Below are 70070 nucleotides of genomic sequence, written 5' to 3' on the forward strand. Positions count from 1 at the left end.
TATCCATTGTACCACCTAGCTGCCCCCTGGTCTAGATTCTCTCAGGTTTCTAGTGCTGGCCTCAGCAAGCTCTAGAGATATTTGGGTAGGAAATAAGGCCTGAGAGCAAAGGTTTATTTACACTGGAAGAGTAACTCTGGGAGGGCTAGTCAAGTGGAAAGAGTACTCCCTCTCAGCTTCCATTATTCTTTCCAGCGGGCTTTAGCCCAGGGATGGGCAGGGGGTCGCAAATTTCCCAGGCCCCAAGGGATAGTATTTCCAGGAGCAGAACTGTGCTCTGCATCACTAGCTAAGACTGTCGGACTGGTTGCTAAATAAAGCTGCAGGCAAGCTGGGAGCTAACTTAGTGGTCGGGGATTCGCCTGCAATAACACCAGTTGGGATACTGCAAGACCTCAACTTCACAGCTGGCATTTAAGACATTCTTATTGATTAAGGTGGTAGAGTTCCAAGATCAGACTCTCGAGGTGCTTTGGTGACCACACTTTCCATCCAAGAAAAGGGCTCTAGGGTTGAGGCAACAGCAGGTCAGAGCTTCCTCCCGTCTCACCCTAGATCCAGAGGACTTAGACTCAAGGATATGAGATTGCGCAATGGAAGGGTCGCTGGACTGAGCCAGATGGCTCACTGTGTGATCTTTAGCAAGTCGCTGAGCCCAGGTCTGTCCATTTCCCCATCCATAAAATGAGGAGCTCTAAGTTTCCTTTCAAATCTAACATTCTATAGATTTCTAATGCCCCAGGCTTTCTTTAGTGGGCCAAGCCCAGGTCCTAGGGGATAAAGCCCTGCATTTGGAATCAAGAATCCTTCCTCAGACACTTACTGGCTGTGCGACCCTGGGTAATCACTTTGCCTCTGTCTGCTTCAGTTTCCTCATCTGTAAAATGGGATCATAATAGCACCTCACTCCCAGGGTTGTTGTGAGACTCAAATGAGCTAATATTTGTAAAGCATTTTGCAAAACTGAGAGTGCTATGTAAATGTTAGCTATTATTATGTTAGGGAGAACCATCTTGTTGGGAACTGTCTCCAACCCATAAAACCACAACCCTATGGAAATAAACATCAATTGCTATCAACGCTAAAACCTAATCACAAAAGGGTCTATTGCTTAGAATAACCAACTACCACCTCATCTCTCACATATTCAATTTAAACCACTTCCTGACAAAACTGTCATTTTATGAATATGGCGACCCTCAATTTTATCACCATGAGTTTTATTCTTTTTTATAATTAATTTATTTATTTTTAGTTTTCAACATTCACTTCCATAAGATTTTGAGTTTTATATTTCCTCCCTCCCCCCCAAGACAGCATGCAATTTGATATAGGCTCTACTTATACATTCATATTAAGCATACTTTCCCATTAGTCATGATGTAAAGAACAATTAGAACTAATGGGAGGAACCACGAGAAGGAAGCAATAAAACAAAACAAGAAAGGAAAAGGAGAGCAAATAGCATGCTCCCATCTGCATTCATGTCCCATAGTTCTTTCTCTGGATGTGGACAGCAATTTCCATTGTGGGTCTTTTGGAGATGTCTTAGATTCTCGAATTGCTGAGAAGAGCTAAGTCTATCAAAGTCAGTCATCACACAACGTGGCTGTTACTGTGTACAACGTTCTCCTGGTTCTGCTCACTTCACTCAGCATCAGTCCATACAAGTCTTTCCAGGTGTTTCTGAAGTCAGCCTGCTCATAATTTCTTATAGCACAATAGTATTCCATCACATTCATATACCACAACTTGCTCAGCCATTCCCCAATGGATGGGCATCCCCTCAATTTCCAATTCTTGGCCACCACAGAAAGAGCTGCTATAAATATTTTTGTACACGTGGGTCCTTTTCCCATTTCTATGATCTCTTTGGGATACAGACCTACAAGTGGTATTGCTGGGTCAAAGGGTATGAACATTTTTATAGCCCTTTGGGCATAGTTCCAAATTGCTCTCCAAAATGGTTGCGTCATTTCACGACTCCACCAACAAAGCATTAGTGTTCCAATTTTCCCACATCTTCTCGAACGTTTATCATTGTCCTGTTTTGTTGTGTTGGCCAATCTGATAGGTGTGATGTGGTACCTCAGAGTTGTTTTGATTTGCATTTCTCTAATCAATAGTGATGTAGAACATTTTTTCATATGATTATAGATAGCTCTAGTTTCTTCCTCTGAAAGCTACCTGTTCATATTCTTTGACCATTTATCAATTGGGGAATGACTTGTATTCTTATAAATTTGACTCAGTTCTCTATATACTTTTGAAATGAGGCCTTTACCAGAGACACTGGTTGTAAAAATTCTTTCCTATTTTTCTGCTTCCCCCTAATCTTGGGTGCATTGGCTTTGTTTGTGCAAAAACTTTTCAATTTAATGTAATCAAAATTATCCATTTTGCATTTCATAATTTCTCTCTTGTTTGGTCATAAATTCTTCCTTTCTCCATAGATCTGAAAGGTAAACTATTCCTTACTCTTCTAGTTTGCTTATAGCATCAGTCTTTCTATCTAAATCCTGTACCCATTTTGACTTTATCTTGGTATAGGGTGTAAGATGTTGGTCTATGTCCAGTTTCTGCCATACATTTTTCCAGTTTTCCCAGCAGTTTTTGTTAAACAGTGATTTCTTATCCCAGAAGCTGGGGTCTTTGGATTTATCAAATAGTAGATTAGTATAGTCATTGACTGTTGTGTCTTGCATACCTAACCTATTCCACCTAACTGATCCACCACTCTAGTTCACCAGCACCAAGTAGTTTTGATGATTGCTGCTTTATAATACAATTTAAGATCAGGTACAGCTAGGCCACCTTCCCTTGCATTTCTTTTCATTAGTTCCCTTGATATTCTGGACTTTTTGTTCTTCCAGATGAATCTTGTTGTTTTTTCTAGCTCTATAAAATAATGTTTTGGTAGTTTGGCATGGCGCTGAATAAGTCAATTAATTTAGATAATATTGTCATTTTTATTATATTAGCTCGGCCTACCCATGAGCAACTGCTATTTTTCTAATTATTTAGATCTGATTTTATTTGTGTGAAAAATGTTTTGTAGTTGTGTTCATATAGTTCCTGGTTTTGTCTTGGCAGGTAGACTCCCAAATATTTCATAATGTCTACAGTTATTTTAAATGGAATTTCTCTTTCTATCTCTTGCTGCTGGGCTTTGTTGGTAATATATAGAAATGCCAATGATTTATGTGGGTTTATTGTATAGCCTGCAACTTTGCTAAAGTTATTATTTCAAGTAATTTTTTACTTGATTCTCTAGGATTCTCTAAACACGAGTATTATTCTTGCTAACTCAAGTCAGGGATCAGCAACCTATGGTGGTGGTGGTTGTTCAGTCGTTTTTCAGTTGTGTCTGACTCTTCATGACCCTATTTGGGGTTTTCTTGGCAAAGAAACTGAAGTGGTTTGTCATTTCCTTCCCCAGCTCATTTTACAGATGAGGAAACTGAAGCAAACAGGGTTAAGTGACTTGCCCAGGGTCACACAGCTAGTAAGTATCTGAGGCCAGATTTGAACTCAAGAACATGTGTCTTCATGACTGCAGGCCCAGCACTCTATCCATTGTAGCACCACCTAGCTGTCCCAGGAACCTATGGTACACATACCACATAGGACATCCAGTATGATTTTCAGCGACATGCAAGTCAATGTTGCCCTTCTACATTCCCTGTTTCCAACAGATGGCATGTGGTCTCCCAACCCCTATCCTCTGTTATTCCAAGTTAGCCTAGTTAGTATTCCCACCCCACTTCCATGCCAGAACAATGTCACATTGGGAATCCGTATTTGAAAGGTTGCCAACCCACTCTAAAAAAAAAAAAATTGGATCAACCCTCAGATGTTTCTGTGAGATGTCTACCTCTGTCTATTCCCACACTGTCTGACCAAGTCAGACTCAATTCCAGCTGTGCCAATACCACTCTATGGAAATACCTGCTATCCCATTCGTCCTATGGCAACTGTAAAGTTGGAGGGGAGGAGAGCCAAGTGTCTGGCCAGCTAGCCATGCTTCGCCAACTGGGCCACAGCCTCATCACATGGAAGGCTCTGGCTTTGGAGTACTGGCCAAAAAAGCAATAATTCCACTCATGTCCTGGGAGCTTAATTTCCCAATCCAGAAGTGCCACTAAGAAGTTGCTTTGCAGACTCATAAGGCAATGGAGAAAGGCATCTGTTAAGATGGGTGTATTCACAAAACAAAGACAGGCCATGAGAACCTGGTGTTGTTTTTTTTCCCAAAACCTCAACCTTGGCATTGTTAACTACTTTGCTCCCGTATTGACAAACATAGAAGGATTACATTTGCTTGCTTTGAGCTGTGTCATCAGATATGTTCACTATTAGGAAATGCTTGCTTTTCTTAATGCTGAGGTTTGAGTAGGTGGCCTCCAACTTCAGCTGGTCAAAATGATAGCCCACCATACCTGACAAGTCTTATTTTAAATGTATTAGTATTTATAATACATATATAAAGAGAAACCTCAATGGTGAGAGTACCAGGGAGGCTTAATTGTCCTGTGCAAGATGTTTCTAACGATTGCCTGGTGCTGCAGTATACTGGGGCAGGGAGAAGTGCATACTCATTGTAAAGTCCTCGAGAATAGGTTTTGTCTTTCTTTGTATCCCCAGGACCTAGTACACAGTAAACACCTGATAAATATTTGCCAACTGAACAGAAGCCAAACACAACTTGTGATGTCAATAGACAAATAAATAAAAATCAGGCATTTACTCCAGCATAAATCCAAGCACTGAAGGTTGTCACTGGATCTCCCTCTTCTGCCTACTGAAAGATGGTAGATTTGTTGACAAACTTACCTAACACTTAGCATAACCACATGATGTCGGTTCACTCCCACGTCAATGGTTTTTGCCAATTCTCCAAGGCCTGAATTACCAGCTGGGGTGTGGCTAGAAAGATGGCAGCACACATTCTTACGTGTGGTCAGAAGGTGGCTCTGGATTAGCGGGCTATGAGTCACCCTCCCTTCAAAATGACACAAAGCTCTTCAATGTTCCTATGGAAAAATCTGCCCTGCATGAGTCTGGCAATGTGGACGTGGACCCCAAAGAGGTGGATGTCTCTTCTCAGAGAAACGTCTATGGGTTGGTCTTCTTGTTGTTTCCCTCCCTTTCAATCCTCCCTCCTGGCCCAGCAGACATGGCCCAAGTTGCTCTGGCATGCACGGAAGAAGTGAGGCTAGAAAAGACAAGGCTTTAGAACTAAATAGTCACTACTGTTTCACAATGGGGCACAAGCTGTTTATATTCATCCTATAGGGGAAAAACTCATTTTCTAGTGTCTTAATGTGCCTGAAACTTTTTTGTGTGTGTTATTTGCTGTGGGAGAAAAAAGATGGAAACTGTAAGTAAGACTGCAGATTTTTTCACTTGAAGCTATTTGGGTCCAAATACTCCCTTCTTCTCCCAGGTCCAAACTTCCCATTTGTTTTCTCCCTCAGGCGCCATAATTCTGATCTTGATTTAATTACCACCACCCCTACCTCCCCTATCAAACCACCTTGAAACTGAAGTTCTCTACTTTTCAACTAAGGACCCTATGCAGAGTGTGTTTTAATATTCTACCATTATTCATTGAGACATCATGTGACCATAATGTAAAGGGACAGATTTTTTAAAAGGAAAAAAAAAAACTTATATATCCAAGGGCCATCTTTTAAAACTAGTCACCTTGGTAGGCTAAATATTTAAATATTCTACCCATTTTTGGAATAGAAGGAATTGTTTGAAACTCTTCTTTGGGAATTGCCCTCAAAGCACACTTAAGTGTCCTCTGTGGTGGCAAATGTTTATCTTTTGAAGGCAAATTTCATTTTTGCAAACAGCTAAAAGACCATTTGGAGCCAATTGTGGCAAACGAGTGATAAATCAGGGTTTTTGGTTAAGAACAAAACTCTGAAGTTGTTGGACTAATTTTCTCATGTGGCTCAGAAATTGATTCTTCAATTTCCATACCTTAAAGATCACCTCATTTTTAGAGATGAGAAAACTGAGATCTAAAGAGGGTGATTTTCCAAAGTCACACAGGGACCAGGGAGGACCCAAACCCAGGATTTGTGAAATCCGGAGTTCAAGACATCGGGCCACCTTTCCTCATTTGGACGTGTGTGTGTGTGTGTGTGTGTAAGATTATTTCATAACAGCGGTTTATGCAGCCCCAGAAGCATAGCAGTAGCAAAAGCCTCAGACAAGCATCTATAAGCAGGGTGCTAATACTATACCCCAGCACTAGCAATATAAAGGGATTGTGTGGAGTTGTGGCTAGTGTTGGAATTGGGACTGCGTTGGACTGGGTTAAGTTGCAACCTCTATCCTATAGGCTTCAGTTGCCCCATCTGTAAAATGGGGATAAGAGAATCACCTATCCCCCAGGGTCAAGGCTCACATGAGAAGATATGTGATGTACTTTGCAAATTTTGATGTGCTATATAAATGTTAGCTGTTATTATTATTACCATGTCTACATCCTGAGCACCTAGCACAGGGCCTTAAAAGATAACTGTTAAATTGAACTAGCTGTAATCTAGCATTCATTCAGACTCCCAAGAAAAGACATACTTCAAAATGCCCATCTGGGTGTCATCCCTCTGACTGAGATTATAAATAGAGACCAGGGCATAGAGCAGAATGTGGTGGAGCAGAAAAGACAGAAAACTTGACTCTGTCTCTTACTAGATGTGTGACTTTTGGCAAAGCAAATAGCGTGAGTCCAAGTTCCCTCAGTTATAAAATGGGGACAAATACAGTCCCTGCCTCAGTTCTTGGAAGGAAAACTACTACTGGCGTTCTTTTCATGGTTCTAGGATGTATTGGGTTGTACTGTGTCCACAGACCAACACTATTTTCAGCAAAGCTATTGCCTTCATTTCTCTTGGGCAATAAGAATAGCTATTCAAAGGCAACCAGGAATTCGATGCTCTCAAAGACTTCCTTTTCTTTATTTCTTGCTATTTGAGTAACACTTCAGCTTTGCCACCAATTTCTCTGCCCAAACGCCATATGTTCTTAGGAATCATTGCCTGTAAGTCAAGTATATAGGTATATACACTTGAAAGGATGACGGCCCTCCTTTTGGCAAGGTAGGATCGAAAACTTGCCTGGCCTGAAGGCTTCAAAGGGGAAAAGTTGCATCATCTCAACTGAATTGTCATTTGCTCAGCAAGTCAGTGCACGGATGCCAATAACAGACCATTGAGACTTCCTAAACTATAAGTAGGACTGGCTGCACTGAGCCACAGTTCCTATCCCAATTTACCAGGTGGGTTTTCATAGGTGGCTGGGTGGACTAATTTCAGCTAAAGAGAGAGAGCTGTGTGACCTTAGGATAGACACTTCCTGTCTTAGGGCCCCAAGTTTCCTCCTCTGTAAAATTAATCAGAGATTTGTAACCTTTTTTGTGTCATGACCCCTTTTGCAGAATATTTTTTAAATGCATAAAATACAAAGGATCACAAAGGGGAAGGAATAAGAATTTATAAAGTGCCTACGATGTTAATAGGCACTTTTTCCAAAGATTCATTTGATCCTCACAACAACCCTGTGAAGTAGGATATTATTATGCCCATTTTACAGCTGAAGAAACTGAGGCAAATGGGTTAAGTGACTTGCCCAGGGTCACACAGCTGGTAAGTGTCTGAGAGTGGATTTGAACTCAGTTCTTCCCAATTCCAGGTCTAGCACTCTTAACTACTGCCCCACCAAGCTGGGAAACCAATTACATAAAAAGTCATCAGAATATTAAAGAGAGAAGTTCACAGAATCCAAGTTAAGAACCCCTGGAACAGATGATCCCTAAAACCCCATCCAGCTCTCTCTCCTACTCTACTGTGATACTCTCTGAAAACCAGTAACAGCCAAGTATGCTCACAGAGGAGTGCTAAGAGGTTAATCGGGCACATTTGGCAGAGCAGGGCTGGGCAAGTGTATATAGGTAAAGCGAGGGATTCAGGAGAGGAATCCTAAGGCTAAGTAACATCTGAAAGAGCACAGGATTCAGCTCGATAGTGAGAAGACACCACCAGCAAAAGATAAGTCTATGTATGGATGTTTCGTAACATCTGCAGAAATGTTTCAAGACCTCTGACAAATCAAAGAAAAATTTGACTGGTTAAGTTAAGCTATTTATTTTATACAATACACAAAGAAAGCTAAAGTTACGTGGGCACACAAATCAGTACCTTTCTACCCTTCTGTACTACTGAACACCCAATGAGAAGAAAGAAAATTCAGGCCCACGTTACACTGCAATTCAACTTAATTGTTTAAAATCAAGTCAACTGAACTGGGAGTTACAAAATATAACCTCTATCATATCCAATCCAATGTTTTCTTTCATTCATTCAACAAGTACTTGTTGAACCAAAATGGAACGTTCCCATTTAAAATAAAAAAAAAAAAAATTTTTAAAGCCCAAGGAGTGATGATCAAGCACAAACGATCACTTCATGCATTTTATTGATAGACTCTAATTTAAATTTGCAGTATGACATTTACATAGGAAATAAACTCCTCCCAAAAGAGAACTATCAAGAATAAACTGTTTTAATATGGCCCTTCAGGGTTTTTGCTTTGAAATAAACAAGTACATTTTTAACAGATTTAAAACATCGTACAAAAAAGGAAATGCAATACAATCTCATTTAAACACAGGACTTCCCAACTAAAAGGTCTGCTGGAGGAGTGTCGAGTTCAGGTCAAAACGAAGGAAAAACGAGAAACCACAGAAAGCAAGGCAGCCAAATAAATTCATTCTGAGCTCCATTCTGTTTCTGGAATGAAAGGAGGGAAAGCCTCTCCTGCAGGTCAGGAAGCCGTGGGATGACAAGTACTGGTTAGTCTTCACACAACAGACATTTCTACACTTTGTGCACACAGACACAAAGCCAGTGTTAGTTGCTCTTCCCCTCCCAATCCCCAGGTTCTCATGGGCTTCAGAAAGTTCCCAGGTTTGTCACCCAGTTTTTTGACACAGACCCAAGTAAACATCTACCCATAGCAGCACGTCCCGGGAGAAGATAAAAACAGGCAGATACAGAAGCCAATTGCACACCTACTGGACTAGTTACTTGATAGTATGACTTGACCCTACTCCCTAAAGCAGCACCAGAACACAGGAGCTAATAGGAGATAAAATCTCAGGGCTCTTCAGGTGCCCACATCAAAGCACAGCAGGATAAGGGTGTTAGTAAAGGAGCACTAACTATTCAGAATGAACGCTGGGGAACTGATGCAGCCATACCTTGCAAGGTACTGCAGTAAGTATACAAGACAGGGACTGCTAGAGGAGCCTTGAAAATACCAAGGCACAGTGTGGCATAATAGGATTGTTAACCACCTCTGCATCTCAAATATATATATGTATATATTTATATATATGTATGTATATATGTGTGTATGTGCATATATATGTGTGTGTATGGGTGTGTGTATACACACCCATACACACACCCATACACACATTTCTCTCTCAACCCAGGTGGCAATAATGCAACCTATGGGTGTGCTTTCTGAAAGTTGTCTTCAGAACAAAAAACAAATCCTCACTGCAATTGTATTTGGGAACAGGTTTTATACACGTGATTTGGTGCCTACAGAAATGACAAGAGACTATAATCAAAAAGGTTACAGGAACAGAATGCCTTCCGAGTTGCACCATCACCTTAACGGCACTGCCGCACTGGTGCATCAGAGGGCTGAACCCAAACTCCAGAAACTTTCGGTTGCTCTCACCTGAATAAAATGGTGCAAACAACTCACTCAGGAAAATCGCTAGAAAAGTTTCGGTGAAACCAAAGGCCCTTGATTTCAAAACTGGAAAGTTAAAGAAAGGGCAGGCAGCAAACCACCATTAGCTTAGGATTCTGAGAGTCAAAAAGGGCTTTTCTCTTTCCAATCACCATATGACGTTGCCTCTTTGTCCCAAAGGGTCACCCCCTCCCCACTCCAATCACAAGTACATGATTAACCTACCCATAACCAGGTAGGTAACAGCACTGCACTATTCACCAAAAAAATACTGAAATGCATTCTACCTTAAAAACAGGTGCCTTGGCTTTGTGTTTAAGGACATGATCTAGTCCCCAGTTAGCTCCATGCCAGGAGACATGCCAGGCATATTTTGGCTTCTTTGAACTTCAAAATTAGTAATGATTTTTGACAAGGAAATCATTGAAGGGAAAACCCTTTTTCTTTTTTTCTTTTAAGGCAGAAAACCTATCCTATTTTTGAGACTCCGAAAATCCTCCCTTGTTGGAGAGGTGTCAAAATGGCCACAAGGTGTCACTGTAAGCCAGTTCAAGAAAGAACTGACCATAGCGAGGACAGCTTTGGGTTTTTTCCCCTCCCTGGGAGACAGATATTTGGAAAACAACCAAGCCTAAAGATAGCCTTCTTCAAGTCATCCCCATTTGGTAAAGAGAAATCATATCTCAAATAAGTATAATTTCGGACATCGTGACACTAAGCAACAGAAGGATTTTATGGGGTTTTTTTGGAGGGGAAGAGGAAGGTGGGGCAGGGAAAGTACAATGAGAAGTGGAAAAATTACTTGAAGGAATGCTAATACCCAACCAGTTTCTAAAGATTCAGATGAAGGTCAACATCTGAGAAGAAAACAGCTTAAAAAGATCATGGAGTCAAATGAAATCCTAAAAGCCTTAATCTCTTTGTTACTAATGTAACAGAAACAACCTATCTATCTCCCTCCAATCAAGCAAACCTTCCAGAACCCCATTTACACGGAGGGAGGTGTTCTTTTCTGAGCAATTCTTCCAAGTGCTTCATTATCAAATGTTACTGAGAAAGCTTGCACTTGTAGAACCTAACACTAACAAATCTCTGTTGATCAATTGCTTAGAGTCAAAACAAAAAGCCTTCAACACATTTTTCATTATTTAAAATGGAAACACTCCAGAAAATTCTTTCTGGTTTTCAGTATTCCTCTAAACTTAATAGTTAAATCTCATTTCTTGAGGGTGTTTTTTGTGGTTGTCATTGCTTGGCCCAGACCCGATTCCATTGGTGTGGGGAGCTTCCAGCATGGAAACTCCCTCTCTATTCTCTTCCTCTGCACAACTCCTCAGTAATAGTCAGAGAAAGTTGCCCTGGGCACTGAGAGGTTAGTTAAATGAACTTGCCCAGGGTCACAGATTGAGTGTGAGCGAGTGTGTGTGTGAGGACTCGAACCCAGGGCTTCTGGCCCCAAAGCCGGCTCTCTATCCACTATATAATGCTGCCTCTATCTTGATGCTATTACTGCATACAGATTTTAAAGAGAGAACTGTTACGCAATTAACTAAAGCTACAGATGCACAATGAAGCATAGTCTCTTAAAAAGAGAACAGGCCCTCAAAACAATAGGCATTCAGCTGCTAGTTGGGAAAACAGATAGCAAATTTTGCTCTCCACTGTACATCTAACCCCTGCTAATGATCAGGGCTTAAGTCAATCTCCATATTCCCAGTAAGATACATAAGTTACAAATTTTGTAAAGTTAAAAAATAAAGTATTTATAATTAAGTAGTAAACCCCACTTCACAATCCAATGGAAGAGTAAATGAGTGCTTCTGAAAAAGATGCCTCCAACATGCACGTTAGAAGCGTCATGTGCATTCTACTGCAAAACAAAAACTCCAACTGTTTCCAGTGCCTATGGAGAACAGCTCCCACAACCTCGTTCATTAGTGTTAACATTCTCTAGGACCCACTTCTTTAATACTTGCTAAAAGAATACATCATAGAAGGTGAAGGTAGATGGCTAGAGGTGGCCTGTCCTCAATAAAAGCTGCTTTTATGCCTAAAACGTGCTGCATTTGTTTCAAAGCCAGCCGAGGCTGAACATTTCCCACTTCCTCCCCATGCAATGGAATGTTCCACAGAGAGGAGATCATTTCTAGCCAATCAGAAAACCACCCCTGTGGATTTGCAAAGAGTGGCTTGCACACCCTCTGAAAAGAAAGCAAGGCTGTGCTCCAGAATGGAATGGAATTCTCAATCTTCAATGTCCAATTTCATTTTTTAAAAGATAAAATTCATCACGGATACGACATAAAAGTGACCTCTGCTCACTCTTTTTACGAAATGAGGCTTTGTTTGGATTTGGGGGGGCTTCATTGCAAGAGCAGCACAAATTCTTAGTAAACTGCCAGGCTAATGCTGGTTAAGGTACCCAGGTAATGTCCAAAGCAGACTCAGTCGTTTACTTTGAAGGACATTTGAATATGCCTGGCCCCCCCAGCCCATCTGGTTAGAAATGCTGCTCAAATAAGGCCAAGGACCCAAGTTCAACCCCAATTTGGGCCAGTTTGCACTGTTTAAAAAGTAGCCCCAAATCCTGTTCCATAAGCTCCCCCAAGGCAGAGCTCTCAGGTGCATCTGTTGGTCACAAGTGGTACCATACAAGTGGTTGGGCACTATCACAAACCCTTCCCTGCTACCAAGGAAACAAGCTAAAGGTGTGCTTGTATTCTACTGCTAGTGGGTAGAGGAAGGGAATATCAGTAGCGACATCTTCAACTACAGGAATGAACAGCACATGTGAACTCTGAATATCAAATATAGGCCAATATCACTAACACTTTCAACAAACTGGGGGAGGGGGAGCGGCGCTTAACTTTTTAAATGGACTTTCAAAGAAGAAACGCTAAGATGGTATATCTATATTAAAGGGACAGTAAATAAGATAGACTGAGCACGTTTTAACCTTTAAATAGCAAAACTCTGAAATGACAAAACCTCAGTGCTCTTCCATTCAGAGCACATGTCTATAGCAGCTAGAATTCTGCTAAAATGTGTTTTAAGTCCTGCACCTCCACTATCACTTTTTTGGGCAGATTAGCCTGTAATATTGTTGAGAGAGAGAGAGAGAGAGAGAGAGAGAGAGAGAGAGAGAGAGAGAGAGAGAGTCGTGAAAAGTTCAGTTCTGTCCTGTGTGGTTTGTTTTTTGTTTTTTATTCAAAAAACAAAAAAAAAACCAAAAACTCCCATCAAAATTGCTGAAAATTCAACACAGCACCTTCACCTACTATTAATAGAAAGGCATCAAGCCTGTGTTGACCTCTTTGTGTAAAACTGGCACATTGGAATGACTACACCTAACCAAGTGCAAGTTAAGCTCTTCAGAGCTTTCTCTCCTTCGACTGACCCCCTTGCTACCCAACCCTACCCATCTCCTTTCTGCTGGCATTCCCGAAGCTTCAAATCTCATCACTAAAATGCTCTTTATTGGTCTTGAATGCAATTATAGGACTCAGTTCTGAACTTTGTCCTGCTCATTTCAGGTTACTGCAGCTGTTCACATAAAGGAATAATTCTAGATAAGCTGTTCTTGACAGTCATATATGTAACAAAAACAGCTTTGTATCATTGTGTGTGTTTCTACAGATACTGGCCCTCATTTGAAAAGTCATCTTTTTACATCTAAGCATAGTGCTTTTTAAAATTTTCAATGAATACAACACTGTACTGGAAAGAGTATTGAGCCTCTACAAAAAAAGCCTTACATTTTTAACCCCACCCCCCAAGTGATTTTTATTTAAACAAGCATAGGCATTTTTATTATTTCCACAACAAGATAAATATCCCAATTAAACTATCACAGCTCACTCTACAGTGTGTGCCAGTGATTGGCTTAGGAGATAGCTATACAATTAGAAGACCCTATCTTTAGTGTTATTTACACTGACATGCCCATCTAATCTGTAATTATAACAAATTATATTATTGATTTAGATGAATTTAAACTAATGGCTGGAGATAGTAGAGCTTGAATGTTAAAAAAAAAAAAATTTACATGAAATCTAATTCCAACCTGGGCTTCCATTTCACACGGCTCTCTCCTGGATGGGACGGGGTTAGATCTTTCAAGATCAAAATGAAACTGAGAGGAACCATCACTAAGACATATCTTTTAAAATAAGTAAGAGAAACCAAAAATACTTATGATAAAATTATGTTCAATAAAATAGATACTTATTGATACTCAAAGTCAGATTTCCGGGCCCTAAAACGTTGCTGTTTAAAGTAACTGGCTTTTATTTCACATAAGAGTTGGGAAAGGGGTGAACATTTTATTGGAAGCAAAGATGCACTCCAGGGTATTACACTTAACACCACTCAAAAAGTGGCCATAAAGCAAGTGACATCTATTTTCAGGTTTTGCCCATCACTCTAAACAGCCAGATAGCTCCAAGTCCAGAATTCAGTTAGACAATACTCTCTCGGTTTCCAGAAGTTAAGACTGCTCTCCGACAAATGGGACAAGTGGAATTTTCTGATAACCAGCGGTCGATGCAGTGGACGTGGTACTCATGAGAACAAGGCAGTTTCCGAAGCTTGTTGCCTTCAGTGTATTCGGTAATACAAACACTACAGGTTTTCAATGCGTCGCTCTCACCAAAATTTCGCATTGCCAGGTTGTCGATCTGTTCTTTGGTGAGTCCTCTTGGTTGGTCATCATCTTCCTCATTTAGGAGGAAAAACTGAGCTAGACTAAGGAAAGGCAAAGAACCGCTCTCTTCAAAAGTGACCGAACTCCTGTCTCTAGTTCTACCTTCCCGTCTAACGCCAGATGAGCTTCCTTCGTTGCTACCATCATATAATTCAGAGTTAGCATCTAAACTTTCAATGCTGGAGCTGCTACTGCTACTGCTACTGGCACCTCCGCCAGCACTAGTACTAGCACTAATGCCACCTCCACTACTGCTACTACCCAAGCCTGCATTCTGAAGTTCTGGGTCTTCGAGACTTGGACTTAAGGATGGGCCACTGGGGTCTGTATCACTATCACTGTACATGAAGTAGCTTAATTCACCAAAACCAGTCATTATCTGCCTTAACATTGTCTGAATGGCAACTGAAGTAGTCTCACTTAAACCTGTATTTAAGATTCTACGGATAGGAATTCTGATAGTGCTCACATAAGTTCTTACTCCTGCTCTCTCTGAACGTGAAAATGTGCGCCTGAACCCTCCACGTTCACTTTCGTAAGTGACCGTGTTATTTGTCGACTGAGATCTTGACCGAGTTCTACTAGCTATGCTGTCTCTCTGTCTATATTCCCCAGGACGAACTCTTCTCACTTGAAGATCAAGGACTATAGTTGGAGGTCTCTGTCCAGGAGCTAGAGGTTCACTACTCCCACTGGTTTCTGAAGAACCTGATGCCTGAGGGATATTTCTCATGTCAGAAGTTGAAAATGAAATGGCATTTTCATTTGACAGTTCGGTGCCCATCATGTGTTGTCTCAATGTCACATGCTGCCTGGTTCTAGAACTGCCCTCAGCCTCATTTCCCACAGAATGCTCCAAAGTCTGAGATGTGACATTGTGATGGCCTCTTCGGGGAAGCTCAGTTACTGAAATCAAAGGTGATCTGCTTCTGTCAGTCCTCGCTCGGATCCTCCGTTGCTCTGGACTTCTGCTTCTTGCCCTTCTCTGACCTCTGGGAAGAGACACCTCTTCAGTTAATTCCTCCAGGACGTTCCTTTCGGGTCCGTGCTGCCTGATAAATGGCGACTCAGCTCTTGAGGTTTCCACGTCAGCTGGGCTATTGTTTTCTATATCTTCTCCAATGGACGGTTCTGCAGTCGGGTCATTTTCATTCTCTGAATTCGGGGTCCCATTACGGTTCACGTTGATTTCCAAACTGAATCTGAAATCACCACTGTTCGGATTAGTCCTGCTCACTGCTCGCCAAGACTGATTTCCTCTCTGTCCGCTTCTGGTTGTATTTCCAGTCTGTCGGACTGAATTAAGCCAGTCTATGATGGAATCGCTGTTAGAGACATCATCTGCTGATTCTATAAGGAAAAAAAAAAAAGAAAAAAAAAGAAAGAAAAACAGGAACTACAAAAATTAGGACTACTAAAGAAAAAATTACCGCTCCTTAACTTTTCTAAGACTCCAAAACAACAAAATGAGAACTTCAAAAATTCAAAGTAGACTTCACATTGATGGAATAATACTGCAAGTGCTTATAAGGGTCACAGTACTGATTTACATGCACAGCATTAGCACCTAACCTGAGCACAGTACACAAGGGGACAAGCTCAGGAACAAAAATGGACTGCTGGCTGCAGAGGCCAGACCTTCCCATCTGAGGCCCTACCTCCCACTGGCAGGGAAACACCATAAAAGCTGAGGATACAGAGCCCAGAACATTTTTATTTGCTTGAGAGGAAGTAACTGTTCTGTGGAAAGGAACTAGTAAGCAATGGGAAAATTCAGTGTAGTTGGGGAAATCAAGAAAAAAAGTTCTCATTTAAATGGTCTACATCTTACTCTATCCCAACAGAACACCGACCAGGCTGCTAAAAATAGCACAGCAAATATCTCACTTGTCTGAGAATTCAGATTCATTTGTCCCCACTTATGCATAACTTATGCCAATACCTAAGCAGTCCCCCCTTTTCTTAATCTCCCCCAAATATTATATACCTCTATTCTCATCATTGTTTTGTTGTGGGGGACCTTCTTTAATTTGATGAAGTCTTCTTAATAATTCTTCTTCAGTAATCTCACCTGAAAACAGTTTGAAAACGTTGTTCAATTATAAAGGAAAGAGAAGCAATGAATGCTAACCCTAAAAGGGATGAGATTGAGGTTGGTAACCTTTTAAAAAATCATTTTGGAGGGGGGAAAGGGACAGGGAATAAAGGAAGCACACTACTTCATTCTTTTGGGTCTAGAAGGCACTGAGAGTCCATCATTAAAATGCAAATACCCCAAGGAAGAAAGTCACTGGCACACTATGAATCTGCTAACAAATACCACTGCAGAGAGGCAACTGGAGGAAAGGGCCTGGGCACATCAGGAAAAGACAGAAGGGGCCAAAGACAAAATTTCCCCTACTTTGCCTTTGAACTCACATACCTCAGCCCCTCCTCACCATTCCTTGACCTAATCTCTTATTCCACAAACTCATTTCATGTGCCACCTTCAGTGTGTGCCCCAAGGCGTCAACTCCTAGTCTAGACTTGGCTCATAAACTGTTTGCTTAACCTATCGCTCGCTGCTCTATAGCTAAGGCTAAAACTCGAGTAAAGCCTACTCATTTTTTTTCACCCTACCCATACTCACAGAAGTGGGTTATGCATATTAGAAACAGCATTATCAATTTGTGCATATCTATACTGTATTCACAGACCTAAGAGGGATTCTAAAGAGATTTAAGTCCATCTCAAGAGGCAATGTTTCACATGAACCACAGCACTCTGGGATCTGCAGTGTCCCAAATGCAATGTCCATGTTACTACTACCCTCCAAAAAAGAGGATGATAGTAAGATGATAATTAAGCACCATTCATTGCTAGTCAGTATGTGGCAAATGGTAATAAAATAGCTGTGAATAAGATCAGATAATACAAAGCAATGGTTAGTCAACTCAAGAGTCATTCTAGCATATATGCATATAAACCAGGGGTGGGGAACATGTGGCCCTCTAGGTCTTCAAGTGTGGGCCCTTTGAATCCAACCTTCACAGAACAAGTTTGTTCAGTCAAAGGGCAGCACTTGAGGACCTAGAGGGCCCCATGTGACCTCAAGGCCCGCAGGTTCCCCACCAGATATAAACCCTTGGGAAAGTGTTTAAACTCTCTGGGCCACAGCTTCCACATCTGTAAAATAAGAGGACAGCTAGACAAGATGACTTGGAGTCCCTTCCAGATCTAAACTTATAATTCTATGATCAGCGGCACCAAATTATTGTAATCATTCAAATACAGCAATACAATGGTTAAAGAAACTATCTGACTGAAAAATCAAATTCAACAATTTTAAAGTCAATAATTTATACATGTAAATCCTCAAAATTACATAGAACATACCTGGGGTACCTAGTAAATTGTTATCCCTCATAAGCCTATAATCTTCTTCACTCAGATTATTTACAAAGTGGTAGAAAGCTTCTTCCCGATCCAATCGATCCAGTTGCCGCCTACGCTGGGCTTCAGATTGATCAACATTTCCTTTATCATTAGCATCTGAGCTTTCCATTGTGATGAATGAATGGAAAATTATCTAAGAGAAGGAGGAAAAGAGATTGCTCATCTAGAAAACAGCATATAGATCAACCTAAAAATATTCACTATCCTCTTTCTACCATTAACATTGACAGAATTTATCAGATAGATGAATATACTCTATACGACTTAGAAAACTGCCTTAAGATTTTATGGTAAGAAATTAAGTTTGCTAACAAACTTTTAAGTACACAACTAGTTATCTAACTGTCATTAACCATTGAAAAGTATAGGGATATACTTCCGAGTAAGTATTCAGAAAATACAGAAGCTCACCAGGAAAATTCAATAACTGTAAGAACTTAAAGGAATATTTTGCCAGGTTTCTATGTGGTCAACTAGCAATTTTCCCTGCTAATGAAAATGTACATTTTATGGAATCTAAAGACTGGGAACGATATAAAAATCAATTTTATTTGGTTTATGCTTCCCTCCACCTTCCCTCTTAATTATATTTGGATTAAGCCAACATTAAAATTAGCCTGCATTCCACAAGCAACCAACAATGGCGGGGAAGGGATAGAGGAGGGGACAGGGTAGTATTTCAAATCTGCAACAGGCATGGAATTAAAAGTTCTTTTACTACGTTTCCTTTAATTTACCAAAGATGCTGGGAAAAATTCTTTGAGGTTTTTTGACAAAATAAATTAGAAGAAAAAAAAAGATTCATCTCCTGTATGCATGTGAACATGGGAGAAGTTCGCAAGTATCAAGATCACGCAGCAATAGTCTTAACTAGAAATAAAAAACTTCCCTTTACCAAAAAGGGAAAAAAAAAACCCACAAAACCCAAAACTAGCAAGAAATATTTTCTTGGAAAGGGCATTTGGGTCCAGGCTTAAGTTCCTGGAGCTCTCTCCAGTTTTTCTTAGATTGTACCTGGAACTATTCTGTCATCTTAGAAAAAATAAAATAAAAATCAGTGAAATGGGAGAAAGAAACTTTAACAATTCTTGGAAAGACTCAAGTTTCCCAAGATAGTTAACAGAAAGATTCATCTACTTTGGTAAAACTGTTACAAAAATGTCTGTCATATGTTGGTCTTATACAAACTAGATACTCTAAGGTGACCTCAAAAAGAAAACTTAAATAAGTTAACTTATAAAATCCTATAGTGCAAATTTTAAAAAACAACGGGAAACTCACATTTTTTCCATTAAGCTTAAGTACCACATCACATGCAACTAGAAACTGATTCCATACTTGGAAAAAGCTAAGGGAGTATTTTTTTTAATGTCAATGACTTAACACTAAAAATCAGGAACCTACAAATTCATACATGCTTTAGGGACATGACAAAAAAAACCAAAACCTCTAAACTTTTGACCATACAATTATGAACAATCCTGATTAAAAAGAAAACAGCAAGGCATCTATGTGAGGCCAAAGGAAGTCGAGAGCTCCCCAATGAGCTTCTTAAAAAACGGGTATTCGGAAGGGACACGTAGACAAGTGAGAGTCCAAGAGTTGTTTGAAGAGTAACAGGAAGGCTAAAATGTCAGGATCTGCTGAAGTCTGCAAAAAGAAATAAATGTCCAAGATACCCAGGAAGGCTCGGCTACTGCACTGCCGGCCTCTTCAGCAAGGAATATGATCTTCAAAATGAAAAGGAGGGAATTGGAAACCAAGGGGTCCTTGGCTCCAAGTTCAGTGCTCTTTCAGCTGTTCCACACTGCCTCTTTACTCACAGGTCTAGGAAAAACATTAACAAAATTCATTGATAAGAGTAAAGAGGCCAAGAATCTCAAGAGAAATAGTGAGAAGGAAGGGGCCTGAGCAGTACCAAATTTAGAACTATGCTGCAAAGCAGTAATCATCAAAACTCTTTGGAAATGGTTAAAAACAGAAAAACCGATTGGTGGAATAGATTAGGTATAGAACACACAGAAACAAACAACCATGGTAGCACCGTGTTTGATAAACTCAAAGACCCTGACTACTGAGGAAAGAACTCCCATTTGTAAGCTGAAGACCAGAAAGCAGCCTGGTAGAAATTAGGTTTAGTGATAGTGATGCCAAGTAAAAATGAAAAGAAAGATAAAAGTGTCACTGAAACATTTCAAACAAAAAAGGAAGTTCAGAGAGACAAAGACAAATAGGACAACTTTGAAATTAACATGATGAATTTATGATACACTTGAAATTCAGTTTCATATGCAGTCCTCTTTTTCTATTCTATCAGGAAATGTTTAGGTCTGTTGTGTTTGTCAAGTTCAGAATAATAAAAAATTAAAAGAATGTGAAGGTACTGGACATAGGGAAAGCCAAATAACCTCACACAAAACCCCACAGTGATAACATGTGGACAGGAAACGACTTGTTACTGATGTGGGAAGCAGCCTGGATTTGTTACAGCAAAGATCAAAATTAGTACAAAGCCAGAAGAATAAAAATGAGAAAAAGATACTATATAATTAAAAGAACTCCTACCTGACCTATTTAAGCAAATTACTGGTGATAAAATATAAGCTGTAAATGGAAGAATTTAGACACTGATTACAATAACTTCATTTAGAAGTATAACCAATATAAATCATTTTGCCATAAAAAGGAAAACAAGAGCCAAAAACATACCCCAGCTGGCAAACACTTGCCTTACTTTGCCCAGTGGAGAGATATGGCAGCTAAAGACCATACCAATTTAGAACATAATAAACTGGTTTGTATTATCTTACAAAGAAAAATGGCAGAGTATTGCTTTAAAAACAAAAAAAAAAGGCAATGGAGGTTAAAACAAATTTAAAGAAAGTCAGACAAAAGATCTGACCTTAATTAAAGTCATCCCAAGATCACTGAAGGATGAAAATGGCAGCATAACAAATAGAAGAAAAACGGAAAAGAACTTGTGAAGATTATCACCAAAAAAATCTTTTCATCACTATTAAGAACAGTGGGACTAAGTCACTGGTCTCTTAACATCACAGTCCTTTCCTGTAAGTGCTAACAGAGGAAGAAGTAGCACTAAAGCAAACAGACAGGAACAGCAGCTGGAGACAACACAAAGGTGAGGGTGCTCAGGGATTGATTCACAAGATAGCTAAAGGAAAGAAAAATACTAAAAGCATGAAAATATCCTGGACCTTAGTTTTTTAAAGAATAACCAATAGAATATCAACAATTACCTATCCACAAGCCTACTTTCCTATTTATAAATTTTTTGGGTAATAACCTACATATGCATTGAAGGCAACCTTAAGGAGAGTATTAGAAAGAAATAGGCAGGCTTTCTCAAGAAATATTCCACAGCAGACATCTTGATCATCGTACAACTAAGGGTTAGGGTTGTAATACTAAGATCCCACTGGGCATGTATGATGACTAACAAAAGGTGTTCTCCTATGCATGCATCAAAACCATGCAAGATTCCTTGAAAACGATAATGACAGACAACAACTCTGTTTAATGAGGCATACATATCAGGCAAAGAATAAAACAAGGAAAGGTCTGCTCCCTAAAGCTGTTCACCACTGTCACAGAACTCCACCAGAATCCAAGCTGAAGAGGCATTCCCTTCTCATAAGTGAGCTCTTCCAGATCCTCCTGTTTATTTACTGATTGCATCAGGCACCAGAAGCAACGCTGCAGAGCCTCTTCAATGAGCTCATAATCACTCAAAAGAGGTGGGCCTAAACACCTCTTCTTCTCTCAAAGAAAAATAAAAGGATCAAGAATGGCACATTGTCTGCCACTACTAGGTCTGTACCCCAAAGAGATCAAAGAAAAGGGAACAGGATCTAGATATACAAAAATATTTCTAGCAGCTCTTTTAGTGGTGGCAAAGAACTGGAAATTGAAGGGATGCCCATCAACTGAGAAATGGCTGAATAAGTTGTGGTCTATGACTGTGATGGAATACTATTTATTATGCTATAAGAAATGACGAGCAGGATGGTTTCAGAAAAACCTGATAAGACTTACATGAACTAATGCAAAGTGAAGTGAGCAGAACCAGGAGAACATTGCACACAGGAACAGTAATACTGTAATGATGATCAGCTGTGAATGACTTAGCTACCCTGATCAAGACAATTCCAAAGAACTCGTGATGAAAAATGTATCCACCTCCAGAGAACTCTCGAGTACAGACTGACGCAGATTTTCTTTCACTTTCTTTATGCTTCTTGCTTTTTAATTTTTTTACATGACTAATACGGAAATGTTTTGCATGACTTCACTTGTATAACTGATATCATCTTGCTTGCCTTCTCAATGGGTAAGGAAAGGATGGGGAGGGAGACAGAGAATTTAGAGCTCAAAATTTTAAAAATACGAATGTTAAAAATAAAGTGTGGAAAAAAAAGAGTACACATTTTCCATACTATGAGACATACAGAGCATATCCACCAGTTTGTCTATCTATCTATATCTTCAACAAGCACAGAAAAGGGACAATGGAGAGTTGGGTCCAAAATCAATGAGAATGAGAGCCAGCTGGATTATTACCTTTGGGGACCTGCAAAACCCCCTTAATGATCCACAACTTTTTTGGTGAAACAAAGTTTCATCTTTTTAATATCAATATTCTATTGGCGATTGTGTTTAGCTGTGAATCAACAGTCTCAAAATAATTAAAAATGAGGATCACTCAGGAAAATGGAGGGCATAAGCAGGCTGTAAGACATAAATGAAGAACTATGCCACAGCCATAACGCAAAGGGATATTCAGACTCTTGATGCGACCATCCCTACTAACTGTTCTACACCCATGATTCAGAACTCAGATTTTTTTCATCTGACCATAACATCCTATCCTTCAAACTCTTACCTCATTCTTCTGAAACCGATTCTCTAATCACACCTCACAGGAATAGAATACAAGAATTGTCAGGTAGCAGTAAAAGCCCGATTGAAGGGCATTAATTTGGAGTGGGTCTAAGTGGCATGACCACAGGATTTTGTCCAGTGCCATTCAGCAGTATGTGAGTAGGAAATAAGAAGACAGATGGTGTGGGTAACCTAGGATAAGAGTTTTCCAAGGCATGACTGGTGACAGGATAAAGAAGCAATAGATTCAAGGTTAGAAGATGGTGTATGGGGGGGAAAAAAAAAGAAGATGGTGTATGGTTTAATTAGTCAGCTACAGGGTTAAGAACGAAGTGAACGAAATAAGATCAGAACAGAGGCAGCTAGATATAGGACAGAGACCACAGGACTTGAAGTCAAGAGATCTGAGTTCAAATGCTACCTCTGACACTTGCTAGCTGGGTGGCCCTGGGCAAGTCACTTAACCTCTATCTGCTTCAGTTTAGGGGTCATAATAATAGTACCCAACTCGTAGAGTTGTTGTGAGGATAAAATGAGGTAATATTTGTAAATTGCTGTGCAAACCTTAAAGTCCTATCAGAATGCTAGCTGTTATGATGATTACAATTGAAATACCCAACACATAAGACAACAAAGTTATGAAAGACATTTCTTTACAGTTGTTGATTGACACTGTTCCACCTTACTCTTTCCTTGCGGTCTTTCCATTGTCCTCTTCAGAGAGCTTCCAAATGACCAAACTCTTAAACATGTAATTGAGAGAACCAAAACACTTTTTTTGCAGGGGGCTTAGCAGTCCAAAACCAAGCCAAGCCACTGTGACTTTGTTAGTTTGTTAAACCAGTTGTTGCTTGGCTGATAAGGAGGGAGGAGTTTTCGAAGTTGTCTCTTCGTACATTTCACCAGAACTATTTCATAAATAGAATCCACTAGAGAACAAGCCACCAGATCAGTGTCTATCCCGCATTCATGAACAATCTTCTAATAGTGATTAGATCAAACCTTGTCATGTGGTCAAACTAACTGGTATAGCAGAAAGAGCAGAAGGCCTGGGGTTCAAGACCCAGCTCCAAAGTTTACTAGCTAGGAGACAACGGGCATACCATTTAACTTAGCCTATTTCGTCTTGTAAAATGTAAAATGACACTTGAACCATCGATGTCTTAGGGTTGTTGTAAGGAAAATGATATACATAAAGGTGAGCTACTATCAAAATACTATGCCTCCCAATCCACTTTAAATTTAAATCAGTAAGAAAATCAAATGAAATTATGCCAATGTTATGTCTAAATCTCAATAAAAATTTCGTTAATCTTAAATTCTGAAATGCTAGCTCAGTGACCTTAATTTCTTTTATTGCTGTTCAGTCGTTTCAGTTGTGTACTCTTCATGACTCCATTCGGGGCCTTCTTGGCAGAGATACCTGAGTGGTTTGCCATTTCCTTCTCCAGTTCATTTTACAGATGAGGAAACTGAGGCAAATAGAGTGAAGTGACTTGCCCAGGGTCACACAGCTAGTAAGTGTCTGAGGCCAGATTTAAACACAGGAAGATAAGTCCCCCTGACTTCAGGCCCAGAACTCTGTTTACTGTGCCACCTGGCTGCCCCATAATTTCACTTTTAGTTCCTGTCATATACTAACACAAATTATGCCAACTAATATTATTTTTTATCACTACTAATAGCATAGCATTTTAGATCTTCCCACCCCATGCACAATGGCCGTGGGGGCATATAATTGGGTTATAGGGCTTGGAGAGACCTTGTAGTATGTATACACATTAATCATGTTCAGTAGGCCTAGTTGGATCCCCGTTCCAAAATTCAGGCAACAAACCAAAGCTGTTGTGAAATAGACTAAGAATATAAAAAGTTAAGTCTTCATTAAACAGAATTTGAAAACATGTACAAATTAATTCAGAAAATGTTTAGAACATAGCATATTTGTTAAGTCTGGAAGAAATTACCTTTGATAATAAGAGGTCAAGGTAACTTAAGCATCATTCAACAGCCACAACACAGTGTACTTTGCTCCTCTTTCTCCAAGCTCCAAAATCTGGAATTTTTCCAAAACAGAAAAGGTCAGAGTTGCCATAAAAAAATTCACAGGAAGAAACATGAAAGTTAACTTATCAGATACAGACTGACAACCAATATTCTACTTATAGCAGAGGCTCAGAAAGGAGTTAATGAGAATTAAGAAAGCTTTGTGGATAGCCCTGAGGGGAAGTCCTGCATCTGACACACAACACTGATTATATCGCCCTGGACAAGTCAGTGAACCTCTATCTCAAGCAATTCCCTAAGGCTATATGTTACATGAGCTGCTCATCTGTTTCCAAGGAAGGAGTTTCTACACCAGGAGTTTCCCACAGTGATGAAATGATGGTTCTAAATTCTCTGCCCCCTTTCCTCCCCTCTCCAGTTGTCAAAAGACAACTACATACTTCTATAGCTTTGTGTTCTTTTTTTTTTTCAGTAGAAAAGGTTTTTTTTAAAAAATCAAACTAGATTGTGAGTCAAAAGGCTTGATGTGATGTAGCTGAGGGGGTTGGACAATTCACTGAACTTCTTTGGACCTCAATTTCCTTATTTGTATGATATAGACTAGACGTTATATGTTAAGGTTCCCTTCAGTTCTACTGATTACCTAAGAGATAGACCAAAAATCACCAGAGTATTTATCAAGAAAATAAAGCTCCCAAAACAAGATGATTAAGTAAAATGTCAGCCTAGATCCCATACGCCCCCTCTTATTGTCATTACTCTCATTCTAGGCTTTTATCTCCATCTTCCTGCTCTCTAAAATCAGATGCCTACTGCTCAACTGCCTTCACCTCTTACTCTGTAGTACTTTCTACCAACCCTGCAATGGATTACTTCCCAACAGAAGCCAAGACAGGCACACTAATGATGCTCCTAAGATATTCACTGAAGCTTCTGCAGCCAGTACCACTAGTGAGTAACTTGGGCTACTTCTCTACCTTGAACACTGACAGAGACAAAGGGAACTGTCAGTAATACTCAGGGATGTTCTTCAGCATTCTACCTACCAGGTAGGTGAATTTAGCAATAATTACTGGTCTGCTGCTCTCTTACCACCAAGAAAGTTAAACTGAAAAAAAAAATTCAAGTTGAAATAAACTGAAGTCATAAAGAACCCACCATGACAAAATGTTGCCAACTCACAGGTAGAAAAGCTGGTACGTGGCTGGAAGGCCATTTCCACAAATATTCAAAGTCACACAGAAGGGTTCATCTTCAAGTGATCTGCTTCTCTCCTTTTACTGATTTGTGTCACAACTTGAACTAGATTTTGTTCTTAACCATGACCCTCACTGTGGTTTTTCTATCTTCCCCTGAGTCAACAGGGGGAGAGCTCAAAATGGCAACCATCACTGAGAATCACTGAATCAAAACACAGAAACGATTCCTGGCCCTTCTGGTGACACTAGTAACTAAATCAATTGCATTCAAGGAGGCATAAGATCTACCTGAACACTAAACAAAACATATTCCCAAAAGAAAAAACAAAGAGCTAAGGAGAAAAAAAAATGTCATCTTAATTCTAACAAAACCCCAAACTGACATTAGCATCTACACCAATCAATGTTCCAATTCCACTGCTGAGAGGGGAAAGGTTCCTTAATCTTATACTGCTTGTGTTGACCCTCTCCTGTTTCCTGAACCACTATCCTTACAAAGAACTAAACGTTACTGACACTAGAGAGACCTCAGAGCATTTGCTAAAATCATAGTTAACTATTCTCTTTCAGACTCTTCCGTCTACCTACTCACCCCCCTCATTATCCTTTTCTTTCTAAAATCAGGTGGGGAGGGGAACTTCTTTCCCTCCCAGAGAAGCCAGGTTTAAAAAAAAACCCATAAACATTCCCTCCTTCTCCAAAATAGCAGTTCCATCACCAATACAAATACCATCGGCTCTTCAAATGATAGAGTAGTCAAGTAGGATGAGAAAAGAAGGCATTACAACACTGCCAGCATATACAAAAGTGCCAAACTTTCTTTTCTAAACCTTGACTACTGAAAGGCAGCCTTATTTAGGAAAATTTCCTAATTAATCATAATTCTGTGTCAATTAATCATTATATTAATTTTTCTGTACAGGTGCAGCTGTGCACCTCTACACATTACTAGTCTCTAACACTTGTTGTTTAAGGGCATCCCAACGCTTTGGGTCCCTTTCATTCACCTCACAGGGTCGTTGTATCAAATGAGATCACCGTAAAGGCTCCTGATCCTCAGGAAAGGCCACAGAAATGCTTGTTCCCTCCCCTCCCTCTTCCCTTTCACTTCAGACGTCCGCCATGACCTATCAATAACTTAAGTCTTCCAGAGCTGCCTGAGGTCCGTTTGACCAGAGTCACACAGTGAGAGGCCTGAGCCTGGGGTTTTGTAAGAAGCTGTCCAGTACTCTATCCATGCCAGAGGTAAAATTCTATTTTAAAAAAAAGCCAAGGGATAGTGCAAATTCTTGGAACTAGACATACTGGAGATACTTCTTGAAATCAGTATACTACAAAAACCTTGGTAACAGGAAAATGTTAATGACATAAAACAAAAACATGGTCAAGTCCATGCCAAAAATCCCAGAATGTTTTAGTAGTCGGGCAGCTAGTGAGGGCAAGACTATTCCCAGCTCTGCTTTTGGTCCCCACAGATGATTAATCAGCAATAACTGTCTTTCAGTTCCTCATGGCCTTCTCTAGCTCAAACATTAAAGAAAGTGATGTGGGAAGAGTTTCAGATAGAATTAAGAGCTGGATTTGAAGCCCAACCCCACTGGCTTATTATTTGTATGCGAGTCAGTTAAACTTTCTGGACTTCAGTTTCCTCATCAGCAATATGAGTAAGTTGGATGAGAGGATTTTTAAGGTCCCTTTTAGCTCTTACACCTACCAGATGAGAAAGGATCCTCAGAAATTCAATGACGTCCACAATCACACAGCCAGTCTGGCACTCTATACATTACACCTGAAGTGTCAAACTCCTGGCCCTCCCAAGCCAGATTAAAATGTCATTGGGAAGTATTTAACAAAATAAATAAAAATGCAATACAACAGATAATGTAAATTTGTGGTCTTCTAAATCAATATGCAGCCCACAAGGATCCCTTTCTATTTGAGTTTGCTACCATTATACTAGACCATTCTAACTCTAACTCACAATTCTATGTATTCCATGACCTTGGCCAGAAAAAACCCCACCCATACTACTCAAACCCCTCTTCAAACTAATAAACAAAGAGCTTGGGGACTAGGGAGAGGAAAAGAAAGGAAGGAGGGAAGGAAAGGAGGATGGATGGAAAGAAGGAAGAAGAAAGAAAGGCATATTATCTGATATCTCCTTCAAAGTGAAATGGAATTTGCTTAGCTATCTCTTTCCTTTTCCTTAAATGTGTTCCAAATTTTTCACTATCCTCTTCAGAACAGTTCTAGTCAAAGGGGGAAGCAAGGACAGGCTATAGGGGCGATGCTCTTAAGCAACACACCAAAAAAGCCTGACAACATATGCAACATTCTACTACAAAGGAGGAGTGAGAGGTGCTTTCTCATCTCTTCTGTGGAGACAGGCCTGGTCATTATACTTTCCTAGGATTCAGTGTCCATTGCTTTGTTCTTTCCATTTACATTGTTGTGAATGTTCTTTTTAAAACAAAATTCTGACAAAAGGGGAAAATGACAAATGTTGGAGGGGCTGTGGGAAAACAGACACATTAATGAAGTGTCTGTGGAACTGTAAATTAGTCCAGCCATTCCGGAAAGGCGATTTGGAACTATGACCAAAAAATTACTAAACTGTTCGTGCCTTTTGACCCAGCTATACCACTACTAGGCCTAGGCCCCAAAGAGATCAAATAAAGTGGAAAAGGACCTATATGGACAAACATATTTATAGCAGTTCTTTTCACAGAAACAAAAAAACTAGAAACTAGAGAAATACCTACTGGAGAATGGCTAAACAAATTCCGTATATGGATATAGTGGAATATTACTGTGTGTAAGAAATGATGAATGAAATGGACAGTTTCAGAGGATTCTGGGAAGACCTATATGAATTGATGCTGAGTGAAATGAGCAGAATTAGGAGAATAATTTATACAATGATAATAACAGTAAAGAGAAAAACAATTTTGAAAGACTTTAGAATGATGCTAGAGGACTGAAAATGAAACATACTTCCCACCTCTGGCCAGGGAAGTGATGGACCTAAAATGAGGAATGAACATACATTTTTAAACATGACTAACACGGTGATTTGTTGGACTAATATTTTTTGTGATTAGTTTTTCTTTTTTCATTACTCCTCAATGTGGGTGGGAGAGGGAGGATAGTAAGAGGGAAAGATAAATGCTTGTTAAATAAATAAAATGTAATAATAAAATTCTAACAAAAAGGCAGGTGCTCTGTGGAGTTTGTTATAATGGGATCCGATGTATCACTGCTTATCTACAAGTGAATTCACCAAACTAACCTCAATACCTAGCTTAGCAAATATTTAGTTAACATTTCAAATAATAGTTTCTACAGATATGCCTTAAAACAACTGTAGATGAAGTATGCCAACTTAGTAGAGTACTACAGTTAAAATAGTTGTTAGACAAAAGTAGGATCTCAATTTTCTTAACTATTTTATAAACTGCATATACTATAAAATAAATTGTAATATTTTCTAGATCTAATCATCTATCTAATCCAGCCGCAACTATGCACACTAATCTGTATACTATAAAAATTAAATATAGTACCTTCATGTTTCTTTCTTCACTCACTGTATCGCTGTAACACTTTCATCTTTTCTTTCCTTTTCAGTAATCCCCAAAGCCCTAAATTTAACCAAAAGTTTGTAAAGATAAACAATTTGTTCCTAATTTAGTTCAGTTTAAGCTTATCTACAATTAAGGAAACATAATTTTTTTATGAAGAAAACAGGAGATTTAATATAAGTGAAATCCCATAAGTACACACTCTATAGAACATCCTCTTTTATTGTAGTGAGAGGTAGTGTGGAATAGTAAAAGGAAAAAATACTTGAGGAATACCAGAAGGAAAAAAGTACTTGACTTAGAGCCAAAAGCCCTAGGTTTGAGATTCCGTTGCCATTTATTGCTCATGTGATTTTTCCCCTCTCTGAGTCTCAGTTTCCTCATTTATAAAACAAGGGCACAATATACAAAAGCAAATGAACACAGTAACCTAGTGTTTGATAAATCCAAAGCTTCAAGCTATTAAGGCAAGAACTTACTATTTGATAAAAATTGCTGGGAAAACTGGAAAAGTAGTTAGACAGAAACTAGACAGAGACCAACATCTCACACTGTACACCCAGATCAGTTCAAAATGGGTGCATTATCTAGACTTTTATAGGGTAACATCATAAGCAAATTAGTGGAGCGTGGAAGTAGTTACCTGTCAGATCCATGGATAAGGGAAGAGTTCATGACGAAATAAAATACACAGAGGTTTACAGGAGGTAATAGGATAATTTTGATTACATAAAATTATAAAGAGTTTGCATAAATAAAACCAATGCAGCCAAAATTAGAAAAGAAGGAAACTGGGGGGGAAAATCTTTGAGAGTTTCTCTGATGGAATACTATTATGCTGAAAGAAATAATGAAGGCTGGAGGGAGCTGGGTGGCACAGTGGATAGAGCACCAACCCTGGAGTCAGGAGGACCCGAGTTCAAATCCTACCTCAGACACATAACACTTAGTAGCTGTGTGACCCTGGGCAAGTCACTTAACCCTATTGCCTAGCATAAAGGAAAGGAAAGGGGAAGGGGAAGGGGAAGGGGAAGGGAAGGAATAATGAAGGGAATGGTTCCAGAAAAACAATTTACACATTAACAACAATATTGTAAAAATAATCAACTGTGGAAGACTGAGGTGGATCACTACAACTTCAAAGGATTCATGGTAAAATGTTATCCACCTCCACATAGAAAACTGAGGGACTCAAGAGTGCATAGTAAAGCATATCTTTTTTCTCTTTCTTTTTCTTGTCTCCTTCCCTACCCCCCACCCCCACCCCCCCATGGCTAACTGGAAATGTTCTGCATGATTTCATATGTGTAATGGGTATCATATTTCTTGCCTTCTCAATGGATGGAGGAGGGGTGGAGGGAGGAAAAGATTTTGAAACTGAAAATAAAATAAAACTGAATTTAAAAATACAATAAAATAAAATGAAGGGACTGAACAACATGATTCGATTTGGCAAACATTAATTATATGCAAGAGCTGAAGAAAAAACACAGTTGATACCCCGCATCTCTATAATGAATGAGCTTGCAATCATAGGGAAATGCAGATTTCCTAGATAAATGACCCTTTAGTTCTTTTACGCTTATGTGTTTGTGGGATATTTGAAGAAGGATTAGGGAAGGAGGAAAATGACTGGTACATAATGGCAGAAAAATAAAATGGAAAGGCTCAGCTTCTTCTTTCTCCCGCCTGAAATTTAAACATTGAATAATTAGGCACTTTGAGAGTGACTTACTGTAACCCAAAAAGGGATCAAGAAAAGCCTTTCCTTCATAAAAATTTTCCTACAGGAAATCTTAATCAAATAAAAGCACTGTTACTGTGGCCTATCTTCTAGGACAAGACAAAACAAAATGCTATTTCCAGGCCATAGAACAATCGCAACCCTTTCCCCATTTACCTACACTACCTTCTTGGAATCATTTCCACTCAGCTTGCTACCTACTTCCAACTTTAGACAATTTTACAGAATTTCCAAGAAGAAAACCCAAGATGCATAGTCCAAATCATAAGTCCCCAAAGTGGGCGATACTGCCTCCTGAGGGGGCGTTGGAACAATGCAGGGGGCAGTAGTAGCCTCGGGTGAAATTGGGGGAGAGGGCACTAAATAAAATAAGGGTTAACCTAACATAACTCCAAGGGGGCACGCAGTAATTTTTTTTTTTTTTTGAAAAGGGGGTGGTAGACCAAGTAAGTTTGGGAACCTCTGGTCTAAACTGTAACCGAACAAAGATCTATGCTATATATAACATTCCTGTCAAATGGTTGGTCAGCTTCCACTTGAAGACCTCCAGTGATAAGGAACCCCTTACCTCCTACATTCACTCCATTTTGGGATAGTTCTCACTATTAGCCAGTCTTTCCTCACATTTAATTGAAATCTGCCTCTTTGAAACTTCTACATACTGTTTCTAATTCTGCTCCCCAGGCCTCAAGCAGAACAAGGCCATTCCTTCTTCTACTTTCAATTACTTCACAAAAATTCTCCCTTCCTCCAAATTAAGTGTCACTTCATATCCCCAGTTTTTTCAAATGATGCTCAGATGACACAGACACCTCTCATAGTCCTGGATACCCTCTAGTTTTTTAATATCTTTCCTTAAAATGGAGTACTCAGAAATGAACACAAAATTCCAGATGTGATCTAACCAGGGAAATGGTCAGCAGAACAATTACCTCCCTCATTCTGGACATTATGCTTATTAAGACATCTTAAGTTTTTTTGACTGTCATCACATTATTGATATGTACTGAATTTGCAATCTAATTCTCCAATCTTTTTCACGTAAAAAGAACCTTATCTAGTCCTGCTTCCTCTATCCTGTACTTATAACATAATTTTTCTAAACCCCAAATGTAGGACTTAATATTGACCCCTAATTAAATTTCTACTCTCTCCAAATCTATTTTAGCTAGTTCATGTTCTTCTCCAACACATCCTTCTTTGAATCCACTGACCTTCCAATGAAGAAAAACACTTGGGCCACCACCAAAGTTTGAAAGGTCAATGAGAGGATGTCTTTCTGATACTTGATCAAAAGCATAAGAATAAAAAGAAAGGGGATCTGCCTTGGGTGTCATTCTGTTAATATTCTTACCAATACTTGGATAAAGGACAAGATGGCATACTTATCAAATTTGCAGATGCCACAAAACTGGGAGAGATAGTTAAGGCACTGAATGACAGTTAAGTACCAAATCTAGTAAGTTGAAGAGGGATGAATACAAAATCCAACATTTGGATTTTTAAAACCAACAATACAAGCACAGAGGAGATGTAACTAGACAAAAGAATTCATGTGAAAAAGATGGAGTCTTAATGGACAATAAGTTCATGAGTCAATAGTATGATGTGGCAGCCAAAAGACTAATGTGATCTTAAAATGCATTAACAGAAACAGTGTCCAGAATTAGGGACATAATAGCCCTGATGTACTCCGCCTTGTTCAGGGCAGAGCTGGAATATTTTGTTCATTTCTGGGAAAATTACATTTGAAAAAAGACTTTGACAAGGTGGAGTATGTCAAGGAGGGTGATTCAGGGTGATAAGGAGACTGGCCATTATGACAATTAGTTGAAGGAACTACATATGTCTGACCAGGAGTAGAAAAAAGGCATTCAGGAGCTAAGTCTCCTTCACCCCAACTTCTTCCCTTATATTTGGGGACTTCAACATACATGTTAATGTGATACTAAACACCTCAACTCCCACAATCTGAACCCTCAGTCCACCTCAATCACCCACTGAGATCGCCATACCCTTAATCTTACCATAACTCATAAAGAATTCCACTTCTATGTCTAAGAACTCTGAAATTCCTCAATCTGATCACAACCTCCACAACTTTCATCTCTTCCAATGCCTCATTCCTCCTCAACCTATTCTTCATCTTCACTGGGACCTCTAGGTACTCTACCCCACAGTGATCTCCCAGGTCATTCATCACCTCTGCTATAGCTTAATTTTCCTCCTTTCCCAATCTCAACATTATAACAATAACTTGAATTCTCTGATCAAGATCTCATTTCTAAGATGTATAGGGAACCGACTCAAATTTATAGGACTAAGAGCCTTTTCCCAATTGATAAATACTCAAAGGATATGAACAGGCAGTTTTCAAAGAAACCCTAACTTGAATATTCAGTCACATAAAAATGCTCTATAATTCATTAATAGAGAAATGCAAATTAAAACAACTTTTAAGTCCTACCTCATGCCCATCAGATTAACTAAACTGATAAAAAAGGAAAACGACAAATGCTAGAGGGGCTATGGGAACACAAGTACACTAATGAACTGTGGGTGAAGCTATGAATTGGTCCAATCATCCTGGAAAGCAATTTGGAATCATACCTCAAAAGCTACTAAACTGTTCCCCTTTGATCCAGTGATACCACTACCCGGTCTATATCCAAAAGACAGTAAAGAGGAAAAGAATTCATATGTATAAAAATATTTATAGCAGCTTTTTTATGGTGGCAAAAAATTGGAAACTGAAGGGGTACCCATCAATTGGGGAGGGGCTGAACATGGTATGTGTTTGCAACAGAATACTATTGTGCTGTAAAAACTGATGAAGCGAATGGTTTCAGAGAAACATGGGAAGACCTGTATGAACTGATGAAAAGTTAACAGAACTTGGAGGACAATTCAAAAAATAACAGCAATATTACGAAGACAAACAACTCTGAAAGATTCAGGAATGCTGATCAACACAATGACCAACTGTGTCTTCTTTCACAACATGGAAATGCGTTTTGCATGACTGCACTGTATAACCTGTATCAAATTGCTGACAGTCTCAGAAAGGGAGGGAGAGAGAAAATTTGAAACTCAAAAATTTTTAAACATGAATTTTAAAAATCATCTTTACATGTAATTGGGGAAAAAATAAAATATTATTTTAAAAAACACAATGACCAACGATTCCAGAGGATTTAAGATGAAACATTTTACCCACCTCCTGATAGAGAGGTGATAGACTCAGAGTACAGATTGAGGTGTTTTTTGGTTGGGTTTTTTTTTGGGGGGGGGGCACGGGCAATGTGGGAATTATTTTGCTTGACTATATGTGTTTGTAACAAGGATTTTATTTTTTTGCTTTTTCCATGGGGGGAGAGGGGGAAGGGAAGCAGGGAGGTGATTGGGAGGTGGGAAGGAAAGAACGGAGATCAGAAAATAAAAGTTAGGGGCAGCTAGGTGGCGCAGTGGATAGAGCACCAGCCCTGAAGTCAGGAGGACCTGAGTTCAAATCTGGCCTCAGACCAAACACTTGACACTTACTAGCTGTGTGACCCTGGGCAAGTCACTTAACCCCAATTGCCTCACAAAAAAAAAAAAGTTAATTTTAAAAAATATACCTTGATAGCTGTGTGACCCTGGGCAAGTCACTTAACCCTGATTGCCTCAACAACAACAACAACAACAAAAATAAATACATATATACCTTGATACTATAACCCATTCAGTTATACATTGTCCTTAACTCTTGACCTTAATCCCTTACTCCCTTATTCTATTGTCACTAATGCCTGGGTAACCATGGCTGACCCCCACTATCCATCCACCTTCCCCCTCCTACCCACACACTGAACAGCAAATGGAAAAGTCACAACCATGCTGACTGGGTTCACTACAAATCTCTGCTATCTAATCTCAACTGTACCCTCACTGCCATGAGACAATCCTTCCATTCCCCATGCCCTCCCTCAATTCTCTTTATTGCACTCCCCACAGCTGTATTCCAAACCTTTTCTTCTTTCTAGCCCCCTTATTTACCCCTGCCATCCACTTCAGAGGAGGGCCTCACTTCACACTTTACTGAGAAATTAAGAGGCTATTAGCCCCTTCTCCCCTCCAGTCTACTACTCAAAACCCTTTGCCACCATTCCCCATTCTCTTTGTAGCTCCAGTATGACAAAGGCTTCTCAACAAGACTAACTCTACTTCTGCTCTTTATCTCATACTCTCCATCTCCTCTGGGAATTTTCCCCACAATCACCCTCCCTACCTTCTTTTCAAATTTGCTCTCTCTGGCTCCATCTCTGCTGCCTGCAAATATCTCCAAGTCTCCTTCATTCTTTAATAAAAAAAAACAAACAAAAACAAAAACAAAAAAACCCCATCTTCCATTTGACCCTAGCAACCCCTCAAGCTAGCTAACATCCTATATTTTTCCTTTTCACAGGCAAATTCCTAGGAAAGGCTTTCTCTATTTATTGCCTCCATTTCCTCTCCTCTTAATTCACTTTTCAACCCCTTGCCATCTGACATCTGAACTCATCATTCAACTGAAACTGTTCTCACCAAGGTTAGTAATGATCTCTTGATGGCTAAATCTGATGTCCTTTTCTGAGTTCTCCTGCTCCTTGACCTTTCTGCAACACCTGGGACTGATGACCACTCCCTCCTCCTGGGCATTGCCCTCCCCCGACTGCCAGCTTATCCTACTAGTCTGGCCATTCCTTCTAAGTTTTCATATCCTGCCCTTTCCCTTCCCCCCACATATGGGTGTTTCCCTATGCTTTGCTCTGATTTTTCTTTTCTTTCTCTACACCCACTCTACTGGTGATCTCATTAGCTCTCATGACTTCAATTAGCATCTCTTAGAGATGATTCCCCCAATTTATATATCCATTCAGTCTTCTCTGAATGAGCCCATTAAGACTTCTTCAAGGGGATATCCCATAGGCATCTCAAATTCAACACATCCAAAACAGAATTCTTGTTTCCTGCCCAACCTACTCCTCTTCCTGAATTCCTTATTTCTGCTGAAATACCCCCATTACTCCAGTCATCCAGGTTCACAACCTAGGAGACCCCCTCAACTCTTCACTCTCTTTTCCTCACCAAATCCAATGAAATGGCCAGCCTCATCTATTCTACCTCCACAACACCGCTTGCTTGGACAATTGCAACAGCCTCAGCCCTCTCTAGTAAATCCTCCACACACACAGTTGAACATTCCTAAAGTACAAATCTCACCAGGTCACTCCACAGCTCAAGAAGCTCCAATGGTTGGGGGGGGGGGGAGGTTAACTGGGCTAGGTGTTTAAAGCCGGTCCTAGTCTGGCTCCTATTCCAGGCTAATTATACATTACTCTGCATCACACACTATGATCCAGACAAACCAGCCCATTTTTTGTTTCCTATATGTAAAATTCTCATTAATAACAGAAGATGCATATAAAACAGGCATAAAAAGACAAGCAAATTTTCAAAGAAATTCTGGCAGCTATATGGAAATAGAAGAAGTGCACTCCCTAATATGCAGAAAGAATGCTAACCAGAGCACTGGGAAATCTGTATTTGAAACTTAGCTCTAACCCGTATTAGCTCTGGGATTTTGAACAAATCACTCACATTCTTCAAACCTCAGTTTCTTCATCTGTAAAGTGGGGAAAATTATGCTTATTATACTACCCCAATGGGTTGCTATGGAGAAAGTGATTTGTAAACTATAAAGTACTACAAAAATATAAGTAGCTACATGAAATCACATCAGTCTTCTCTGGCAAAGAATTTTTTTTAAACTTTCAATAGAAAACGAACTTTTAAAACATTACTATATCAGGATTAATTTTGATACTTTTGTCAGAATAAAATATCAATTGAATACTATGAAAGTAAAAGGTCACAATGGCCATTATATCAATTGCATGTTTCCAATAAGCAAGTGGTATACTGAAACTGCTTTGGGAACACAGACTAATAGGGAAAGCTAAAGAATCACTTATAATTTTAATCACAGTAACTTTGAAGTTGAAATTTTTTTTTTTCTGGAGGCAAAATGCCAAAATGGTTCATCATCCAGCTCCTGTAAGAGAGAGTCAATAGATTAAAGAACTGATAACAAGACAATTTAAATAGGTCAGGGACAAATTTCCCCTCTTCCACCCATATAACCATTCTTCTAAGAGAAGCAAAATTGTGTTGACTGTAAAATGACCAATTCTACCATTTTTCACCCAAATCCAAATGGAGATTATAGGCTCATATATTGAGTTGGGTTCCATAGAAGGACCCTTGGGGACATGCACTACTCAGTTTTTCAAATGAACTCGGAAGCCCAAAGGGTTAAGGAACTAGCCCAAGGTCACACAAGTATTACATGGCAGAGCTGAGATGACAGTGAAAAAGAAATCACTATGATCACCATAATTCAACAGTCCATTCTATGTACTGAATAATTATATATATATATATATATATATATATATATATATACACACACACACACAGGTATATAAATTATATATGTAATATAAATAGATAAAAATTTATACACACACACATATATATCATTCTTAGAATGCTCAGGTTGAAAGCAAGAGAATCCAAGGACAGAACTTTTCCAAAAACACTAGAAACTTCCAATCTACTAAGCCTTACTTCCCTTTATGACATCACTGACAGGTGATCACCCACTGCTATAAGGAAGAACTCTGTAACAATTACAGCTGTCAGTGATGTCATAGAGGGTATTCTTCCATTGTGCAGGAAGTTGGATGAAGATGCTCATTAAAGTCTCTTCCAATTACAGGAATCTGTGAATGTGTATGTTTTTGCTCTGAAGCTAGGGGAATAGGAAATATATGGGTACTATGTAATACTACTGTAAAATTAGAAGTCAGAGTAAATCAGCAACCTGGGATATTTGAACCAATAAACTGATGACTGGCAGTTAGAAGCAATTATGATTTCAGCTAATAAGAATTCCTAAATCAAACAACCTATAGAATTTTATTGTGACTACCCTGGAAAGCTCTGTGATTTTTCATGTGGGAACTTCCATTATGGGAACTCCCAAAAGATTCAGATCTAAACCGTTTATGACTTAATATATAAGTCTAGGGAGTTGACTAAGCCAAACAGTTAAGTGACTTGTCTAGAATCACATAGCTATATGTCAGAATTGGATTTAATCCCAGCTCTTCCTGGTTTCAAGCCTAGCAGTCTATTCACTAAATCAAATTGCCTCTATATTTTAAAATATATGTTTATTTAATCCATAATAATATAACCAAGGTAAAATGAGACTTCAATTTCCATACGGAATTCTGAGAATCAAATTCTGCCAATCAATGGAATGAAAAAAAAAAAATCAACATTCCAAATCAACTCAGCTGCTTTGCTTCCCAAAGAACTTCAGTTAAGATGCTACCAGTATTAACAAATTATGTATATTATTTTTATAATTAGCAAAGTTCATATTTAAACTTTCTAAGGCAACTAATTCTATAAATCTTTGGAGAAGGTACCAACCTGCATTGGCAGAGGGAGTATCCTCTCCTGGGAGTTTCCTATGCCAATGAAATCACTGGTTCAGTCCCTATCTCTATATTTGGACACTAGTCCTTGAATTCAGTGACAAATGAGCAATTTTGTAGTTCTTTTATCATTAATGCCCAACAATCTGCAAGTCATTATGTGTATTTTATCTTTCTTAGTGAAAGACAGTTTCTCTTGTTTTGAATGATTAAAACATTCTGATATGACCCCTTCCAGCTCCCAAATTCTAAGATTTTTTTTTTAAAATAAACCCAGGCAGATCTTGCCTAGAGTGGAAATTCCACTTAAGATACACATAAGACCTTTAAAAAGAAATTCCATTAAGGTTTTAAAACCTTATTCTACACCAAAAAGACTTAATAGCAGATTATCTACATCTTAAGACACATAATTTAAATACAATAATTACGAGACTATTTTCCTTGAGTTAGAGGAAAAAATTAATCATTCTTCATTCTTTCTATAGGGTATGAATTTCTTTGATATATACAGAACTCAAAACATTTGAACCACACATCAGCTTAACGGTAAAGTAGTTAAGAACAAAAGCCCACTAATTAGTATTCAAAAAGATCTTTAGAGTTCGAGGAGGTACTATAATACTGAATAAAAATGCCCAATCCTACCAAGTCAACATTTTCATAATCCGACAGTTACCTTTCAAGGGCTTAACTTGAAATGTATCAGAAAAAGGTTTGCCACAAAACATTAGCTTAGAAGAGGATCGAAAGGTATTGTTCCATAGTGGGAATAGAAGGATTAAGTCGTTAAGCAGCATTAACTGAAGCCAAAGGACGACATACATTTCCCAAACGCAGTAGTCTTTTTTAAAAGCTCAAGTGCCTGCTGTAAATTTTCACTCCCAAACCTAGGCAATCTTGGGAGCATAATGCTGCAATTTTACTAAGCTTATCTTACTCGTGCTCAATATGGCTGAAATTCTGTTAAAACTGTGCTTTCCTATCTTCAAGTCTGAAACTGCTCATGAGTCAGCCTGAACAGGGAGTGTTCCCTTGGCTTGTTCTGAGCAGATACCTTGTCCTTGATCACTGTGGCCCTTCGAAGGGATAAGCCAGTTACCAGCAGTTGAACAGATAATTTCTTTCCCCTTAGTACAAATCTCATAACTCAAACGCATTTCATCAGCTCAGATTCTACAAGCATAGATTTTTGGTCACTAGCACAGAACTAGCGCAGGGTATGATACCATTACAGTTAACAGGTGCCTCTAACAAGAAAGGGGTTGCCAGGCCTCGGGTCCAAGGGCTAACCTGTGGAATAATCACGGAGAAATGGTCTAGAAAAGAAATGTAGCTGCTGTCTCCTCCATCTTGAAATTAATCAGCAGAAGGGAAAACGGGAGTCTTCTAACCAACCGGTAGGCCCACCAATGAACGGTGATTCTGACGTGATGGTGAACGCAGCTCGCTAGCAACAAGGCCTGCGTAAACCCTCAGTATTTAAACCCTCAAGTACTTATTTTTTTATTTTTTTAAGAAACGAAAAGCTAAAAATGACTTAATCCAACTCGTACCCCCTATCCTAATGCCCCACTCCTTCCGGTTTGAAGCGGGGGTAAAACAGCAGACTCTATCAGCCCCAGGGAAGGAATCCTCTTGGGCGGGCGGGAGGGCGGCCGAGGGGGGAGGGGAGGAGGGGGTAGCGCGGCGCAAAATGGGCCCTAGAGAATGGCACAAAACTAAAAACGTTGACATCTCAAGGCCTTCGGATACCTGACCGTCTGGTTCCGATTCCCACTTGCCCAACCTCAAGGGGATGGAGCCCACCCCCCCAATTGGGGGAAACACCCCCCCCCACCCTGGATAAAAGTCCCCTTGGCCCGGCGATAAGAGGCGAGCATTTCATCCCGAGGGCTCCTAAACCTCGGAATTGGGCTAGGCGGGGGTTGGGGGGGGCGCGGAAGGGAGTCTCCAGGGGCTGGGGAGTGTGGCGAAGTGCGGCCAAGGCCAAGGTCCCCGGGCTTCAACCGCCATCGCCAACCTAAAATGGCATCGGCCGAGGGACTTGGCCGAGAAGCCCGCCCCCTGCCCTCCCCTCCCCTGTCCTGCTATCCTCTCTTCTCCTCAGCTCTCCTCTCCTCTCCCCGCGCTCCGCGGCCGGGCCTTAGGCTCCGGGCTGACTACCGGGTACCCGGGCCATTTTGAGAAGAGACAGAGGCGGAGAAGGCGGAGGGAGGCAGAGACGGTCGGGGCGGCTCCTCTGCGGGCTCCCCGACTCCCGCCCGGGGTGTCCCCGGGCTCCCGCCCGCCCACCACCACTTACTAAGGGTCGTTGGTGGGACGCGCCTCCCTCGCAGGGCCTGCGGCGACCTTCCTCGCCTCCTGCCACAGGCGTCTATGTCTAGTTGGGGAGACTCAGCGAGAGAGGACAGCCGCTGCCTTGCACGTCGCTCAGGCAGCCATTTCCTTCTCCATTGTTACCAGGGAACCGCCGGAAACGACTCCCACCAAACACAAAGTGACGGCACAACGCCCTGCTTACGCACGGCCCCACCCCATGGCCGTTGGGCCAATCCCCCTCAGTCTCGCGAGGTTTGCCTCCTGAAGAGAGGGCGCGCGGTCCAGCGGAGGCTTCACGCCCTTCATGTGACGGCCTCACGCGCCATCTTAAATTGAGGCCAGACCTTCGAGCCTACGGAGTCGCGAGACTCTCCCCCATGCCACCGGAAAAGGCTAGTTAGAAAAGGGCACATCCTGACAGGCCACATCATCCCTTCCCCCGCTCCCCCATTGCAGAAAAGAGCTGGCCCACAAATCCCACGGCCTTGACGGCAAGCCTCAGTCACCTCAGGGCTAAAGCACTCATTCAGATCAGGGCCTTCCTTCTGTTTCCTATCCTTCTGCCTGTGGCTGCCCGTCGGGGATATCTCTTATCCTCCCACCCGCAAATACCACCTATTGTGAGAATGTCCCTTGGTTACGTCCAGGCCTCCCATTTGTCCAAACCAAAACACTCAGCTCATTTTGACAATTCATGTAATTAGTGAATCATGCTATACATTGACTTCTCAAGCCCTCACTGGGAAAATAAAAAAAAAAAAAAATAGTTCTTCAACCTACTGTAATGACATTCAAAACCAATATTAAAAGCATGAGACTAACTGACAACATGTTTAAATTGACCAAAAAAAACCAAACATTTTTTTTTTTACCTATATCCTTCCCCCCAACCCTTATCAGTCCCTCATCGTGGCATGAAAATGACCTTGACTTCTCACAGACTAAGTCAGCTGAGCCTGGCTGTGGCCTATCAAAACAAGCAGGAAAGTGTTCAATGACAGACTAAGGAAGGGCTCTTGTGTGGCCCATCTTAGGGCAGGCCTAGCTTCATCAGAGAGAGGCTCCAGGTCAGCAAGTCAGTCATGGGATGATGAATTCTTTTGTCATGAAACCTATATACTCAATTATCAATGTACTGCAATCTGTGTTAGTACCACACCAATGGATCCTTGAAGTATTAAAAAAATAATTTACCTAGACATGGTGCTTTAAAGTTTAAAAGTTCTTTCCTCAGAACAATTATGTGGAGTAAAAGTATTATGAAGCTCGTTTTATAGCTAAGAAAATAGGCTCCAAAAGTGACTTGCCAAGGTGGTCAACACATATGGTATACTGAAACCTATTTTGAACCTAACTCTCAGATATGTTTGTGATTTAATGTTATAAGTTGGCATTAGTAGGACCATGGCTAAAGTGGGATGTTCTTCAGCCCCAACAGGAAGTGAATTGGCTAAAAGCTGGCCCTCAGCAGCCCCATTCCCTATCATATAGCTTTACATGGGGGATCTGCCACATCAGCCAATTTTATGGTTGTCAATAACAGTTCAGGCCACTGAGTTTGAAGATGACAATGGCTGTGCCAGGAATATCACAAACTATCATTCCATTGTAGCAAAAAATCTACAGAGCTGAGGTAACGAAACCAGCACTAGTGAATATCCAGAGAAAAACTACATTAGACATTATATGATGAGCCAGCTGGCTTTCTAGCCCCAAAATAAATGCAGTAACTAATTTACATAAAGAAATTTCTAACTAAATAAAATCACTTGAAAGGAAAAGATTATATTGCCACCACTAACGTGTTTTAGTTTAGAAAATATATCTTTTTGTGAAGGAAACACTTAATCAGACTTAGAGCTTGAAGGGACCTCAAAGATCATTTTATTTTTACAGAGGTCCATAGAGATTAATTGACTTGCCCCACATCACAGAGACATAATTAAAACCCAGTTCCTGTGACTCCAGAGTCAGTACACTTTTCCCTCTACCACACTGCCTCCTCAGGCTCTATGATGTAATGAAGACTGTGCTGGGGCTGTTGCCAGGAAACCCTCAGTTCAAATCCTGCGTCTAGTGTATATTAGTTATATTGAACAATCTTTAATGTAATCTTTAACGTAACTTCTTTAAGCTTCAATTCCCTAATCCATAAAATTGTTGATGACAATGGTTATGCCAGGAATATCAATCTAGTATTCTGTTGTAGCCAAAAAAAAGTCAGCAAAGAGTTACATCAAATGAGATTTTATATATATATATACATATATATATACATATATAAAATGCACTTTGCAAACTTAAGAGCACTATATAAACCTCACTTATCGCCATAAATTCAATGCCCTTTAATACTGAATTGTTAAGTAACTCTTCTTAAAATTCCCAGTGGTTTCACAATGTCTTATATAGTACTTCATGAAAAGAAATATTTTGTTGAAAACATCTCTGAGTGTATGTGTGTGTGAGCATGTATGCAGCGCCATGTGTCTGCACACATTGGTGATCAAGGGATTTCCTTTAAAGAATTCAACATGATGGGCTTAGAAGGCATTTTCTTCCTATAGTTATGCATGTTGTTGAAAGGACTAAAGACATCTTCTAATTAAGCCTCAGTGATAGAAACTGTCCCCAAGATGAATTGTTTGGCTCAGACTCTTGGGAGGATGGAGAAGGAACCATTCTTTGTCTTGGCCCATTCAATGGAACTGATAGATCACTTTCCCATTGTTGCCTCTTCCCTTCTGCATTTCTTTTGGGAGATATCCTGACCAAGCAATAGTTGTGGGTTATCGGGAGGTCTCATACCTCAAGGGCTCTGTTAATGGCTGCCTTGTGGATGAGGCACATGACACAGGCAGACATGCTTACCCATGTGGCCTGAGAAGAAAGTTCCTAGAAAATGTCATTCTAAATAGCAGTATGATGGGGGTCTGGTGCATGAACAGATTCTATCAGCTTGCTAAGATGGCATCTCTATGTGGAGGACACTAGGGAGAATTTTGATGGCTAGAGCATGTGACAAGATAGTCTGTGACTGGTTCTAGTTGGCCTACCACATGGTTGGGAAGAGCCTGTTTCCGCTGGTTGGCTTCCCCCTGTTGATTATCTCCAATTTATTCTGTATATATCTTCTTTGTACAGAACTGTTTGTATGTAAGAGCATGTCTTGCCTTTCTTTGTATCCCCTGCACTGAGCACAGTGCCTGACACCTAGTAGACACTTAATAAATGCTAGTTGACTGATAGTCTAGCTGTGCAGCCATATCTATTAGTATCTTCAAAAGGGCCTAAGTCAACTCTGGCTGTGTCTTACTGCCTCAGTAAGAGGAGCTTGGAGGAGTTTTCTGGTCCCTACTTTGTCACAGGCGTCCCCAGTGTCCTGGGAACATGGAACTTGCCATCTAGTCAACAATTCTATTCCTTCACATGTTGCCCCAGGATTTCCATAGTCCCTTGGGTCCTAGGCCCTTGGCACCACTTACTCAGAAATCTCTGGGAAGCTATGAATATAAAGGTGTACTTTTGAACCTTTTCAATATCTTTGTCTTAAAAATCAAAGCTTTCTTAAATAAACAGAGACTATGCTGCCTTACATATGCTCCAATAAAAGGGAAGGGAAAGGGAAAGGAAAGGGAAGCTTCAAAGGCCAAGGGTCTGAGCCACAGGAATCCGAGAGCCCAGGAATCCAGGCTGGGTGTTATAGTCAAACCAGCATCAAGGCCTCAAAGAGCACAGAAGCCAGCAGCAATGTCACTTTTGGATAGGAACTTGGTGGGAGCAATGTCATGAAAGAACTAAGCTAGATTGAGAACTTAATCCTTCCCCAGATACTGAATGCTATAGGGAATATTATGCCCCAAGGTGTTGGGTGGGAAGTGCTTATATGCTTGTTTTTCCTATAGTTGTCAAGTTAATAGGTCTTTGTAAAATCAAACTGATGTTAAAGGGAATTACTAATAACTGGGCCCCTAAAATGGGATGAATACAGCCAGTGCAGGCTTAAGCTGATAGCAGAGAAAAGAGATTCCCCACAAAATCATCAGAATACCTGAGAACCCTGAGGGAAGGACATAAGAAGGATGGGATAAGAACCTTAGAGAATGGGGTAAGGACATATGTATTACACCAGCTTTCTAGCTGGGAGGAGAATTCCTGAATAGTGCTAGTCTCAAAGGTTGCCTCTATGGGAACCCCAAGTTCAGAACTTGGAGCTCTTGCCTTCTCGTCATCTAGTCATTCAATAGACATTTATTAAGCCAGACATGGTGCTATGTGCAAATAAGCTATATACAGGATAAATTGGAAATAATCAAGTGAGGGAAGGTACTAGAATTAAGGATGAATTGGGAAAAGCTTCCTGTAGAAGGTAGGACTTTAGCTAGGACTTGAAGGAAGGCAGGAGGAAGAAATGAGGAGGGACAGAATTCCAGGCACAGGGGACAACCAGTGAAAATGCCTGGAGTCAGGAGATAAGAGTATCTTGTCTGAGGAACAGCAGGGAGGCCAATGTTATTAGATTGAAGAGTGCATGAGAGAGCATAAGGAATAAGACTGGAAAGGTAGTAGGAACCATGTTATGAAGGGCATTGAATAACAAACAGAGGATTTTATATTTGATCCTAAAGATGATAGGGAGCCACTGGAGGGGATGACATGGTCAGACTTGCATTTTAGGAAGATCACTTTAGTAACTGAGTAGAGGATAGATTGGAGTGGGGAGAGACTTGAGGCAGGGAGACCAACCATCAGGCTATTCTAATACATCAGGCATGAGATGATGAGGGTCTGCACCACAGTGGTGGCAGGGTCAGAAGAGAAGAAGGAACATATGTGAAAGACATTATGAAAGAAAAAATTAGCAGCCCTTGGCAACAGATTGGATGGAGGTAGGGTGAAAGATAAGGAGTTGAGGATTGCCATCTGTATTTCAAGTCTGGCTGACTGGGAGGATGGAGATACCCTCAACAGTAATCGAGAATGAGTTCAGTTTTGGACATGTTGAATTTATTTTTTGTTTGTTTTAACAATTGGACAGCAACTTACATTTTACTAGTCAATCAAGACGAGTAAGTGAAATCCAAAAAAAAAAATATTTTGAAAGCTTTTTTTTAGTCATTTAACTCATAACTGTTAGCCTTTTTGCCACAGTGGCTTGCACGTATCTATGTCAAATGCTCTTGGTAATTGACAGTGGCAGGGTAGATAGTATGAGAAAGGCAAAGAACTTTTTTCTTCCATAAGCTGGATAATTAGTCCCTAAGTAATTGAGGCTTGACAGTAACTTCCTTTGTATATGAATCCCTTGTTCAGATAAAAGCCATGGGCTCTGCTATTGTCCATATCTTGGTGAACTTGATCTTGACATTGACTCTGTGAATTAATTATTCATTGATTTACCTAAAAACACACAGAACTGGTGGTTTACCTCTATACCTGAAGCTCTCATGGAACTTTTTTCATTGTCTAGTGCTGAAGGCCAATGGTTATTTTGGGGGCTTTTAGAAGAGTACATTTTACTTTTCCATACGTACTTTTAGAAAAATATATTTCTTGAATAATTTTCAAATTTTCCTGCAAACATGGACATGTTGAATTTAATTAAGATGTCTATATCCAGCTCAAGATGTCAAATAGGTAGTTGGAGATGTAAGACTGGAAGTCAGTAGAGGTGAGGGCTGGATAAGTAAATAAGATAATTCAATTATCAAGTGAAATAATATAGAAGGAGAAGAGAAGAAGGCCCAGAACAGAGCCCTATGGGACACTCAGGGTTAGAAGGTATGACCTAGATGAAGATCCAGCAGAAGAGACTGAGAAGGAACAGTCCATTAGGTAGGAGAGGACAGTGTCATGGGAACTAGAGAGAAGAGCGTTATCAAGGAAGAGAGAGTGATCAATAGTGTCAAAAGCTTCAGAGAGGTCAAAGAGAATGAGGACTGAGAAAAAGCCATTAGATTTGACAATTAAGAGATCACTAGTAACTTTGGAGAGAATAATTTCAATTTAATGATGAGGTCAGAAGCCAGACAGTAGAGAGTAAAGAAGGTGAGAGGAAAGGAAGTGGATTATTATAGATGTCCTTCTTGAAGAGTTCAGCCAAAAAAGGGAGGGGAGATGTGGGATGATAGCTAGCTTAGCTAGATGAATCAAATGGGGCTTTTTTGAGGATGCGGGAGATTTGCAAATGTTTGTAGGCAGCAGAGAAGCAGCCCTCCTGTGGAAGTCATGGGAAGTTTGCAGAGATAAAGAAGTTTGGAAAAGCCACTGTGGTGAGTGGGTTAATGAGTCAATTAAGGAGGTGTAAAAGTATTGCCTTGCTCAAGTAAAGGCCTAGTTGAGATTACACAACATAAATTTGCAGTGGATTCAGTCAGCGCAGTTTCATGATTTTCTTCAGTTTAGTTTAGCAGTAGGTAAGTAGAAGTGAAGGCAGTGGGTAGTGAGAATAATCCAGGGCTGAGACTTGGTAGGGCAAGATAAATGATAGCATAAGGGGATAAGGGGGTAAGGTATTCAAGAGAAGAGGACAGTGTAGAATTGAACTGCTTCACCAAAGGAAGGGAGGAGAGTATAGCCAATGCAGGACAATGATCTGGGAAAGAATGAAGGGGTCAAGGGACTGGTGGTCACACTGAGGACAAAGAAAAGAGTTTGGGACTTAGAGGCAGAGAGAGTTGGAATGATAGATTTGTGATTAGATGAGGACATTTCAGAGTCCATTAACATGGAAGTGGAGCACTTGTGGGTGGTGTCAAGATCAAGCATGACCATCTCTGTGCAGAACTGAAGTAGAGTAGAGGAGCAGGCCACAAGAAATAGGCAAGTTGGGGAAATGGGAGATAAAGGTGTTTGAGAGAGTGTCAGGATGTATGTTAAAGTCCCCTGGTATGAAGCCAAGAAACGGAGAGAAGGCAAAGATTTGTGAACCAGGCACTGACATCATTAAGGAAAGAAGGGAAGGACCAGAGTTTTGATTGGGTGGTAGCTATGCACTGGGTGAACCTCAAAAGAGGAAAAGTTACTGAGTAGTAGAGGGAGAGGGAGAGGGAGAGCTTGGAAGTGGCAATGGAGAGTGAAGAGGATTCTGACTGACCCCAGTCAACCAGTGAGTCAAGGGAATGAGTAAAAATGCAGCCAGTGCTGGAAAGGGGCACCAGGGAGGCTATGTCATCAGGAAGGAGCCAGGTCTCGATGAGAGCCAGAAGATACAAGGAGTGGGAAAGCAAAAGACAGAAAAAGAAAGCAAGTTTCCTTGCTCCTCCAGAGCACACATTGCAGAGAGCACAGTGGAAGGGGTGGGTAGCTTTAGAGTCTGATATGGAGAGGGAGGTGTAGATTGAGAGAGATGGGATTAAGTGAACAGCCAGTGGAGGATGGAGAATGTAATGACAAGCAGGGTTTCAGGATCATTGGGCCAAGGAGAGTATGACTGAACTGGAGTTGGTTAATCATTGCTGAAAGAGATCAGGAGAGCTTTTAACATCCATTACAACTCATTCCGGAGTCAGCCTCAGGGTGGTATCTTCTGAGGTTGTTAGGTAGCTCGAGTGAGGGGACCAGTTTGGGAAGTCAATGAAATAGTGTTTCTTTCCTATACCTGCAGGCAGGCCAGGCCAGGAGATAGGCAGAGGGAGCAGGAAGGAATGGCATCTCTCTGTCCCCTGAAGGTAGAAAAGTTCCCTGCAAACAAGAAGAAATCAGCTCAAGGGACCAGGACCCAACAAAATTGCATGAGAGTATGGAAACTTCTCGAGCAGAGCAGCTCTCATGACAGAAGAGGGACATGCATATGGCCTGGGTGCTGGGACTGGAACTGCTGGGTGCAAAGGACTCAAGATAAAGACGATCAAGAAGCTTGGACTTTGCACTCTGCTGCTACAGGTAACTTATTCCACAGACTTATAGTGCCAGACTGAGGAATTTTTTAATCTTAGAGGCAAAGTTACTGCTTGCCTTTTGAACAGAGGAATAATATGATCTGCCATGTGAACATGAGGAAGGTTACCTTGACAGTTGTATAAAAGATGTTTTGCAGATGGAAGGGTCTGGGAACAGGAAGACCAGTAAAGAGGAAATTACAATAATCCAGACAAGAGATGATGAGGGCCTGAAATGGTTGGAGCTATGTGACTAGAGAGAGGAAAGACATGAGAAATGTTATACAAGTATAATTGACAGGACTCAGCAAATGTTTGCATGCATGAGGGTGGCAGAGAGTGAAGAAGGAACAGTCAAAGATGATGCTTAGGTTTTTAAACTAGATAATTGAGAATGTAGTGATGCCATCAAGAGAAACAGAGGAGTTTGGAGAAGAGGTAGATGTATTTTTAAAAATTTTTTGTTATTTTTAAATATTTTTTCCAATTACATGTAAAAACATTTTTAACATTCATTTTTTTAAAAATTTGAGCTCCAAATTCTCTTCCTCCCTTCCCTTCCCTCTCATGGAGAAGGCAAGCAATTTAATATAGGTTTTATATGTGCAGTCATGCAAAACATATTTCCATATTAGTCATGTTATGAAAGAAAACACAGACCAAAAAAAACACAAAAAAATAAAGTAAAAAATTATATGCTTCAATCTGCATAAAGACTCCATTAGTTCTTTCTCTGGAGGTGGATGGCATTTTTCATCATGAGTCCTTTGGAATTGTCTTGGATCTTTGTTTTGATGAGAATAGCTAAGCCATTTACGATTGATCATTGTACAATATTGCTGTTACTATATATAATGTTCTCCTGGTTCTGCTCACTTCCCTTTGTATCAGTTTATGTAAGCCTTTCCAGGTTTTTCTGAAAACATTCTGCTCATCACTTCTTATAGCACAATAGTATTCTATCACAATCAAAATCCACAACTTGTTCAGCCATTCCCCAATTGATGGGCATCTTCTCAACTCCCAGTTCTTTGTCACCACAAAAAGAGCAGCTGTCAATATTTTTGTACATAGAGGTCCTTTTCCTTTTTATCTCTTTGGGATAGAGCCCTAGTAGTGGTATTGCTGGATCAAAGGGTATGCACAGTTTTATAGCCTTTTAGGCATAATTCCAAATTGCTTTACAGAATTGTTGGATCAGTTCATAACTCCACCAAGAGTGTATTAGTGTCCCAATTTGCCCACATCCAAAAGGGTGGATTTTGAGGGAAAGATAATCCATTCAGTTTTGCACATATTGATTTTCATGTACCAGTAGGACAGCCAGGTAAAGATGCTTAGCAAGGAGTTAAAAGATCCTCTTAATAAAAGGACTTGTTGGGGCAGCTAGGTGGTGCAGTGGATAGAGCACCGGCCCTGGAGTCAGGAGGACCTGAGTTCAAATCCAGCCTTAGACATGTAACACTCACTAGCTGTGTGACTCTGGGCAAATCACTTCACCCCAACTGCCTCACAAAAAAAAAAAGATATAGGGCTGATGTTCAAAGGTAAAATTAGGGTTTTATGTATAGATGTTCCCAAGGTGACATAGATAGTAAATAGTCCTCTGGTTCCAAATCCTCTGCTCTTTCTATTATACCACATGAAGATTTTAAAAAGAGTGCAGTTCCAGATATATGAACCATGTAAACTAAGGTAGTATGTCAAAGGATGGAGATAATTTGTTGCTGTTGAGTCATACCTGACTCTTCATGACCGCATTTGGGGTTTTATTGGCAAAGATGCTAGAGTAGTTTGCTATTTCAATTCATTTTACAGATGAGGAACTGAGGCAAACAGGGTTAAGTGACTTGCCCAGGGTCACACAGCTAGTAAGTGTCTGAGGCTGGATTCAAACCCATGAAGATAAGTCTTCCTCATTCCATGCCCAGCATTCCATCTACTGTGCCACTTAGTGACCCTGTACAGATAACAGCTACAAACTTGTTAGGATGCTCAAGTGAACAACAGGATAGAAACAAAAACAATTTAGTAAAACTTTTTCATTCTCATTTCCTTACTTTCTATGTCTCCCTTTCTCTTCCTCTCTTTTGCTCACTTTGTCTCTCCCCCTTTTCCTGTTTCCCTCTTACGCCCTCTCTTCTTTCTCTCTTAACTAGCCCCAAGGAAAAAAACTTTGACATTTCTCAGTATGTTTATATTTATTAAGGACTGATTAATTGAATAAAGGTTTATGTCCGCTGTCATTAATTTTAAAAGCATGTGGGTTGAATGTTTTATATTACTCTAATAAAAAAGCAAATTAATTTGCCTTTTACTTGTATGCCACCTCTGATTCATTTTTATCTCCAGCGGGGGTCAGTGTCCTCAGTAGGAAAAAATTTTTTAAAAGCTTCTATTCCCTTAGATGCTTTCTCTTTTCCTTAGATGAACTCAGTGTTTTAAGGATTCACGGCCCCATTTTCTCCAAGAGGCTGTGCTGTACTTTCTTTATAAATCAACACCCACTAAGCATCTGCTTAGTTTATTTAGCTTAAACACACCCTCAATACCTAAAAGAAGTTTTCATTTTAGGAATAAGTGTAACATGGTTGACTCTGGTCTCACTCCTCACTGCCAGGCCTGTTAAAGTTCCAGGGTGCCCTGAGAGGTTTAAGGTATCTCTCTTCTCTGCCATTGACTTAGCCCCTACCAGCTGTGTCTCTCCCATTTTAGGAACCCAGTGACTAGTACCCCATTTCCATTTAACTACTTAACATTTTTAAGATGTAAAAGATTGTCTTTTACAAAGAGCTATTTTACTTCACTGAAGAACAAACATACAAATATTTCTCCCAGCACTTTGGAAGCACAATTTCCCCTATAGCACCTTGGTGGGGGAGGTGGGGAGGATGGATTAGGCTCATCATTTAGTTGAGTTCCTACATAAAACATCAGTCCCCACCAAATTCATATCCAAAGCCACCGAACCAGGACTCCTCAAGGCATTGATGCTAAGCTAGCTGTAATACCCGCTCGGATTCCTATACTCCTAAATTCCCATAGCTTGAGTTCTTGACCCAGAAGGGAGACTTCTCCAAGCCACTTAACATCTTTAAGCCTCAGTTTCTTCATCTGTAAAATGAAGGGATTGGGCTTGCTGGCCTCTAATGTCTCTTCCAGCTCTAAATCTATGATCCTATGATTGCCTTCTTTTCCTTCCACAGAGGCCATCATAATTATTTGTGTACTTCTGTCCATCCCCCAAAAATGATAAGATCCTTCCTTCACAGCATGGTTGAGTATATCTTTGTAGAGGCAGTATAATATAATCTTTCCTCCTCTCTGGGCCTCAGGCTCCTCAAAGGTGAAGTGGAGGGTTGGGCTAGATGATCTTTCAAACTCTAAATCCTGTGAATGTATATACAGGACCTTATACATAGTCATAAATGTTTGTTTTATGAATGAATGAATAAGTTGTCATTCTCCACTAAAATGCATTCTAGAAACAGAAAGCGTACTATAACAAATGTTCTAGAACAGATAGTCAGACAGTAGAAATGAAATTTGTATTGTCTGGTTAATTACATTAGTAGCAGGGGGAGCTCAGGATTTACTGCTCTGTGTGTGCTTCAGATATTAAAGCTATAGTGATGTATCATTAAAGATCCTTCCTTCCTTTACATTCTGTTCTTTTTGGGAATATAAAAATAACCTGCCTAATGAAGCAATTCTGAGCATTGAAGTTAATCCTGACTTACATATCCAAACACAGATTTCAGATGTTTTGGCTTAGAGTGCACAGGACAATTTTTCACTTCATAATAGCATCTAGGTGGCGCATTGGATGGAGTGCTGGCCTGAAGTCAGGAAGACTCATCTTCCTGAGTTCAAATATGGCACTTACTAACCTTGTGACCTAGCTTGTGACTAGCAAGTGACTTAACCCTGTTTGCCTCAGTTTCCTCATCTGTAAAATGAGCTGGAGAAGGAAATGGCAAACCACTCCAGTATCTCTGCCAAGAAAACACCAAATGGGGTCATAAAGAGTCAGACATGACTGAAAAATGACTGAACCACAAGAAAACCTACCTATAACAAATTGGAGGGAGACGTAGATCTAACAGTTATAAAACACAGTTGGGCCCAAGGGGCTGGGGCATTGTACTCTTCCTCTCTCTCCAAAAAGGAGCCCTTTTCAGCTCTGGAAATGGTCCAGATCAGCTTCAATAACTGGTCACATAGAGAAGAAGTCAAACTCCTTTTCTCACATTCTTTGGCTCATTATATCCCTTTCCCCATCCCCCACCCCAAGAAGATTAACTTAAAATTTAGTTTTAGTTCAAGTCTACGGTATCCCCAAAGGGAAGCATTGAAAGGTATTCAATGTACAATATTAATCAGGAATGGGATAGCTATTTGTTTCCTACATATTAAAGAAATGTTTAACACACATAAGACCTAGAAGAGCATATTTATGAAAAGACTTAAAAGAGGATACAGTAACATAATTGTTGTTATATTCTCCTAGGACAGGGTGGGGAACCTTCGCCCTTGAGGCCACATGTGGCCTACTAGGTCCTTGGGTGTGACCTTTTGACTGAGTCCAAGTTTTACAAAACAAATCCTTTTATTGAGGGGATTTGTTCTATGAAGTTTAGATTCAGTCAAAGGGCTGCACTTGAGGACCTAGGGGGCCACATGTGGCCTCAAGGCCACAGGTTCCCCACCCCTGTCCTAGGAGGTTGAGACTTAAACATCAGAACATAAAGCAGTTTGTGAGACTTCTGAACAAGAGTTTCACATTTCATCTTGGATCACTACTATCTCTATAAATTGAAATCCATGAATTTAGTCCAGTGAGGCCAGGGTTTGGGTTCACCTGCTGGCCAGTTATCACCTTCTTCAAGAGCTCTTGAATAGTTGCCAGGAACTTCCCCAAAGGGAAGCCAGCACCAATTGGCAATCCAGGATCTCCAACCTCTTGATTTCTCAGGGTTGCCTTCAAGATCAGACATATTCAGGAAAGGAAACACAAAGCAATAAAGGTAGCCAAGGTTCAGGTCATCTAGCTATGTGTCTACTCTAGTTGCCATGTGGGAGCAATAGTCATTTCTCTGCCTTTCTCCCCAACCCTTTCAGACATAGACTCCAATACGCCTCACATGACCTGTAGTTGGAAAGAGAAGAAAATTGAGAGCTCTTCTTACCCAGGGGCTAGCAAGAGGATTGCTCCAGCAGCCCCCAAGCCCCGAGGCCTTTGGAGCTGAGTCATACATGCCTGCAGAAAGCAGCTAGGGTTTTTATCGTCTCCCAAATGCCTAAGCACTGAGCTAGCACAGGAAGCAGACAGGCCCTTTCTGTGCATACCCTGTTACATAGAGATAGAGGACTGGCATTTTGAGGGTACGTACTCATATTAACCATAATGAAGCAGAAGTTGATAATGTACACGAATGACTATGCAACCTCTACTTAAACATTATCAGCTCTTCAGGGGATGCGTAGTCATTCGTGTACATTATCAACCTCTGCTTCAAAAGACACTCTGTCTTTCATAGTTCAAGCTGGTTGGTTGGTTGTTGTCCTTTGTTTTCAAAGAGGACCAGAACGCCATCACTATGCTAGAGTCAGGTTTCAGTGTGTCCAACTGTGGCTGATCAGACCAATACGAGCTTGGAATGCTCTACCACAGGTCGGGCACAAATAGTCCGTGTGAACCTTTGGGGTGGATTCTCTAAGTTTGCGCATCTTGCATTTCTCTTGAACTCTCTTCAATTCTGCTTTGCTCATAGAGCACAGCACCTTTTCTGATGTGGGCACACCATGTTAAGCAGTCCTGTGCCAGTGTCTCCCATGTCACACAATCAATTCCAAAGTTCCTAAGAGAGTCCTTGAGAGTGTCTTTGTGTCGCCTCTTCTGACCACCATGTGAACGCTTGCCCTGTGGGGGTTCTCCATAAAAGTCTTTTTGGCAAGCATACGTTTTGCATCTAAACAACGTGGCCAGCCCATCAGAGTTGTGCAGTAGAGTTTGAATACTTGGCAGTTTAGTTTGAGAAAGGACCTCAGTGTCTGGTATCTTATCCTGCCAGGTGATCTTCAGAATATTCCTAAAACAATTTAAATGGAAACGATTCAGTTTTCTGGCATGGCACTGGTATAGTGCCCAGGTTTCACAGGCATGCTTGCCCAGGTTCTGGATAATGGACAATGCTCTTGTGCTTTCCCAGTCACCAATGGAGTGAAACAAGGCTGTATGCTTGCTCCCATGCTTTTTATTTTTTATTTATTTATTTATTTATTTATTTTACTTTTTAGGCAATTGGTGACTTGCCCAGGGTCACACAGCTGGTAAGTGTCAAGTGTTTGGTCTGAGGCCAAAATTGAATTCAGGTCCTCCTGACTTCAGGGCCTATATCCTCCTGACTTCAGGGCTGTATCCACTGTGCCACCTAGCTCCCCCTCTTTTTTTTCTTTTCTTTTTTTGACTAGGCAATGGGGTTAAGTGACTTGCCCAGGGTCACACAGCTAGTAAGTGTCAAGTGTCTGAGGCTGGATTTGAACTCCTGTCTTCCTGACTCCAAGGCCAGAGCTCTATCCACTGTGCCACCTAGCTGCCCCAACTCCCATGCTTTTTAGCTTGATGTTTTCATCCACATTGTCAAATACTTTCAATGAAGATGAACATGGCATCAAGGTCAGCTACCACACTGATGGTAAAGTCTTCAACTTAAAAAGGCTATGAGCCAAAAACAAAATGGAGGGAGTGTTGGTGTATGATTTCCTGTTTGCAGATGATTGTGCACTCAATGCAGCCTCTGAAGCTGAGATACAACAAAGTATGGATTGATTCTCTGCTTCTCATGCTAATTTTGACCTAACAATTAACACTAAGAAAACACAGGTGCTCCATCAGCCACCACTGTACCATCCATACATGGAACCACCAGTTACAGCAAATGGAGAAGTTTTGAATGCTGTGGATAAGTTCACTTACGTCGGTAGTGCACTTTCCAGGGATACATTGATAATGAGGTTGATGCACGCATTGCCAGAGCTAGCTTAGTATTTGGGAGGCTCCAAAGGAAAGTATGGGAGAAAAGAGGTATTTGACTGACTACCAAACTGAAGGTCTACAGAGCTGTTGTGCTGACCTCATTGTTGTATAGTTTAAGCAATTAAATAACAAGGAACCTATTCATTAAAATACAATTCATTCATCCCTCTAATTCCTCAGGGCTACTCCTATAGCCGGAGGGGAAAATGTAGCAACTCAGTGTACTGATCCTTCTGGGACATTGGGAGTTTGTTCTGCACTTCCTTATATTTTGCTTATCTGTGTACAAGTTGATTAGCACTCCCCTCCAACACAAATACTCAATTTTTGCCCCAGTAGAATATAAGTTCTTGGAGGTAAGGGACTGTATTATTTTTGATATTCTTGTGTAAGGAACCCCAACATAGCTAGTGGGTCTTGAGGCCATTACTACATTATAACTTAGTTCAATAGTTGAATATAACAAAGATGACTTTGATCATCAGCAAAAGGTTAAATCGTACTTAGTATCCTATATTTATGCAGTTCTTTTGTAGTTTTGTTGAATGGAGTCCCTGAAATTTTTGAGGGGATGTAGGCTAGCAACGTGACAGGCAGAATTTGACAAATGTTAAAAGGAATTTTTAACCTCAAGTCAAATAGTTGGCATAGGCCAAGAACTTCAAGCAATAGAGTCAGTCAAAAGATGAAAATTAATCTTAACCAGAAGGCTTTTGCTTGCTGCTTGGTGGAGTGTGGATGCCCAAGTTTCCATGCTATGCCCTGGGGTTGTGTTATTAAAAGAGCAGTAACCAGCAGGTGAACTCAAGCATATGAATAATAAAGACCAGCAGATGTTAACAGAGAGCAGCTCCTCAAATATGGCCATTGTAGATCAGTCAACATGACCAGTGGAGATGCCTAGCAGAGACACGACACTTCATCAGAGAATGGAGACATGATACCCAGCAAGAAGTAGAGACTAGAGTACAACATCACTAGAGAATATCAATAGTTCTGCAGCATCAGTGATATAAATTGCCCTGGTCATATATGGACTTCCACATGTGAGCTCCTTGTATGTACCCAGGTCACATGTGTCACCTGTGAATATCTTTTCATACATGTTTCACATGTGTTTGCCCCATCCTTTATATCTCCCAGTCACAAGTGTTCTCTACATTTGTGCATTCCCCTTTCCTATACTGGTGGGTATATTCACCTGTGGAAAAGTGTCCCCTTGTGTATATGGGAATCCTATTGTGCTCATTTAATTTTACTATACTGTTTTATTAAATGTCTTTTGCTTTGAGCCATGTCTTTTTTTTTGGTTGACTTAGTAAAAATAAACATCAGTGGGGGCTTGTAAGTTATGAGTGGGTGCTGACCTACAATGTGTCTCAAGATTGGGGTAGCTTTCTGAGGGTTGACATGTGAGGGACACCTCAGATGCTGTGCTTGTATCCCTTGTGCACAGTAGACACTTTAGTAAGTGTCAATTGGAATCCTGGCTCTGATACTTTACTTATTGGCTGTGTAACCACAGACAAAATACTCTATAACCCTAAGCATCCTCATCTATAAAATGGGGGTAATAATGCTTGCACTACCTACTTCACTGTTATTGTGAGGGAAGTGCTTTGGAAACTAGAAAGTATTATAGAAATCTGAGCTATTATTATTCCAGCACTGACCCTCATTTTCATTAGAACTTGCTAGTTTGCATAACAGTGAATAGCACAAAAATGATATGTGAAAGAGAAGAGCAGACAAGAATACCACACTTCTAGAGAGAAGCAGCTGAGCAGAGGACACATTTACATCTATGCTACTCTTAAGCACGGATGCAACAAAATGGTGCATTTTTTTGTCAAACTGATACCTGTTTTTCCACCTACAAAATGAAAGCAGGGAACATAATAGTACATTTTAGTTGCACTGAAAAGCATTCCACAAGTACAACTTACTATTGTAACACCTCTTCTATCTGGAACTCAGTTTTTTGGGAACATAGCTGAAAACTGGGACATGAGTATCAATGATCATTCAACAATCAAAATAACTATTAGAAATGGCAAGGATTAAAGCTTATGCATTTTATATATAGTAGAACTCCACTCAGAACCTATTTCCTGTAGTTTTATATTCAATTTTAACCAGTTAAGATTTACTGACTTGTAAGGTCATTGAGGGGAGGAACCTTGCTATCTTCTTCATCCTTGTATCCCTTACAGTGTTTTATAGACTTTCTTACACAATGAATGTTTGTTGAATAAATGAAGGAAACTAGGTTATCTGGTTTTCAAGCTCATAGCATATTAAAAGTAACAAACTGGGAAAGGGAGACTGCTACAGCATTCTGGTCCCACAGTACTTCATACTGCTGATATCAGGAAGAAGTGACAGCTGATAGACTGGCAGTGAAAGAAGAGACAAAAGAACATTACAAATCTGACACAAACATGAATTTTAGAAGCCCAGCCTTTCAGGGCCATTTAATATAGGGGCAAAGGACCTGGTATATACCTAAGTAGGCCCTGATATCACTGTATTATAGATTAGTTCAGTTGTGGAATATCTCAACAATGACCCTGAACATCAGGAAAAAGTTAAATTGTGTTCAGTATCGTATGTTTTAGAAGTCAGGGACATGCTTTTAGAAAGTGTCATCATTGGGTAGAGCCAAAGTGGAAGAGTAAAGGCAGAGACTCGCATGAGCTCTCCCAAATCCACCTTCAAACAAATTGAAATAATGCCTCAAAATGAATTCTGGAGTGGCAGAACCAACAAAAATGGGGTGAAACAATTTTCTAGACAAAGACAACTCAGAAAGTCAGCAGTAAAAGGTCTGTCTTCCTGAGGTGAGGGTGGAGTACAGTCCAGCCCAGGCCTTGCCTCAGCAAGCCAGAAGCAGGCCTTGGGGTGGAGGGTGACAGAACAGGCAGCAGTGGCTTCTGGAGCTCTCAGCCCATAGATGGTAAGAGGGTTAGACAACTGGTCAGAGGGAGATTATAGGAGACCCTTTCCTGGCACTGGATGCAGGACTTTGTTGCATTGCCCATATGCAGTTCTAAGTCACAGTCCAAGGGCAAGGAGGAGTACTAGGACACTAGAGCATGCGGCCGCAGGGGAGTGGGGACCTTGCTAATAGTTCCAGCGTGGAAAAGAGTGCTTGTGATCATTCACAAACCAGAGCACAGGCCATGAGCGGTGATCACACCTGTCCTTAAATCATATCACCTTGGAAGAACTGGAAACTTACAGACCCCCAGAACTAGCTCTAAAAACAGCAGCACTGGGGGCAGCTAGGTGGCGCAGTGGATAGAGCATCAGCCCTGAAGTCAGGAGGACCTGAGTTCAAATCCGGCCTCAGACCAAACACTTGACACTTACTAGCTGTGTGACCCTGGGCAAGTCACTTAACCCCAATTGCCTAAAAAAAAAAGAAAGAAAAAAAAGGAAATCTGTCTTACCCTACAGAGAAGTAGAAGAAGAGGGGACTAACAGAAAGGAGGGGACTGATAGAAGGGAGGACAAATTGGGGCATGTAGTAGTCAGAAACAAAACATTTTTGAGGAGGGACAGGGTGAAAAGAGAGATAGAGAAGGATAAACAGGGGGAAAATAGGATGGAAGGAAATACAGTTAATAAACATAACTGGGAAAATTTTTACAGCAAGTTTCTCTGATAAAGGCCTCATTTCTCAAATATTGAGTCAAATTTATAAGAATACAAGTTATTCCCAAATTGATAAATGGCCAAAGTATATGAACAGGCAGTTTTCAGATAAAGAAATCAAAGCTATCTATAGTCATATGAAAAAATGCTCTAAATCACTATTGATTAGAGAAATGCACATTAAAACAACTCTGAGGTGCCACCTCACACCTATCAGATTGGCTAATATGACAAAAAAGGAAAATGACAAATGTTGGAAGAGATGTGGGAAAATAGAGACACTAATGCATTGTTGGTGGAGTTGTAAACTGATCCAACCATTTTGGAGAGCAATTTGGAACTATACCCAAAAGGCTATAAAAACCACACATACCCTTTGATCCAGCAATACCACTACTAGGTCTGTATCCCAAAGAAATAGATTTAAAAAAAAAGGAAAGGACCTTTATGTGCAAAAATATTTATAGCAGCTCTTTTAGTGGTGGCAAAGAATTGGAAATTGAGGGGATGCCCATCAATTGGGGAATAGTTGAACAAGTTGTGGTATATGAATGTAATGAAATAATATTAGGGTATAAGAAATGATGAGCAGGATGACTTCAGAAAAACTTGGAAAGACTTACATGAACTGATGCAAAGTGAAGTGAGTGGAGCCAGGAGAACACTGTACACAGTAACAACAACACTATATGATGATCAACTGTGAATGACTTAGCTATTCTCAGCAATACAATGATCTAATACGATTCTGAAGAACTCATGACAAAAAATTCTATCTGCTTCCAGAGAGAGAATTGATGGAGTCTGGAGATTGAAGCATACTTTTTAAAAAAAATTTCTTCATTTCTCTTGGGGTTTTTTTGGTCTGCATTCTCTTTTGCAACATGGCTAGAATGGAAATATGTTTTGCATGACTGCACATGTATACTGTATATCAAATTGCTTGCCTTCTCAAGGGGGGAGGGATGGGAGGGAGAGAATTTGGAACTCAAAAAATTTTTGAATGCATGTTAAAAAAAAACTTTAAAAAATTTTTTACATATAATTGAGAAAAAGAAAAAAAAGAAAAAGTTTCATTCAGAATAGTTTTTTTTTAAAAAAAAAACTCTTCATTTTAACACCTAATAATTGCTTCCATTTTTATAGCAGTTTAATGATTACAAAGAGGCAGAAGCAGCTAGAAGACAGTCGATAGAGAGCACTGGGCCTAAAGTCAGGAAGAACTAAGTTCAAATAAAATGTCAGACACTAGCTGTGTGACTCTGGGCAAGTCATTTAACTTCTGTTTGCCTCAGTTTCCTCAACTGTAGAATGGAGATAATAACAGCATCTACCTTGCAGAGGGTGAGGATCAAATGAGGTAATATTTGTAAAGCTCTTAGCAAAATGCCTGGCACATAGTAGATGCTATGTACTTATTCTCTTTTCCTCCCCCCTGCAAAAACACTTTCTCCACAACAGTCCTGTAAGAATTATTAGTCTCATTTAAAGAGAGGAATCTCAGGGTTAAAGAAGTTAAGTGACCTAAATAGATAAACTCTCCATTATCTGGAAAACTTGGTCTTCTAGAGTGATTTGTTCCCCCATGGTTTCAGTTAGTATAGTAGTTTTCCCAGTTGTAAGCATTACTTCCCCTTTCTCTTCTGAAGAAGTTGTCTACAGCTTCCTGTCCTTTTGTCTTCTGAAGGTCTTGGAAAGTATTCAGAGTGCTATGTAATTCCAGGTTTCAGGCGAGTATAGGCAGTGTTTACCTGTCTATTTTCTTACAAATGAAACCAGAGGAAAGAGAATGACTTCTCATCTATTCATGACAACTGTATACACCATTGGGAAGGGTGATCCTATTTGTTTGTTTGTTTGTTTGTTTTTTATTTTTTGCTTTTTGGTGAGGCAATCGGGGTTAAGTAACTTGCCCAGGGTCACACAGCTAATAAGTGTTAGGTGTCTGAGGCCAGATTTGAACTCAGGTCCTCTAAATTCCAAGACCAGAGTTCTATCCACTGTGCCATCTAGCTGCCCCATCCTATTTGTTTGGAAAAGGTATCCTGTATTATATGTGTAAAGGACTGAAAACTCCTAGTAAAATCCCAAGATTGCTGAATTTCAGAGTCAAAAGAGACTACATGCCCAGTGTAGTCCAACTCCCAACTGAATAGGAACCTCCTTTAAAAGAAGTGGTTTTCCAGTCTTTATCTGAAGACTTTCAGTGATGGGAGACTCACTGTCTACCAAGGCAGACAAATTACACTTTTGGATAGCTCTAATGGGAAGGTTTTCCTTGTATGGAACATTAATCTGCCTCTCTGTAACTTCTCTCCTTTCTGTCCTCTAGAGTCAGGTAGATCTTGTCTAATCTCTCTTCCACATGAAAGTCTTTTAAATACTTAAAGATAGCTATCATTTCTCTCTAGCCCCACAATCTTCTCCTTCTTCAGTCTAAACATCTCTTAGAATGAAACTGCACATAGTCTAGTCAAAGAAACCTACTCAGGACTGGGAACAGGATGTTGTATTTTGTTTTCCCTTGAGGGCAAAGGCCTAGTAAATTTACTTATTATCCAATAATCAGGAACCCACTCAAGGGTTACAGGTTCCTTTTGTCTTTTTTTAACGGCTAGATTACACAGGCTTACTCTGTTTTAGCCTGCCTATCAGAGAAAAGAAAGTGAGATAAGGGCTTGGAGATTCAGTGGGCTTGAGACGAAAGCTGTTCTGAATGCAGCAAACTTTTCTGTGACCTAGAGGGAGGGAATGTTGTTTAGGCTTGCCAGGTTTGAGTTTGCCAGGAAACCCTGATCTTCAGTTCAGGAAAACTTGCCTATGTCCATGAAAAGCAAATCTAAGGAATCTGTATGTGTCTTTGTTGTGACTGAGCTAGAGATTCTTAGGTTAAATGTGACTAAAAATAATAGCTCATACATCCGAATCTCAGAGTAGTTATTGGTCCAAGTATTATTCTCATATTACAGGAAACTCAAGCCCCAAAAGTTTAGGTTGTAACACCTGGGTGCAGTCCCCAACTCACAAAATGAGCCCCCAGAGGAGTTTGCCCCAGGTTCAAGGTACTCTTTGGGTCTATATCTACTAAAGTTGTATGTAGGGAACACATGTGGAGAGAACCACAATGCATGAAACATGTACAGCCAGGGAACATGTGTGGAGAGTCACCTACATAGGTAGCACATTTGGCCAGGGCACACATGTGAACAGAAACACATATAAAGAACACAGGTCAGGGTGTACATCTAAAAGAGATCACATGGTTGGACCATGTGTGGGCAGGAAGCATGTATGGAGAGGTGTACCCAGAAGGAATCCATTTTTCCTGGCACACGTGTGGAGGGGTGTGCATGTAGAGAACACACATACAGAGGGAATTCAGGCCTTCACTGCAAGGGCTGCTGATTGATTCTGGTGATGTCATTGTGCTGCTTTTGCTGAGCCCACTCCCCACTGTTTGCTGTCAGATGCTGCTCTGTAGGACATGGACGCAAAGTCCTGTCAGACACTTCTCTAGGTATGTAGCCCCCACGGGATGGTGATGCAGCAGAGTATACACAGCTCCTCTGGGCAAACAGCTGTGGAGCTTCTCTCTGCTTTCAGCTTCTGACTTGGGTTGAAATCCTTGGCTACAGGGTTATCTCTTCCTTAAGACAAAAGTGGACTTTGCCATATTCTTTTAGTTCTGTGGGGTGGCCTGTCTGTTCCTTTCTAGAGTCTTGACTAGAAAGCCTTTTAATGTATAGGAGGAGATTCTTTGCCGGGGGAACCAAGCTGACAAGCTCATTAGAATACAGTGCAGAATTTTCTCACCCTAATGACTTTAAACTTCATCTTTTCTTTAGATTGAACTTCCTGGTCATTGGGCTTGGGTCTCCCTCTATGACTTCACTCTAGCTTATGGTGAGCATTGTATATATGCTTCTCAGTTGTAATCAATGAAGGCTAAACTACATCTGGTCATCTTCCATGTTGCCTAATATTTTTAATCCAAACCCCTTCTGCTATTCCATATAGTTGAGGGGGCAGGAGAAAGGCACAGAAAAAGCTGAACTCAGTTAACAAGGCCATTGTCTTCTTTACCTGTATAGCTACAGTCCTGGCCTTTCATATACATGTATAACCAGCCAAAGCATAAAAGATTTGAGCTCACCCTTATAAAGGAAATTGCCTGATGCCTACACCACTACATCCTCCTGGTGAGAAGATGATAGCAGGTGAGGATATAGAGGAGCTCAGATCCCTTGGGCCTGAAGTCAGGAAGAACTAAGTTCAAATACAGCCTTAGACATGTACTTGTGAATCTGGGCAAGACTCTTTTTTAACCTCTGTTTGCCTCACTTTCCTCAACTGTAAAATGGGGATAATAACATCACCTACCTTGCAGAGTTGTGAGGATCAAATGAGGTAATATTTGTAAAGCTCTTAGCACAATGTCTGGCACCTAATTGGTGCTATATAAACACTTATTCCCTTCTCCCTCCTAGCAGCTGTAAAGGAGCAGAGAAGATAAAATAATATATTCCAAAAGGCAAAAGACCAAAGATTTCAACCAAGAGTAACCCAGTAAAATTTAGTATAATCCTACAAGGAAAAAAATTGAACCTTGAATAAAATAGAGGATTTTCAAATATTCAAATATTCAAATATTCAGAGCTGGAAAGAAACTTTGAAATGCAAATATGAGAGTCAAGAGAAAAGTAAAAAGTAATTACAGTCAGTTCTGCTATAACACTTGTTTTGAAAACACAAATTTGTTCCAACACGACTAATATATTAAGGAACAATTTAAGCATAATGCAGGTTTCACATGTGCTTATGGGTGATTTTGCTTGCAAGAAACAGCAAGAATGCAAGAGTACTGCACTGCTTCACAATAACAAGCTGCAATCAGTCTGATGCCCACTTCTATAAGCAAACCAGGTCTTTTTCAAAGTAAAGTGCTATAGTTATTATATATCTTCTGGTGCAATAGGATTTGTGGGCAGAGGAGGACTGATTTGCATCCATACATTCTACCTGCCTCCCTCCCCTTCCCGCAATGGCTGGGCCCAAGCAGCCAATTAGCCCAAGGCCATGGATACCACCCCACTATTTATTATAGTATTTCTGTATTTCTCAACCATTTCACATGTATAAAATGTGCTACCATTTTTATTAGGTCCCTCTCTTTATTATGTGTCACTGATGAAGATTTTGAGTGTTGTGTCCCTAACCTCATTTTCCTTATAAGCACTCATTTTTGTTGAGTGATTTTTTCATAGCATGGTGATTTTTAGGAATACATATATTGTGGCATAGCAGAACTTACTGTGCAAGTGAACAAGCAGGAGGGATGGTATAATATTTACATTCTAATGGATATCTTCATTATCACAGGATACTAAAAGGATTTTTTTTAGAATTCTAATGTCACAAGGGGTCACTGAAGTAGCCAGTTGACACAGAAGATCTATAAATAGTTTTGTTATGTTTTAAAGATGTAAGAAAAAAAGAAAAATAAGGGAGAAAATATGTATTCAATAATATTTTCCCCCAATTACATGTTAAAACAATTTTTAACATTTTTTAAAAAGTTTTGAGTTCCAAATTTTATAGAAAACAACCTGATATAGGTTATACATGTAGAATTATGTAAAACATTTCCATATTAGTCATTTTTGTACAAGAAGACTCAAAAAAGAAAGAAGGGAAGGAAAGAAGGAAGAAAAGAAAAGAAATAAAGCAAAAAATAGTATGCTTCAGTCTGTATTCAGATAATATCAGTTCTTTCTCTGGAGGTATATAGCATGTTTCATCATGAGTCCTTTGGGATTGTCTTGGATCATTGAATTGCTAAGTCATTCACTGTTCATTGTACGGTATTGCTGTTATTGTGTACAATGTTCTCCTGGTTCTGCTCACTTCATTTTGCACCAATTCATGTTGTTTTTCCAAGTTTTACTGAAATCATCCTGCTTGTCATTTCTTATAGTACAATAGTATTCCATCACAATCATATACCACAACTTGTTCAGCCATTCCCAATGGATCCTCTCAATTTCCAATTATTTGCCACCACTAAAAGAGCTGCTATAAATATTTATGTACATAGAGGTTCTTTCCCCCTTTTTTGGATGTCTTTGGGATATAGACTTAGCAGTGCTGTTGCTGGATCAAAAGATATGCACAGTTTTATAGCCCTTTGGGCATAGTTCCAAATTGTTCTCCAGAATGGTTGGATCAGTTCACAACTCCACCAACCAACCACTAACATTAGTGTTCCAATTTTCCTACATCCTCTCCAATATTTATCATTTTCCTTTTTTTGTCATGTTAGCCAATATGATAAGTGTGAGGTGGTACCTCAGAGTTTTTTTATGTGCATTTCTCTAATCAATAATGATTTAGATCATTTTTTCATATGACTATAGATAATTTTGATTTTTTTCAGCTGAAAACTTTTTGTTCATATTTTGACCATTTATCAACTCGAGAATGACTTGTATTCTTATAAATTTGACTCAATTCTCTATATATTTGAGAAATAAGTCCTTTATCAGAGATACATGCTGCAAAAATTTTTCCCCAGTTTTCTGCTCTCCTAATTTGCTTATGGTATCACCCTTTATATGTAAATTATGTACCCATTTTGACCTTAATCTTGGTATATGGTGTGAGATGTTGGTCTATACCTAGTTTCTGCCATACTGCTTTCCAGTTTTCCCAGCAATTTTTGTCAAATAATGAGGTTTTGTCCCAAAGGGAGAGGATATATTAAAGGAAAATAGGAGAAAATATGGGGGAACTTATTAGCACACACAATTGGTTGAATAAATAGAACTATACAGAAACATGGAAGGAGTGTGTTTTCAAAACCTGAACTTCATTTTCATCTTACCTGGTCAAAAGAGGGCAAAACATGCATAGTTTGGTGTAAAAATAAATTTGACTCAGCAGGGACACAGAGGGGAAAGGAGAGTATAAAAGGGAGGGTGGATTCATAGAGAGATTAGTCATAAGCAAACACACCTCAAAGTTGGAGAGGAGATAGTGAAGAGAAGGTTAAAAGAAAAAAGAAAATTCAATAACTTGAAATAAACAGGGAGAGAGAAGTATAGAGAAGATAAACTTTAAGAGAATAAAATGGAAGGAAATAAACAATTAACTATCATAACTGTGACTGGGAATGGGATGAACTCACCCATGAAATGGAAAAGGATAGCAAAACCCAACAAAATGTTGTTTACAAGAAAATACTTTAAACATAAAACACTATATAAATGCTAGCTAGTAAAGACACACACAGAGGGATATGAGCAAAATCAGCCTCAGCTGAACATAAAAAGCAGAGGGTAGCAATTATTATTTTAGACAAGGCAATAGCAAAAATAGAATTAATTAAAAGAGATAAAGAGGGAAGCTATATTTTGCTGAAAGGTAACAGACAATGAATTGATTTCAATACCTAACATATATGCATCCAATAACATAGCTTCTAAATACTTAAAGGAAAAACTAAATTAAGTACAGGGGAAAATAGACAATATAACTATAATGGTGGGGGACCTCAAGTTGCCCCTATCAGCCCTAGATAAATCTAGGCAACAAATAAACAAAAAGAAGTTAAAGGCCTGAATAGAATTTTAGAAAAATTAGATGATAGGTCTATAGTGATTATTGAATGGAAAAAGAAAGAAACACATTTTTATTTGTGCATGACACCTTTAAAAATTGAGCATGTCTTAGGACAAAAATATCACAAATAAATGCAGAGAAGCAAAAATACTCTATACATCCTTTACTGATAACAATGCAATAAAATTATATTCAATAAAAGACCACTGTCTTAAAGTACTAATAATTCACTGGAGACTAAATAAATTCATCCTAAAGAATTTTTGGGTCAAAAAACAAATCATAGAATCAATAGATAATTTCATGAAAGATAGTAACAATAAGAAGACAATATTCCAAAATTTTGGGAATGCAGCCAAACCAGATCTTAAGGGAAAATTTATGTTCTCAACACCTTTGTTAACAAAAAAGTGAAAGAACAGGTCAAAGAATAGAAATGCAACTAAAATACCAAAATCCAACAAATTAAAAAAAATTAAAGCCAAAATAAGAATCCTGAAAATTAAATAAGAAATCAATAAAATTGAAAACAACAACAAAAAACTGAATTGATTTTTAAAATATGAGCTGTTTTTTAAAAAATGATAAAAATAGATAAATCATTAGCTAATTTGGTTAAAAAGAAGAAAAACAAAAACCAAATTACCAGTATCAAGAATGAAAAAGAATTCACAGCAAATGGAAAAGGAGTAAATAATATTATTAGAAAGTATTTTGCCCAGTTATATGCCAATAAAACCAATAACTTAAACAAAATAAATAAATATTTATAAAAATATAAAAACCCAAATTAATAAAGCAAGAAAATAAAAATTTTAAACAACCCAATTTCAGAGGAATGAATTGAATAAACCATAAATGAATTTTCAAAGAAAAAAAGTTCTAGGACCAAATGGATCTACAAGTGAATTGTATCAAAAATCCAAAGGATAATTCCAATATTATATATTTTTAAAAAGAGCAAATGAAAGGATTCTACTAAATTCTTTCCATGTCATAGATATGGTCTGATACATAAACCAGGGAGAGTCAGGAAGAACTAAAAGAAAATCATTGACTGATGTCCCTAATGAACATAGATGGAAAAATTTTAAATAAAAGATTAGCAAAGAAGCTAAAACAAAATATCACAAAGATTATACAATATGACCAGGTTGGGTTTATACCAAGAATGTAGGGTTAGTTTAATATTAGGAAAACTATAAACTTAAGTAACTAGATTAATAACAAAATTATATGATTGTATCAGTAGACATAGAAAAAAGCTTTCAAAAAACATCTATTTAGGGAATAACATACACACCCAATTGGGTATGGAAATCTATCTCACCCTACGGGAAAATAAGGGGGAAGGGGATAAGAAGAGGGGGATGATCAAAGGAGGGCAGATTAGGGGAGGGGGTAATCAGAAGCAAACACTTTTGAGGAGGAACAGAATCAAAGAAGAGAATAGAATAAATGGGGGATTGGATAGGATGAAGGGAAATATAGTTAGTTTTTCATAACATGACTATTATGGAAGTGTTTTGCATGACTACACATGTATAACCTGTATCGAGTTGCTTGCCTTCTCAGTGAGGGTAGGGGTGGGCAGGGAGGAAGGGAGAGAATTTGGAACCCAAAGTTTTAAAAACAAATGTTGAAAATTATTTTTACATGCAACTGAGAAATAAGATATACAGGCAATGGGGTATAGAAATCTATCTTACCCTACAGGAAAAGAAAAGAAGAGGATAAGGGGGGGGTGGAGTGATAGAAGGGAGGGCAGATCAGGGGAAGGGGTATTCAGAATGCTTGCCATCTTTGGGGTGGGGGGAGGGGAAAGATGGAGAGAAAATCTGGAACACAAAATTTTGTGGAAGTGAATGTTGAAAACTAAAAATAAATTAATTAATTTAAAAATTAAAAACACCTATTTTTCTTTAATATGCTAGAAAACAAGAATAAATGATCTTTTAAAAAATAATATACATCTAAAACTAAGAACTCCCATTATTTGTACTGGAGATAAACTAGAATCCTCTCAAATTCAGAGATGAAACAAGGAGCATTCCCACTGTATTTGACATAATACTGGAAATGCCGGCTATAGCAATTAAGAAAAGAAAAAGAAACTAAGGGAATAACCATAGGTAAAGGAGAAACACAATTTTCACTTTTTGTAGCTCTATGGTGATGTACTTAAAGAATCCTAAACAGTCAACTATAAATTTACTTGAAACAATTCACAACTTCAACAAACTTGAAGTATATAAAATAAATCTACCCAAATCATCAACATTTCTACATAATACCAATAAAATCCTGCAGGAAGAGATAGAAAGAGAAATTCCATTTAAAATTACTACAGAACATGTAAAATACTTGAAAGTCTACCTTCCGGGATACAAAAAAAGAACTATATAAATACAACTACAAACTGTTTACAGAAATAAAGTCAGAACTAAGTAATTGGAAAATATTAATTACTCATGAGAAAGATGAGTTAATATAACAAAAATAACAACTCTATCTAAATTGATTTACTTATTTAATGCCATGGCAATCCAACCATCAAAGTGTTACTTTATAAAACTAGGAAAATAATAACAAAATCCTTACGGAGGAAAAAAGGTTAAGAATCTCAAGAGAAATAATGAAAAGAAATAGAAACAAACGAGGCCAAGTTGTGCCTGATCTCAA

The 70070-nt window shown here is 39.6% G+C and overlaps 1 protein-coding gene across 2 annotated transcripts; it reads right to left on the reverse strand.

The window, feature by feature from the left end:
• Nucleotides 1-8472: 8472 nt before the first annotated feature.
• RLIM (ring finger protein, LIM domain interacting) lies at nucleotides 8473-41351 on the reverse strand. Of its 2 annotated transcripts, XM_027839668.1 has the most exons (6): nucleotides 41179-41351; nucleotides 29586-29663; nucleotides 24784-24872; nucleotides 17858-18050; nucleotides 16470-16553; nucleotides 8473-15832 (listed from the first exon to the last, which is right to left on the reverse strand). In XM_027839668.1, the coding sequence occupies exons 4-6, from the start codon at nucleotides 18024-18026 to the stop codon at nucleotides 14238-14240; spliced, it is 1848 nt and encodes a 615-aa protein (XP_027695469.1). In that variant the 5' UTR covers nucleotides 18027-18050; nucleotides 24784-24872; nucleotides 29586-29663; nucleotides 41179-41351; the 3' UTR covers nucleotides 8473-14237. The 2 variants fall into 2 exon arrangements, with proteins under 2 accessions (XP_027695469.1, XP_027695464.1); XM_027839663.1 differs by lacking the exon at nucleotides 29586-29663.
• Between the last annotated feature and the right edge of the window lie 28719 nt (nucleotides 41352-70070).

The sequence above is a fragment of the Vombatus ursinus genome, unplaced genomic scaffold (assembly GCF_900497805.2).
Source record: "Vombatus ursinus unplaced genomic scaffold, bare-nosed wombat genome assembly UNPS02004691.1, whole genome shotgun sequence".
In the NCBI taxonomy this organism is placed as follows: domain Eukaryota; kingdom Metazoa; phylum Chordata; class Mammalia; order Diprotodontia; family Vombatidae; genus Vombatus; species Vombatus ursinus.

Coding starts and splice junctions, on each gene's coding strand:
- RLIM (XM_027839663.1), bottom strand. CDS start 18,026: ATGGAAAGCTCAGATGCTAATGATAAAGGAAATGTTGATCAATCTGAA. Junction 16,554..17,857: donor CAATTTACTAGGTACCCCAG/GTATGTTCTATG, acceptor AACTGTTTTCAG/GTGAGATTACTGAAGAAGAA. Junction 15,833..16,469: donor AAACAATGATGAGAATAGAG/GTATATAATATT, acceptor TTTTCCTTATAG/AATCAGCAGATGATGTCTCT.